Source organism: Bufo bufo, chromosome 3 (assembly GCF_905171765.1).
Source record: "Bufo bufo chromosome 3, aBufBuf1.1, whole genome shotgun sequence".
Classification (NCBI taxonomy): domain Eukaryota; kingdom Metazoa; phylum Chordata; class Amphibia; order Anura; family Bufonidae; genus Bufo; species Bufo bufo.
The window spans coordinates 680,362,852-680,433,956 of record NC_053391.1 but is presented as its reverse complement, the minus strand read 5'-3'; the positions used below and the strand labels follow the sequence as shown (position 1 = coordinate 680,433,956).

Below are 71,105 nucleotides of genomic sequence, written 5' to 3'. Positions count from 1 at the left end.
GTTGGGAGGGGGCCTTTCTGGGGAGGGCTGGTGATTCCACTGATACCTGCCTGCAGCTCAGACTATGGCCGCATCGGCGGCAATCTTGGCACTGAAGGAGTGTATTTTATCTTATGGCCGCTGCGCTCTCTGCAGCTCCCGCCGGCCTGCTCCTCCCGATATTAACCCCCGCTGCGCCGTATCTGGCGAAGGGGTGTATTTGAAATGCGCGCGCGCGCGCTTATTTCGCGCCGCAATGACGCGTCCAAGGGGGCGGAGCCTCGGCGTCCAGCTCTGTCTCTCTCTACGCCGGAGACTCTGCTGGATTGCGGCCGTGCAGCTCCTCAGTTCTCGGTGACCGGAGACTTCTGCTGTTGCCTGGGTGGTAGGAATTGCAGCAACCTGGTAGGAAATCTTTTTTTTGGAATACCATCATGCCTAAACCTGGGGCCCCTAAGCCTTCCAAGGCTTCCTCTCAGGCTCCACTGGAGTCATGTAAAATATGCCTTAGGCCTTTTTCTGTCACTGGTTCCTGTGACTCATGCCCTGCTCCCGGACAGGATCAGCCTCCTTCTCTTGCTCAGCCCGGTCCTCCCTCTGCCCCTGCGGATCCAGCGGTACCCGCCTGGGCCTCCGCCATGTCTAATGCGGCAGCTGATCTGGCCTTAGTTGCCAAGGCAGCCATGTCCTTCATGGAGCGCATGGCGGCTACTACTCCAGTGGCATCCACCACTCCATCCCCTCTCAGTGACTCTCACAGAGGGCGTCTGACTTCTAAAAGGCAGCGTGAGCGGCAGCATTCCTCCTCGGATGACTCCGCTTCTCCCCCTCGCCTTGAGGCATGCCCGGTTGACTCTCCCCCTCGCAGGGAGCGCAAATCCGATGGGGAATTGTCCGGATCGGACGAAGTCACGGAGCGGGAACCCCTGCCTAAGCTTTCCACCATGGTAACCGAGTTGGTGGCAGCTGTCCGTGACACTTTTAATATACAAGGGGATTCTCCTCCCTCCACTAGTCGGGAGTTCTCCCTTTTTCCACCCAAGAAACAGGAGTCCGCCGTGTTCCCTATTCACGAGGAATTCACTGCGGTCCTATCAAAAGCTTGGGATCGACCTAATCAAAAATTTTCGGCCACCAAGCGTATGGATACGCTTTATCCTTTTCCAGCTGACACAGTGGAAAAGTGGACTTCTTCCCCTAAGGTAGATCCTCCGGTGGCCAGGTTAGCCAAGAACACGGCCCTTCCCGTCCTAGACGGTTCCTCTCTGCAGGATGCGGTGGACAGACGTTTGGATTCACTTTCCAAGTCCATCTTCTCGCTGGCGGGCGCTTCCCTGCGACCGGCCTTTGCGTCGGCTTGGGTCGCCAGAGCCCTTACAACGTGGTTGCAGCGCCACCACCAGGATCTGTCAGAGCAGGACGCCTCTGCAGATACTCTGGATTTTATCATCCAGATGTCTCAAGCGTCTAAATATCTCTGTGAGGCTTCAATGGACATCGGCTCCCTCTTTGCCCGTATTTCGGCCCTCTCTGTCATTCAGCGCAGGGAGGTCTGGCTGAAGGTGTGGGATGCTGATGCCTCATCCAAGCGATCCTTCGCTAACCTTCCCTTTGAAGGGTCCAGGCTCTTTGGGGCTCAACTAGATGAATTCATTTCTGCCGCAACAGGGGGCAAGAGCACTCATCTACCCCAGCCCAGGACCAAGCGTCCCTTTCGGTCTCGGCCTTCAGGTTTCCGGGGCCAGTCCTTTCGTCGCTTCTCCACTGCCAGGACGCCGTCGTCCTCATCGGCAGGGGGGTCCCAGGACTCCCGCAAGAAGCCTTTCTTCAAGCCCCAGCCTTCTTGGCGGCCTCGGGCGCAGTCAGCCCGTCCTCCTGCTCCCAAGCAACCCTCCGCATGAAGGGGTGCCCCCACCCCTCGTGGTGGGGGGCCGTCTGCTCTCCTTTCAACAGGTCTGGAGGGCTCACGTTCAGGACGCCTGGGCTCTGGAAGTGGTGACGTCCGGCTACAAGTTGGAGTTCGCGTCCAGCCCGCCGGAACGTTTTTTCCCTTCTCGCGTTCCGGGGGATCCAGCCAGGGCCTCGGACCTCTTTTTTGCGGTCTCCTCTCTTCTGGACCGTGGTGTCATTTCCCCCGTTCCCCCAGAAGAGCAAGGGACAGGTTTTTACTCAAACCTGTTCGTTGTTCCAAAGAAAGAGGGGTCAGTGCGTCCAATCTTGGATCTAAAACTTCTCAACAAGTTTCTACGGGTGCGGAAGTTTCGCATGGAGTCCCTTCGCTCCGTTATTGCTTCTCTGCTTCCAGGAGAATTTCTCGCGTCTGTGGACATTCAAGACGCCTACTTGCACGTCCCTATTGCAGAGTCCCACCATCGCTTTCTGCGCTTTGCCATAGGGGGGCGTCATTACCAGTTCGTCGCCCTACCTTTTGGGTTGGCAACCGCCCCTCGAGTTTTTACGAAGATTCTGGCGCCTCTCATGGCGCTTCTTCGCACCAGGGGCATCTCTTTGTTACCATACCTAGACGACATCTTGATAAAAGCTCCGTCTCTTCCACAGGCCGAGGACAGCATCCGAATCACGGTTCAATCCCTGGAACGGTTCGGATGGCTGATCAATCTCCCCAAGTCCTCTCTGCACCCCTCCCAGAGACTCTCGTTCCTGGGGATGATCTTGGACACCTCGATTTCTCGGGTGTTTCTTCCAGATTCCAAGGCTTCCCAGATTCGTCTGGCAATGGTGCTCCTTCTACGCTCTCCACGTCCCACCATTCGGGAGTGCATGCGGGTGCTGGGCCTTATGGTCTCCTCTTTCGAGGCGATTCCGTACGCCCAATTTCACACTCGTCCGCTACAACAGATGATCCTTGCCCTCTGGAACAAGAACCCTCGGGGTCTAGACACTCCTGTTCGTCTGTCCCGGCAAGTTCGAGCGTCTCTCCCTTGGTGGCAGTCTCCCCTGAACCTATCGTCAGGAAAGTCCTTCCTTCCGTTCTCCTGGACGATAGTCACCACCGACGCCAGCCTCATCGGTTGGGGAGGTGTTCTCCGGAACCTCACAGTTCAGGGTGTCTGGTCGACGGAGGAATCCCGTCTCCCGATAAACGTTTTGGAATTGAGGGCGATTTTCCACTCCCTCTCCCATTGGACTCCTCTCCTGGCGACTCGCCCGGTGCGGGTTCAGTCGGACAATGCCACGGCTGTGGCTTATGTCAACCATCAGGGCGGGACTCGCAGTCGGGCAGTAATGCGGGAAGTAGCGAGGATCCTCTTATGGGCGGAGTCTCATGTTCCAGTGTTGTCGGCAGTGTACATCCCGGGAGTCGACAATTGGACGGCGGATTTTCTGAGTCGCACCAAGGTGGATCCGGGAGAGTGGTCTCTCCATCCGGAGGTGTTCGAGGACATCTGCCACCGATGGGGCCGTCCGGACGTAGATTTGATGGCTTCCCGGCTCAACCACAAGGTGCCGGTGTATCTTGCCCGCGCTCGAGACCCACGGGCGGACGGGGTGGACGCGCTGGTATTTCCATGGCAGCGGTTCAGCCTCCTTTACGTCTTCCCTCCGATTCCTCTGTTGCCGAAGGTGCTGCGCAAGATCGAGGCGGAGGGGATACCAACCATTCTCGTCGCTCCGGATTGGCCTCGTCGCGCCTGGTTCTCCAGCGTCGCTCGTATGTTGGCGGACGTCCCGTGGCCTCTGCCCGACAGAGAGGATCTCTTGTCTCAGGGGCCGCTCTTCCACCAGAATTCACGGCAGCTGCGTTTAACGGCGTGGCTGTTGAGACCGCTATCCTGAGGAAGAGAGGCTTCTCTGATGCGGTGGTAAGAACCATGATCAGGGCTCGAAAGCCGGCTTCTTCACGAATCTATTATCGCACCTGGAAGGCCTTCCTGGTGTTTTGTGAGAAATCGGGCTACTCGCCCCTACGTTTCTCTGTCCCAGTGGTGCTGTCTTTTCTCCAGTCCGGCCTCGACATGGGTCTGTCACTCAGTTCTTTAAAGGGTCAGGTTTCTGCTTTGGCTATCTTTTTTCAGAGGTCCATTGCCTTTTTGAGACCTGTAAAAACCTTCCTGCAGGGGGTGGCGCATTCGGTTCCTCCGTATGTGCCTCCCTTGCCCCCCTGGGATCTCAACTTGGTTCTGCGCGCCCTTCAGGCGGCGCCTTTTGAACCTCTGAGGGAGATCTCTCTGGTTTTACTCACCTGGAAGGTAGTTTTTCTGGTGGCCATAACCTCCATCAGGCGAGTTTCGGAGCTGGCCGCACTTTCCTGCCGGGAACCTTTTCTGGTCTTTCACCAGGATAAGGTGGTGCTCAGACCGGTGCCTTCTTTTTTGCCCAAGGTGGTTTCTCCCTTCCACCTTAACGAGGATCTTGTCCTGCCCTCTTTTTGTCCTTCTCCGGTGAACCCCAAGGAATGCGCTCTCCACTCCCTGGACGTCGTCAGGGCCCTGAAGGTGTACCTGGGGGCTACCGCTTCCTTCCGGCGTTCAGACTCTCTCTTTGTGATTCCTGAAGGGTCCCGTAAGGGCCTGGCGGCTTCCAAGGTCACCGTGGCGCGGTGGATCCGTTCCGCTATTGCTGCAGCATATCGCGCTCGCGGCCACGTTCCGCCGTCGCGGATTACCGCTCACTCCACAAGGGCAGTGGGTGCTTCCTGGGCTAGACGCAATCGCGCATCCGTTTCCCAGTTGTGTAAGGCGGCCACTTGGTCGTCCTTACATACTTTCACAAAGTTTTATCAGTTACACTCTCTGGCCTCGGCTGACGCTGCTCTTGGGCGCAGGGTATTGCAGGCTGTGGTTCCGGTTTTGACTACTGGACGTTTATTCCTGGCGGTGTTGGATTTGTTCTTTTTTCCCACCCCATGGACTGCTTTGGGACGTCCCATGGTCTGTGTCCCCCAATGGAATGAACGAGAAAAGGAGATTTTTGTGAAACTCACCTGTAAAATCTTTTTCTCGTAATTTCCATTGGGGGACACAGCTCCCGCCCCCTTTTTTGGTTTACGCCTTAGGGTGTGCTGTGTGATGGTTTCCATAATGTTTTGTTTCCGTTCTCCTTCTCCTACTGCTTTTGCAACGACTGAAGTTCTCCTGGAGGTGCCTGGGGGTATAGCCCGAGGAGGAGGAGCTTCTTTTTTTGCATAGTGTCCCTCCTAGTAATATCTCTAAGCTATACCCATGGTCTGTGTCCCCCAATGGAAATTACGAGAAAAAGATTTTACAGGTGAGTTTCACAAAAATCTCCTTTTTAATGAGCCCAAGAACCAATAAACGATCTTCAGCTCCCTGAAAGGGAGGAGATCACCCCCCAGCCCACCGTGTTTTTTTTTTCTGTCCTCTGGACAGGTGGACTGGCATGTCGCTCCCCCTCAGGGAGCTGAAGAGTGCTAGGGGCTCTTTTTTCCTTGATCTAAAAAGTTTGACCCTTCTTGGCCTCTCAGTGCCTTTATCATAGGCCTGATCGCGGCGATTTTTGTCTCTGGGGTACCGTCGGGGAGAGGGGTGTCCCCTCCCCTCTTCCTCCAACTCAGCTGCGGTATCCCGTCCTTTCATTGCCGCATGTGTGCGGCGCTATGGGCGCCACCATCTTCCGGAAGTGACGCGCACTAGGTGCGCTACGTCACTTCCGGTTTTTCGTAGCGACGCAGTGAGGGTTTAAACCTCACCATTTCTATTAGAACTGTCTCCCCATAAACATCCTGGGATCCAGGATTAGTTGGGGAAGACATTTAGGGCAAGCTGAGCCAGTATAGGCTCTGTTATATCTCTGGGCTAGTTACGATTGAGGCCCCGCCCAGGGGGCAGGGCTTCCTCCTCTTAAGCGCCCAGAGCCTGTCAGTCAGTGCTCTGGTTGCGTCGCTTTCACAAGCTAGCTCCAGAGTTCCCTGTGCCTTGAGATATTTTGTATTGCTTGGCTTGGGTTGATGGTTTCCTCTTTTACAGCTCTGATTTCTTCTAGTGCTGGTGGGCCCCCATAAGGTCTTGTTTCTCCACCTCCAGGTGTTTGTAGGTGTTATGACCTGTTTATTCTTTCTAATTACAGAATTATGGCTTCCCCTAAAGATCCGGATCAGCGGAAGGCTGGGGCCAAGAGGAAGCATTTGGCGTGTTACGAGTGTAACACACCCTTAGACGACAGCTGTCCTTACTCCAGATGTGAGAGTTGTCGCACGGCATCCACGGAACCCACGATGCAGGAAATGTTTCAGTGGACGAAGACATACGTGGATGATTCCATTAAGGGAGTGGTGCGGCTGCTTAATGAGAGGCTACCAGGACCCTCTCAGACTCCCATGGATGTGGTCGCACCGGTCGAAAGACCTACCCCCTGTTCTGTAGGATCTTCTTCTGAGGAAGAAGAATTTACTTCTTGCTTTTTCCCTCCAGAAAAGACGCAGAAGTTACTCAAGTCCATCAGGTCGGGGGACCAGGATGTTGACATGGGGGAGTCCTCCGATCCGGCCGGCCGGACGGACACAGCGTGTCTTTAGAGCGGATGAGACCCTTCTCTCTGTGATGCGCACAGAGTGAAGAAAGCCTGAGAAAGGTCCAGTTCTCACCAGAAAATTCAAACTGATGTACCCGATGGCTAAACCCTTGGTGGAATCGTGGGGTTCCGTTCCCAAGATGGACATGGCTATAGCCAAGTTGTCCCCGCGCACTCTAGTCCCTGCAGACGACGGGTCTAGTCTGCAGGACCCTCTAGACCGGAGGGCAGAGTGCACCCTTAGAAGGAGTTACGCGGCGGCTGCTGCCTCCGCATCAACTTCAATTGCGGCCACTGAGGTAGCCGCCTATTTACGCTCCAAGCTCAACCAAATCCAGACGGACGTGGACCAGAGCGTATCAAGAGATGATATCCTGGCAGCCTTCAAGTCAGCCAATCTGGCTATGGACTTTCTGGTCGATTCCACCCAGATGCAGCTGAAGCTGGCCGCCAAAACTATGGCCCTAGTTTCAGCTGCCCGCAGACCACTTTGGCTGAAACCTTGGATCGCGGACAACGCGTCCAAGTTCAATCTTTGTGGGCTCCCCTTCGAACCGGATAGGCTATTCGGGTCCGAATTGGACAAGATAATAGGGGCTCTCCGATAAAAAGGGGAAGAGCCTCCCCCAGCAGCCCTTTCGGGGACGCCCCAGACAAGAGAAGAAAGGCGGAGGCCGTTCAGGGCAGCAGGCTAGGCGCAGAGATTGGGGGGGCCGTCTCGTAAATATTCGAGACGCTCCTGCAAACCCACCAGGGAGGCAAAACCCTCCTGACTATGGGCCTCTTCGAGGCTCTTGGATGAGCCCTGCTGCCCCTGCAGTGTCTCCTCTAGATTTTCCCGTACCCCTCCCCCAGATTCCCATGGGGGGCCGTCTTACCCATTTCAAAGACTCTTGGAGCCGGTTGATTGCAGACCCCTGGGTCCAGGACATAGTTTCCGTCGGGTACCGGGTAGATCTTATCTCTCTCCCCCCAGAGAGATTCATCGCCACACGAAACTTCGGGTCTGCCAAACAAGTGGTCCTAGAATCTTACATTCAGGACTATATCTCCAAAGGAGCCCTAGAGGAGGTGCCGGCAGGGGAGAGGGGCCTAGGGATTTATTCACCAGTGTTCCTGGTCCCCAAAAAGACGGGAGATCTCCGGATGATCATCGACCTGAGATTTCTCAATCGATTTATAAGGAAAACAAGGTTTCGCATGGAAACTATAAGATCAGTCAGCCATATCCTCAACCTCGGGGATGTCATGGCTACTCTGGACCTCAAAGATGCGTATCTTCACATTCCGATCCATTCCACTTCCCGGAAACTCCTCAGGATCGCGGTCCAGATTTCAGGGGTTCGCAGGCACTTTCAGTTCGCCGCGCTTCCCTTCGGAATCTCTTCTGCCCCCCTTATCTTCACCAAGGTGGTGGTGTCGGTGGTGGCAGCTTTGAGACTTCAAGGACTGACTATTATTCCTTATCTGGACGATTGGCTTTTCATAGCCTCTTCAGTTCCGATCCTTACCCACCATCTTCAGATCGCAATTTCCTTTCTCCTCCGCCTGGGCTGGATTATCAACTGGCAGAAGTCGAATGTGAGCCCATCGACTTCAATCCATTATTTAGGATTCGTGGTCGACTCTGGAGATGTCCCTCCGGTTGACTCTAGAAAGGAAAGCGCGGATTCAGGACCTGGCAAAGGTCCTTTATGTCCCTCGTCGAGTCTCTATCCGGACTCTCATGAAGATGCTGGGGCTCATGTCAGCGGCTGCGGACGCAGTCCCTTGGGCGCTATGGCACCTCCGTCCTCTTCAGTCGGAGGTCTTACACTTATGGAACGGCAGCCCTGCGGGGCTAGATTCCCTGTGCTCCCTGTCCGGTCAAACCCGGAATTCCCTCAGATGGTGGTTTCAGCTACCAGCAGGGAAGTCTATGACCCAACCAGCTTGGGTCATATTGACTACAGACGCGTCCCTTGTAGGCTGGGGCGCTCACCTGGACGGATCCCCAGTACAGGGATCTTGGTCCCCCCTGGAGCGGCGTCTTTCTTCCAATCTTCGCGGGATGCGAGCTATCCGGCTAGCCCTCCTTCACTTCGCCCCTCAGATTCGGGGCAAAGCAGTGAAAGTCCAGTCAGACAATATGACTGCGGTTCTCTATATAAACAAGCAGGGAGGCACAAGATCATTGCCCCTTCTGTCAGAGATCGGGGTGATTCTCCGGTGGGCAGAGACGAACCTTTCCCATCTATCTGCCGTTCATATTCGAGGCTCCCTCAATATGATAGCGGACCGCTTAAGTCGAGGATTACCGACCATGGAGTGGTCTCTGCATCCGGAGATCTTCAGGCAGCTAGTTCACAGATGGGGTATGCCAGAGGTAGATCTCATGGCGACCAGGTTCAACGCCAAGGTGCTGAGGTTCTGTTCCCTGTACAGGGAAGACAACCCCCTGGCGATAGATGCTCTGTCAATACCGTGGAGGTTCGGGCTGGCTTACATCTTCCCTCCTTTTTCCATGATACCGAGGGTATTGATGAAAATCCGTCAGGATCAGGCCTCGGTAATAGCCATCATACCGTTCTGGCCCAGGAGATCCTGGTTTACCTAGCTCATTCAGATGAGTCGGGGACAATACTGGAGACTCCCCCTGGAGCAGACCCTGGTGTCGTGGGACACTCACCTCTGCCCAGATCTGCACAGGTTCAACCTGACAGCCTGGAGGTTGATCAGTCCCTTCCCAACATAGAAGGGCTTTCCGAGTCGGTCCTGAGAACTTTGTCACATTCCCGAGCAGAGTCTACAAAGAAGGCCTACTCCAGGATCATGAGAATCTTCGTGGCATGGTGTGATTCCAGACAGGTGGCGTCCGCAGATCCGCCCCTTCCTGCGATACTAAAATTTCTTCAAGATGGATTAGATAGAGGCCTATCTCCAGCTACCTTGAAGGTACAGGTTTGTGCCATCTCGGCCTGTCTCAACAGACCACATTCTCGGGACCCACTCATCAAACGCTTCCTGAAGGGAGCTGAAAGACTAAAGCCTACTATACTGAAACCTATCCCCCAGTGGGATCTTTCAGTAGTGCTCAGGGGGCTAGCATCTCCCCCCTTCGAGCCTTTGGAGGAGGTAGATTTCAAATTTTTGACTTTAAAGATGGTTTTTCTTCTGGCTATAGCTTCAGCCAAAAGAATCTCTGAATTGCAGGCTTTCTCTGTAATTCACCCGTACATTATTTTCTTACAGGATAGAGTACTCATGAAGTTTTTACCATACTTCAGGCCTAAGGTGCCTACCTTCCAAAATATCAATCAGGTAATCTCTTTACCAGTTTTGTTTACAGCCTCCTCCTCTGATACTCCAGCTAGAGACCCGCTGGATATTTCAAGATGCCTCCAGATCTATGTGGATAGATCCAGAGAGTTCAGGATAGATGAGAATCTCCTTATCCTGTTTGCCGGTAAGTCTAAAGGCCATAAAGCGTCTAAAGCCACCATTAGTCGCTGGATCAAGGAGGCCATTATGGAAGCTTTCGTCTCCCAATCCTTAGATCCTCCTGAGTTTGTGAGAGCCCATTCTACTAGGGCGGTCTCCACCTCGGTTGCGGAGAGAAGACTCCTCCCCTTAGAGTTGATCTGTAAGGCGGCCTCCTGGAGCTCTGAGTCAACCTTCAGCACCCATTATAGGATAGATGCTAGGATGGCAGAGTTTTCGGCTTTTGGGCAGACAGTTCTTAGTTCTGCCAGGCATGAGGACCCTCCCTAGGGGATTCTTCTTGCTATCTCCCCATCTGTGCTGCTGGTAGGACGTAAGGGAATCGTTAATTTCTAACGATAATTTGTTTTCCCTTAGTCCTAACAGCAGCACACAAATATCCCACCCTAGGTACATTATGCTTGTTAAAAACACGGTGGGCTGGGGGGTGATCTCCTCCCTTTCAGGGAGCTGAAGATCGTTTATTGGTTCTTGGGCTCATTAAAATTCCGCCGGTCCTACCAGTCCACAGGGGCAGTTAACCCCATCTGTGCTGCTGTTAGGACTAAGGGAAAATAAATTATTATTAGAAATTAACGATTCCTGACCAATTCAAGTGAAAGGGAGAACACCTGACAACGCAGTGAAAGGTGGACGTGGTGCAGACGCTCCGTCAGGGCAGTGCTGTCACAGGGACAAGTCACTGAAGCCCTAACATGACACAGATCTTAGACAAAAAGCATACGTGATCCCTGAGCTCATTGTAAAAATTAGTTCACGACCTCTTTTTACTCGGCTCTCCAATTACGTCTGGTTTGGACAATCCCTACTTAGTAGTGAGCACCAGCAATCAATTGTAAACTTGAAACCTGGAAGTGTTCTGTTTCCCTGCAGCTCCACCATAGGTGACATTGGGTATTACATTCAGATCAATATGTCGTCTGTGTAAAGTAGGACAGGTTGGGTCCTCCACATTGAGAGACACTCTTTGTAACAACCGTCAACAGATGAGGATCCTGATCAGAGGACCCCCCCCCCCCCCTTACTAACTGAAAAGATGGAACATGTTCTATTCTCCGTTTTGCGGACAAAAATAGGCATTGCTACAATAGGTCTTCAAAAAAACAAACCAAAAAAAACTGATGCAACACAGATGTCATCCTTATTTTTTGTGGATCCATGTTTTGCGGATCACAAATTACAAACAGTTATGTGAATGCACCTTAAAGGGTGGTCCGGCAGCCCCCCCTGACTTGAGCATCGGAGCAGTTCATGGTCCGATGCTCTCCTTTGCGCTGCGCTAAATCGCACAGGGCAAAGGCTCTTTTGTTTACAGTAACACGCTTCCGCCCCGGCAGTGTGTTCGGTGACGTCACCGGCTCTGATGGGCGGGCTTTAGCGCTGCCCTAGACGTTTCATTGGCTAGAGCAGCACTAAAGCCCGCCCATCAGTGTCGGTGACGTCACCGGGCTCCCTGAGCAGCCGGAAGAAGAGGCTTCAGCGCTCCTGCAAGGGACGTCACCAAGTCTAAGAAAACTTCACTTCCGGCGAAGAATTTCCTATAAGAAAACGGGGCTTCAGAAACATGTGGAAAAGGTAGGACATGGATGTATGTTATGTGTCTGTCTGTCTTGTACTAATGGAACAAAGTCTTCAATCCCGGACAAACCCTTTAAGGGCTTATACACATGACCGTGTGTTTTGTCCGAATCCCATCCACATTTTTTGCCATGTCCTATAGTTGTCTGTTTTACAGATAAGGATAGGACAGTTCTGTAGAGGGCTAGGACATCATGTTCCACAAAATACAGAACGCACACAGCTGGTATCTGATTTGAGGACTACAAAAATGGCGACGGCCATGTGCGTGAGCCTTAAGGCAGTGGGAGTCCACTGTACAATCAAAGCCTAAGGCCCCTTGCAGACGAGTGTGTCCGGATTAGTTCCAGATGCGTTCAGTGATAACTGCGCAATTTCGCAGGCAGTCATTTAGTTTTGCCTGCGATCGCGTTGTTTTTATCGCGCGGTTGCAATGCAATTGAATGCGTTGTGCACACGCGTGATGAAAAAAAAACCTGAATGTATACAAACAATATCTCCTAGCAACCATGCATGAAAAACGCATCGCATCCGCACTTGCTTGCGGATGTGATTTTCACGCAGCTCCATTCACTTCTATGGGGCCAGCGTTGTGTGAAAATCGCAGAATATAGAACATGCTGTGATTTTCACGCAACGCACAAGTGCAATGAATAAATGGGTCTGGATTCCGTGTGGGCGCAATGCATTCGCATCACGCCTGCGCGGAAACATTGCTCACGTGAAAGGGGCCGAAGGCCTCTTTCAGACGTACAATACGGATTCTGTCAAGATGCGTTCAGTGAAACTCACGTTTCGCAAGCAAGTTTTGTCTGTGATTGCGTTCAGTGTTTCAGTTTTTTCCGTGCGGGTGCGATCAGTGTTGATGCGTTTTTTCACATGCTCGAAAAAAAACCCTTTAGGTTTACAAACAACATCTCCTAGCAACCATCAGATGCGTTTCTCACTGAAGCCCCATTCACCTCTATGGGGCCAGGGCTGCATGAAAAACGCAGAATGTAGAACATGCTGCGATTCTGACGGAACGCAGAACTGATGCGTGAAATTAAAATGCTCGTGCACACAGACCCATTGACGTGAACGGGTCAGGATAGAGTGCGGGTGCTATGCGTTCACTACATACATCACACCCACGTGTAAATTGGGGCTTACACTTGCTCGGTTCATACGCACAGGAAGCAGAAACCGGACATCGCTCGGCCTCCATTATCCATCACTTCCCCAGACTCATGTCTGAGACCAATCAAACCGGTGCATCACAGGAACCCTAGTGCACCCTTACGCATCAATATTGTGCAAGAGCATACATTTATGTTTAACCCAGACGTCCGTGGAACACGGTGCGTGAGGTACCGTACTGGCATTGCAGGAGCGCACGGCATCATAGCAACCAATGACGCCATGCGCTCCTGCAATGCCAGTCTGGTATCTCGCGGACCGTGTTCCACGGACGTCTGCATGAGGCTTTAAAGTTGGTTAATTCTGCAACTTATTGCAGAGCTGCAATCAAACTTCTGCTTATTTATTTAGTTGGACGACCCCACAACTAAATGAGGATCCATTGCTGCAGACACAACCCCAGGCAATCACCTGTTATCGGAGGCTCCAGGGTGCTGCACATTTTCCTGCAGCAGCCCCTATAGGATAAATGTGGTATTACACGACACCCATTGTATAATACTGCTGAGGGTTTTTTTTTTTTCTCCGATTTAATTCCTTTTTCGTTCCGTTATTGCACAAAACATATCCGTATGGTTTCCGTATTTGATCCATTTTTTGCTGATCGGAAACAGTAATTTATTAACCACCAAACACATGAGCAATATGGGCTGGGCATAGCCTTTCTACAGTATGGATCCGCAAAATACAGATGTGTTCCGTATTTTTTTGCGGACCCATTGACTTGAATGGGGCCTCGGCCTGTGATTTGCGGACAATAATAAGACATGCACTACTTTTTTGTGGAGCGGACAAATGGAAATGGAATGCACACGGAGTAACTTCCGTATTTTCTACAGCCCCATTGAAGTGAAGTGGTTCCGCATACGATCCGCAAAAAAACAGAACGGAAGCGGAAAGAAAATATGTTCGTGTGCATGAGCCCTAACAGTGAGTGGAGCATGGTGGGAGTTGTATCCTTAAACCAGCTGGCGTGCCACGGGTTGCAGACCCCTGCCCTGTATAGACCCTGCTTTGTTGCGGTGCCATAGGGGAGATCTAGTACTTACAGCAGGCAATAGGAAAATACTACATCTCCCACTATGCACCATTAACTAGTACAGGGATGCCCAACCTGCAGCCCTCCAGCTGTTGTAAAACTACAACTCCCACCATGCCCTGCTGTAGGCTGTCTGGGCATGCTGGGAGTTGTAGTTTTGCAACAACTGGAGGGGCAGAGGTTGGGCATCCCTGAACTAGTATATAGTGGTGCGCCCCCCCCCCCCCCCAGAATGGTGAAAAATGCCCCAAAAAAATAAGTGCGCACTGAGCTAGAAAACTATCTAATCAATTACTAAAATACAATCGCCCCTGTAGACATAGGCAGATGTACCAAAGGGGTTATAGATAATGGGATTTTTAATAAAATAAAAACAAAAGTAAAAATATACACTAAAAATACACCCTTATTTGCACACAGATAGATATGTGCAAATACATATTCAAAATGTAGAGGGTCATTTTTGATGAGAAGTATGCCACTTTTTGGCGTACTCGGTCGCAAAGGGGATTTGCAGCCAAATCTGCAAATTTTACCCTCTTTTCCTAAGGTGGCATGGGCAGGCCGGCCGGTCTCATTTTATCATTTTCTATGCCCATTTTTGGCATAGAAAATGACTTAAAGGGAACCTGTGTCACCTGGATTTTGGGTATAGAGCCGAGGACATGGGTTGCTAGATGGCCGCAATACCCAGTCCCCATAGCTCTGTGTGCTTTTATTGGGTCAAAAAAACTATTTGATACATATACAAATTACCCTGAGATGAGTCCTGTCCCTGACTCATCTCACGTTCAGGACTCATCTCAGGTTAATTTGCATATGTATATAGTTTTGGTTTTTTTTACACAATAAAAGCACACAGAGCTATGGGGACTGGGTATTGCGGATGTGCTAGCAGCCCATGTCCCCAGCTCTATGCACACAATCCTGGTGACAGGTTCCCTTTAAATCTACACCAGCATTAAGGGAGCTGGCATAGATTTAAGCAAGTCGCATCAAGCGCCAGCGCAGGGTTATAAAGACTGGTGTCTAAAACGTTAATAAATGACCCCAATACAGTCCTCTAAATAGTGGATTCCAAAAAATCCCTTAGTAATAGATAGAATAGAAGAACATTTAGACTAGCACATTCATGGTCACAGCGGCATATCCATAAACAGATACAGTTGTCTTTATGCAATTTTATGGTGAATACAGTATATCAGCGAGTCTTATATTTCCAGAAATATCTGTTATAAGTTCATATGAGTAATAGAGATAGCTAAAGACCGTGAATGCTACTGAAGGGGGGTTCAGGCTCCCCAAAACGCGTCTAGTGGAATATCCGGTCTAAATACCAACCTACGCATGCTACAAAAAAAACCTTCCGTAAATGTAGGTTACAATCATTCAGTGACTAACACTGGAACGGACTTTCCTGAGCTCCTGCCCTAGAGTCAGAACCCAAATAAGGGCTCATTCACACAACCGTTTTTCGTGCTCCGTATACAGAACCATTCATTTCAATGGTTCCACAAAAAAAACGGAATGTACTCTGTATGCATTCTGTTTCCGTTCAAAGATAGAACATGTCCTATTATTGCCCGCAAATCACGTTCCGTGGCTCCATTCAAGTCAATGGGTCCGCAAAAAAAAAAACTGAACACATACGGAATGTACTCCATATGTCTTTCGTATCCGTTCCGTTTTTGTGGAACCATCTTTTGAAAATTTTATGCCCAGCCCAATTTTTTCTATGTAATTACTGTATATGCCATAGGGAAAATTGGAACAAAAACGGCCCGCAAAACACTGAAAAACCCATACGGTTGTGTGAACGAGCCCTAACTGTGTGATACAGAAGTATTTAAAGGGAACGCATCATCAGAAAATGACCTATGGTTAAAGGCTACTTTCACACTGGCGTTTTGGTTTCCGTTTGCGAGATCCGTTCAGGGCTCTCACAAGCGGTCCAAAACGGATCAGTTTTGCCCTAATGCATTCTGAATGGAAAAGGATCCGCTCAGAATAGATCAGTTTGCCTCCGTTCCGCGCTGCCTGCAGCGTTTTGGTGTCCGTCTGATGAAACTGAGCCAAACGGATCCGTCCTGGCACACAATGTAAGTCAATGTGGACGGATCCGTTTTCACTGACGCAATCTGGCACAATAGAAAACGGATTAGTCGTACCCATTTACTTTCAATGGTGTTCATGACGGATCCGTCTTGGTTATGTTACGGATCCGTTCTGAACGATTGTATTATCTGAACGGATCCGTCCATGACGGATCTGCACAAACCGCATGTGTGAAAGTAGCCTAAATCAATTTTTTTATGTTTAATGGGGTTTTCCAGGAGTATTTAACTGTTGACCTATCCTCCTCTGGATAGGTCAACAGTATCTGATTGGTGGGGGTCTGGGACCCCCCGCCAATCAGCTGTTTGAGAAGGCACCAGCGCTCACAGTTGCGCCGCAGCTTTCTCTAGGCCAGCGATGTCACATTCATCAGCCACATGGCCTAGGGGCAGCTCTGCCGCATTGAAGTAAATGGGGCTGAGCGCGATACCAAGCACGGCCACTATACAACGTGCAGCGCTGTGTGATCTGAGAGAAGGCTGTGATCTGATCAGTGAGGGGTCCAACACCCGGGACCCCTGCCAATCAGATACGGATGACCTATCCAGAGGATCGGTCATCAGGTATAAAATCCCAGAAAATTCCTTTAACATATTCTGAAATAATTTTTATTTTTTTAAACTTTCAATGTCACTCTATTTAAACAAAAACCATAAATTCTGCAGTTTTCGCACTGGCCACTGAGAATAGTAGACTCTTGGTCTGTACAAGTCACTTTACCGCAGTTACCTGCTTATCTGTCATTCTAATCCTGCCTGCAATGATATCACCTGTGTACAGGATCTTCCATTCACATTAGGTGATATCACAGCTCATCAGCTCCCTCCCGACCTCTGCACGGGTCACAGAGAAGTCAATGAGGTCCCCTCCTGACCGTTGTGTCTATGGCCCGTGGGGCTGCCGTAAAGTCGTTTCCTTAAAGCTAGGGCTACACGACGACATTTTGCCGCCTGACAATTTCTATAATGATAGTCTTTGGTGTCATATAAAAAATTGTCATGCGACATCAATGTCGCGCAACACGTTGCAGTGTAGTTGTACCCTTTGTGTCGCGCGCCATTGACATGTCGTCGTGTAGCCCTAGCCTAATGCTGTTCAGAAAAGCTCAGGTAAGATGGCCGCCCCCGTAATCATGTGCAGGAAACAGAATAAATAAATCTGTAATCAGAAAATAAAATGTGCCGCTATCTGATTTTAACTGGCAAATACAATTTTGGTGAAACATTTCCTTTAACAAACTGCTCCGAACTCTACAGAGCTGGTGATACACTGAGCCTGTGCCAACAGATATCACTCCTTCCACCGAGGACATCACTGTTCTTATGGAACTTCTAGAACATCAAGCGTCTGACGCTCTCTCTATAATCCCTCATACGAGCTTGTAAAAGAGTAAGACTACCGTAATTACCTTTCAAATGGATTTTTTTTTTTTAAATCTACTGTGGTCACCATAATAATTGTATCCATTACGAAGGGTTTATTTAGAATCTACTACTATTTAGAAGACTGTATATTTTGTATATTTATTTATTTTACTAGGGTATATTTTATGTAAATATTTTTATTGTATATTTATTTTCACTGTGTGCTTTTATTCTGCTGCTATTAAAAATACATTTTATACATATATACACACACACACACACACACCTTTGGTAGATTTACCTAGAGCGGTATTTAATCATTGTTTGTGTACCTCGGCGGAGTGAAGCGCAAAGTCCACTCCCCAGAATACGCAGATGGGCGCAGACCCCCCCCCCCCCAGCGACATCCGAAGGCATTAAACACTTATAGGTGGCAGTAAAAAAGGAAGAAAACGGAGACCGGAACCAGCACATTTTTTTTTTTTTTTTTTCTTTCTATGTCTTAAAAAAATTCATTTTTTTTTTTTTCGTGGATCAACTTTAGAAACGACAGCAGCAAATTTCGAGACATGTGTTATATAAGGGCCTTCTGACACAGAAGTGGTTAAATATACATCTTGTGGTCACTGTGGAATTATCTACACTAGGTATACAAAAAAAATAAAAACTGGGGAGGGGGGGGGGGGGGGGGGGGTCACCAACCATATAGCTAAGACTCACAAAGTAACGGTAAAGTAGTTGGTAATTTTTATTATTTATAACTGCCTGTATCGTAACCTAAGTACTGAGTAATTAAATAGAATATATATCTCATATGAAAAAAGTTAAAAGCATCAAGTGCTTCTTCCCGTTCCCCTCCCGCCCCCACTCTTCTTTTTTTTTCAGTTTGGATTTTCCTCCCTAAACAAAAATAATTCTTTTTATTTTTTGGGGACATCTGGAATGCATATCACCCCCCCCCCCTCCCTTTGCCCTATTCGCCCGTTTCCCTCCAGGTACCACAAGTCGCCGTCACGTTTTTCTCTCTCTCTCTCTGTCGTTCCCAATGGTTTCAGTCAGTGAAATTACCCATGAACACAACAAATGCAATGAGAGAAAATGGTTTAAAAAAAAAAAAAAAAAAAAAATGTACAGAATTTTTTTTTCAGAAAGTTCATAAACTGGTCACTTCACAGAAAGACTGCAGAACTGGTCAAGTGTTCGCTTCTAGAAAAGGGTAAAATTTGTAGTGAAGAGGGTCGGATTTTTTTTTTTTTCCTCTTTTTTTTTTTTTAAAACCGCGTTTCGTCACTGGCCCGGCTGGTATGAGCTACGATGGAATAAATTAGCACAAAAATGGAAGAGGTGGAAATCTTATAACTGTTCACTGTTACAGACATAATCCACAAGATCAGTTACTCTCAATAGTTCATCCTCGTCCTCCTCGGCTCCCGCCGCCTCCTGGCCGCCGCCCATCCCGTTGGAAGGCTGGCTGACGGGGGCTGAAGTGTCCTTTGCGGTTTCGCTTTTTTCGCTCGGTTTCCCGATTAAAGTCTCAATCGTTTTTCCCGGGCTTTGTCCATTAGCAGAAGGTAAGTCCACCAAGCTGTAGTCCAACGGGCTCCCATCTTTTGTAACATTTTCAAAGTCATCCTCGTCGTCGCTCTCAATCCGGTAGCAAGGCTTCTTGGGGACTTCCGGGACAGCGCTGGCGGCGGGAGGCTTATCCTCTGCTGGAGGCTTGTCCTCTGCCGGCGGCTTGTCGCTGCTGCAGACTTTGGCATCGCCGCCTTCCTCTTCATCCTCGTCGTCCGTCTCGATACGGTTTAGCCGCTTTCTCACCGGCCTTTCCTCCTCCTCATCTGAGAGTTCGTCGTTTGAGCTCCTGAGGCGTTTCCTCAGCAGGTTCTTCCGCACGTTTCGGGGCTTTTCCTTGTCCGAGGCAGCAGAAGAGTCGCTTTCTGCAAGACATAACGGCACAATGGTGAAGAATCTACATGCATCATATGTCCTAGGGGGGAGAGTCACTTGTGGAGAAGGATTAACAGCACAAGGTCCATCAGCGGCTTCTAAGGCCATCAGAATACAGTCATGTATTTAGGCTACTTTCACACTAGCGGCAGCTTTCTCCGGCAGGCTGTTCCGGCGGGTGAACATCCTGCCGGATCCGTGCTGCCGCGAGTCCGATCCGGCCCCAATGACTGTAACGGGGCGGGCCAGAGGTCCGGCCGCAACACAGCGAACATGCCGAGAGGCGGCTGGAATAACACTACAACAGGTTTGCCGTGCTGCGGCCGGAACGGACTTCCGGCGGCACAGTGCACCATGGATTCCGGCAAGCTGTCCCCCTTCCCCCAGAACAGCCTGCCGGAGAACGATGCCGCTACTAGTGTGAAACTACCCTAAAAGAGGTATGGACTCACACGACACAGACATAACATTTTACAAAGCTTTGGTGCAGCCTCGTGGAATGTGCCGTTCACTTCTGGGCCCCCGGCCATAGAAAGGATTCTTTAGCGTACAAGCTCATTTGGATGAGGGCGGCCCCATTTTATTTTTTCTAAAGCTCTGTGCGCTATACAGGACCCCGAAGAAGCTCCTGCCCTCATCATAGAAAGGTATTTGCTCCTGACTGCTAGAGGTAAGGACTTGCTTTATCTGTATTAGTCATCTGCTTATTTTTCTTAAAGGGAATGTCATCAGAAAATGGCCTCAAGTTTTTTTTATTTTTTTCATTTTCGGTGATTTTTTTTTTATTTTTCCGTATTACTGCATAGCTTTAAAAAAAAATAATAATGTATATAATCCTGCAATTTTCACACCTGCCGCTAGGTCCAATAATAAGTCATGATTTCCTGTTCAAGTAACTTTTTAGTCACCATTATCACCACAGGCAAGATTACAATGACAAGTTAAGGTGGATTTAGACGAGCAGCAGATTGTCGGGAAGGAGCCGTCAGTGGGAGTGAAGAGCAGCATCTACATGCATCGATCTCCTCCACAGTATGAGGTTGAGGGATGGCGATCGCTCGTCCTCATACAGCTGCACTGTTTCTGGGCAGCAGATCTTTGTTCAGACGATCTGCTGCCCAAAAACGATTATTTAGTCACCTGCACGCACAGGATCACCTGACGAAATAGTGTTTCGTTCGTTTATCGGCGGCACATTTAGACTGGCAGATTGTCAGGAACGAGCGTTCACAGGAATGTTCCTTCCCGTCTAAATCCACCGTAACAGCTCTATATGGATAACACAGGATCCACCATTCACAATAGGGGAGATCACAGCTTATCTGCTCCCTCCTGACCTCTGCACGGGTCACTGAGCGTGCCCAGAAAACTCTCCCATAGAAGTCAGTGGGGTCCCTTCCCGTCCATTGTTTGTATTGTCCATGTGGCTCCTGGCCAGTGTGAAAATTGCAGGAATATATATATATATGATAGAACAATTCAAAAAATAAAATTAAACTTTACAAAAAATAAATAAAAAATGTTTAACATAAAATGTGAATGGTGAAACATTCCCTTTACATCTTCATTTTCTCTTCTCTTAGGAGGACATTACTGAGTTTTCCATAGTTATGGACTCAATGATTTTACCTTACACTTCCCATCCCAGAAGCGATTAATATTGTAACCTGAGGAAGCGCTGTGTGTACCGATTGCCGCGGACACTGGAGAGACAGAAGTGTAGATGGTTCTATGGCACTTTGTGCATAGCCCGGCGAGTCAGAAACCCACCATTGCTTTCTGAGCTGGAAAATTTTCTTTTAAGGACTCGTCTCATCTCTTTCCCTCGTCCGTGGCGAGCTCCTCGTTTCTGAGAACCGTCGCTCTCCGAGTCTTCCCTATAGTTGACCTGCCGCTTCTGGTTCCTCCGCGATCTCCTCCGCCGGGTGTCCAGGTAGTCATCACTGTAATCACTGCTGTTATCAGTCTCTGCAGCCAGACACAGAAGAGGTAAGTGGCTCACCTAGCCTCACATCAGAGGGCAATATTCAGCCGGCCTACTCGGATATTAACCAGGGGGATCAACACAGTTCACAACAGAGACGCAGGTGCTCTACAGTCATGTGATCCAGTAATAATTAACTTTCCGCCCACCCTCTTTATAGGAGCTAAGCTGTGATTGGGTAAGGATGTCTGTCAGAAAGCTTTATGGCCGTTTCCAATGCCAACCAGAATAGTGAGTGCAGCTCTGGAGTATAATACAGGATGTAACTCAGGATCAGTACAGGATAAGTAATGTAATGTATGTACACAGTGACTGCACCAGCAGAATAGTGAGTGCAGCTCTGGAGTATAATACAGGATGTAACTCAGGATCAGTACAGGATAAGTAATGTAATGCATGTACACAGTGACTGCACCAGCAGAATAGTGAGTGCAGCTCTGGAGTATAATACAGGATGTAACTCAGGATCAGTACAGGATAAGTAATGTAATGTATGTACACAGTGACTGCACCAGCAGAATAGTGAGTGCAGCTCTGGAGTATAATACAGGATGTAACTCAGGATCAGTACAGGATAAGTAATGTAATGGATGTACACAGTGACTGCACCAGCAGAATAGTGAGTGCAGCTCTGGAGTATAATACAGGATGTAACTCAGGATCAGTACAGGATAATTAATGTAATGTATGTACACAGTGACTGCACCAGCAGAATAGTGTACAAAAGGAGGCAACGGCAGCATCTTCAGTGAATTCTTTATTGGACGAGCTTCATAGAACTTGTGCCATAAAACCAGACAGCAACGTTTCGCCTACATAGTAGCCTTTATCAAGCCTGGCTGGTTTTATGGCACACATTCTATGAAGCTCGTCCAATAAAGAATTCACTGAAGATGCTGCCGTTGCCTCCTTTTGTACACTACTCGTCGGACCGCTGAGGATCTGCGCTCGTGGCTCGGCTGTTGCATTCCAGTGTGGTCACGAGGTCCGTGAGTGCTGCTCTACAACAGTTATTTCCACCAGCAGAATAGTGAGTGCAGCTCTGGAGTATAATACAGGATAAGTAATGGTGTTAAAAGGTGGACATGGGTTTTTAACAAGCCTTGCATTATTCTCATGGTGTAAACTGCTAATTCAGGATACAGAAAATAGCAGTAGTATAGAAAGTATTACCAGATGCCTGGCTCTCATCTTCAGAGTTATCATCATCATCATCTTCGTCATCATCCGAGTACCTCCTCCGGACACTGCGCCTCTTTATTCGCCTACTCTGCCTCATTGGTCGGCTGTAGTGCCGGCGCGGTCGGCGAGCACCAAAATCGCTGTCATTAGACTGCTGGTCTTCATCGCTGTCTTCTACGTTCTCATCAGATATGACAAATTCATCCTGAGAGCTACAAACATGGATTTTAAAAGGGGGGGGGTCCCGAGTGTCAGACACCAGGGCGGTGAGGAGGAAGGCTGAAGATGGACTCACCCTTCACTGATCCGGAACTCGTCCTCACTCTCCTCTTCATCCAGATTGCTATCACTGTCGAGGTCATTCAATCGTCGCCGCTTCTTGCGTCGTGTGACTGCCCTCTGAGGGCGCTTCCCTTCTTCCTTTTCTCCCTTTTCTCCCTCCAAGATGGTGGATATGTCTTTGCCACGGTGGCCAGTGATGTTAGCCATGTCCTTTCCTCTGCCACCGCCTTTTATAAAGAGAAACACACACAATACGTTACTGAAAGACTGAAATCAACATAAAACGTGAGCTCAGGGTCCAGAACAAGGGGGACGGGGCCGTTTCTGTATGTGACATTATTCGCATTTGTACCCCATTACTTTAGGGGCCAATACCGCCAGGACAGAAAATGACTCACTGCTTCCTCCATCTGCATCCCTGATGTCATCTTCTATCGCTTCATCGATCGCCTCATCGAATTCATCAAACCTGTGAGAGCAGAAGCCTTAATGTACGGTGATGAAAGTGCTGCAGGCAAAACATGCCAATTAAAACGGGCACCAAAAGCCACTAAGGAGGCAACCCGCAGCTTGCAGGTCATCAATATAGACATCCATCTGTAAGTCACTTCAGTACACAGAGCACTCAATGAACATTACGTCAGAAATACAAGAAAGCACAATGCCACCCCCTGGATTGGACCTAGCCATCATGTGATGTCAGGTTCACCCCCCATGGCAATATTCCTGGGTCTTACTGACGTCACCAAGGAAGCAGTTTTCCCCTTGTATTTGGGGATCCTTCAGATGCCCCAGTTAAAGGAAAACTGCAAAAAATATTCAAGAGTGAAAGGGGTTATCTAAGACAAAAAAAATGCCTCCTATATGTCCATGCCCGTCACACTGATTCTACTTACCTGGCTCCCCGCACGGCGGCATCTGCTTCTCCCTGTGAAAACCGGTGTCGGGGAGGGGGGCAGCCAATGGCAGGCGGTGACGGGGACGAGACTCCTTAGCATCACCCGCAATGCTAGGCGTGACGCTAGGGAGGACCTGGAGCGGTGCAGGGAGCCAGGTAAGTAGAATCAGTGTGAGGGGCCCGGGCATATGGGTATTTTTTAGTCTCAGATAACCCCTTTAATGTCCCCAAAATTCATTGTGACATCTATGGGGACATATGAAAATAACAGCTAAACTCATTATAGCATTTTATATAGTGGTTTACGTTAGGTGGAGTAGAATCCAAAAAGGAGGGGGTCCGGGTTCTGTGGCCGAACCAGTACTGTTACCTGTAGCTGATGAACTTCCGGGCTCTCGTCGACCTCCGCTCCAGGGGCTTAGACTTTTTCTTCTTCTTCTCCGCCGCCTTCTCTTGTACCTCCGCCAGTTCCTCTGCTTCCTGAAACATAAAGGCTATTTTCCCGACTGATCCAACATGATGCAAACACCACGATGTGAAGAGAAAACTTACTTGGGTAGGGATGATGTTCTCAATACTGATTCCGACATAAACCAAGCGCTCTTTCCTGACAAACAAGAAAATACGGAAAAAACCGAATTAGACACGCATCATATAATCAAGTGATCCAGCTGATGAGCAAGGGAATAAACATGGAGTTCTGGTAATACAGAGCAGAATATTGATCAGAGAACGGACAGAGGAGAGGGGCTGTCACAGTGTGCCGAGGACCATAAACATCTGCTCTCAACACAAGGTATATCCTGTAGAGTCGCCTCAAAATATTTCTCAAAGAGCAATTACATTGACCACAAACAGCCTATATCCCACAGGATAGGGGGTGCCTATTAGATCGGTGGCGGTCCTACCGCTGGCACTGTCACCAATCACAAGAACAGGGTCCCCATGGCCCCTGCAGCCTCCTTGAAACGAACGGAACGGCCAGTCGCACATGCGCGTGGCCGCACCATTAATTTTTATGGGCGTTCCGGAGATAGCCGAATACAGCGCTCAGCTATATCCAATATTCCCATAGAAACGACTGGAGCGGCCACGCGCATGTGCGACCCGCCCCTCCGTTCATTACAGGGCCCCCGTTCTCGTGATCGGTTGGGGTCCCAATAGTAGAATCCCCACTGATCTAATAGATATCTCCTATCCTGTGGATAGGGGATAACATGAAACAAGAGCTGCACGCTATGTGAATAGTGTCCAAAATTTTCCTTATGTTGTGCTATTCTTCTGTGGGCACAATGCTGGAAGGTTGTCGGAGGGTGCAGTGACATTTTTACATGTCACCCTCGGATGTCTTATGACACCCTACCACAGGACAATTAATAGTAATACTTAATAACTTACTGCGCCCTCTGACCCCTTTTTAACCATCTGACCTCAGAAATGGAGGCACAGCTAAACACATCCACCTTAAAGGGGTTGTGTCATTTCAGCAAATAGCATTTATCATGTAGAGAAAGTTAATACAAGCCAATTACTAATGTATTGTGATTGTCCATATTGCTTCCTTTGCTGGCTGAATTAAATTTTTTCGGCCACATTATACACTGGTCGTTTCCATGGTTACGAACACACTGCAACCCTTTAGCGGTGGCCGTGCTGGCACAGTGTAGGAGAAAGCACTGGCCTACGCCCACTCCCACAGACCCAAACATCATAGGGGGCGGCACTTTTTCCCTATAGCGTGCAAGCACGACCACCACTGTTGTATTGCAGGGTGGTTGTAACCATGGAAACGAGGAGTGTACAATGTCAATCCAGCCAGCACAGGAGGCAATATGGACAATCACAATACATTAGTAAGTGGCTTGTATTAACTTTCTTTACATGATAAATACCATTTGCTGAAGTGAGACAAATAGCATTACATAGTAACAAAGTACAATTGACAACCCCGTAACAGTAAAGGGGCGCTCTACCTTCTCTCCGCTCGCTCTTTCTTCTTTAGGACGACATCTAGACTCATTAACTGCTCCTCAAGCGTCTCGCATAGTAATTTCTGTAGCAGGAAAAGATGACATTGATAAATTGCTCCTGGGGATTGATGCAGCATTTCTCGCTACTAGGTGGCACCTAGCTTGACATGCACAAAGGACAGTGACAAAATTTCAGGCTCCGCACATGTCAAGCTGCACCCCCTGGTCCCTCAGTGCATGAAGCGCTGCTGAAGAGATCATTTCTGCCTTATATAAAGGACCCAGAGAGATCTAGTGAGTGAGGCCATTTATAGTATGTACAGTAAAGTCATAAATCTCTGGTGACTGACATTGGCTATGCTGTCTGGGAGTGCTGTGCACAGAACCTCCAGTGTACTCCTAGGAGATGCAGCTTCACTCTGCTCTCCCCCTGCCTCCTACTAGTAAGGGTACAGCTACACGGTGACGTGTCCCATCATGTAATCACTGTGAAAAGAATCGGAAATGCTGCAACAGTCGACAAAAACCCAGGCATGCAGAATTTTGTGTTGCAGGTCGCGTGCAACTTTTCATCCATTGACTATAATGGAAATTGCACGCGATTTACCTCAACTGCCAAAACACAGTTCAAAAATGCCACACGACACAGCAAGTTGCACACATTTTTTCTGCCCCGCACAATTCTCTGTATCCATTCCCGTAAGCCTGACAGGGACAAACTTATCACAAGCAGGAGGCAGGAGAGACGGGCTGAAGCTGCATCACATTCAGCCTCTGCAAAGAGTTAGTGAACAGAAATTCTGCGTGGTCCATCACTGGACGCTCAAAACAGAGCCCCCTCTGTCTGTGCAAAGCCAGGGGCATGATGGGAAAGGTAGGCTACATCAGCACGACCATTTACAGAGAGGAGCAAGGAATGAAGATGGCAGATGGTACACAAAATGGCACATCCACTAAAACAAGCAATAGCCTGCACGTTATCCACAGCTATGCCTAGTCACCTCACTGCTCATGGTTTATACATTCAACGTCAAAATCTGGGAGCTGTAACCTCTATCAAGATACAGTATGCAAATAACGCGGGACCTAAAAAGGACGTTCATGTATTTAGATGGGATAGGTCAGCTACGTACGTGTTGGCACGGTGGGCAAAACCATTCTCCATCAGGAATTATCATCAGAGGCGGCCGGAGGCAGGCTGTGTGGTACCCGCTGTCACAGGAGTCACACAGCAGAATCTGGGGAGGAAAAAGACATAAATCACAATGTGAAGAGACCCTCAGGGCATGTTCACATGGAACCAACGGCAGAAAACACGGGGCCCGAGGCCTTTTTCTTGCATGTTTGCTACTTTTCATTTTAAATACGACGCTTTTTTTTTTTCTCTGACCCTGAAGATACGGTATCTACAAAAAACTAGTAAAAACTATATTTAATAATTTTTTTAACACCAGAAAGCAAGTTAAACAAAATGCCATTGAAAGAGAACACTGCAGTCCTAATAAAAAATATATCATGTATGGCACATGATGGGAAGGGGTTAAAGAGAACAGCAGGAAGTTCACTGATAAACCAGGCACAATGCCTTGTAGGGCTAGCTCAGATGAATGCAATCATACCTGTCACTATTCTGGAGGGCAAGTAATATCAATCCATATGTAAATGAGCAGTTAAGTGCACAGAGGGCGGGGCCAAGTCACTCTGTGCATCCGTGCTCCTCCTGCTTCCTCTATCCACCCCTCCCTCCCCTTTATTGACAGGGCCGGGTTCTCGCCTAGCCCTGTACCTGGTTCAAAAGTACATTTCCTGGTGAAAAACTCCCTTCAAGAGAATATTTGTCCCCGCTACCATCCTCGTCATTTAGGACTACCTCACATGTTGCGGGATAGACGACCCTTACCAGCTCGGGGTGGTTGGGAAGGCTACATTTCTTGCACGGTTCATCATCCTCCCCTGGAGCGCCATCTTCCTTCTCTTCTGAACCCTGCTCCGAATCCTCCTCGCTATCGGACTCCTCCGTTTCCTCTTCGCTGGAGGATTTACGTTTGCGCCGAGAACGGGAGCTGGTCCAGCGGGCTCTTCGCCTTGGTCTGGATTTCTGTGTAGTCGTTATAATGATAAGTACAGCCCCACACTCGGAATAAGAACGCCATTCACAGCAGTCAAACCAAAAAAGTCTGGATAAATGAGCTACGCGTATACAGCAACTATGAGGACCTATTAGTCGCCATGGTTACAGACTACAACAGGGTGTGTAGTCTGATCAGTAACACATGGTTGGAGAATAAGTTAAAATATGTCTAACCCTTTCCGTGTTTCACTCCCTGCCTTCCAGAAGCCATAACTTTTTTATTTTTCCACTTGGGGTTGTTATTTTTTTTTTTTTGAGGGAAAAGTTGTACTTTCCAATGGCGTGATTTAATGTTGCCTATGATGTAGTGGGAAGCCGGAAAAAAAATATCAAATAGGGTGGAAATGGAAAAAAATTTTTTTTTTTTAAATTCCGCCAGTTTAATGGGTTTTGTTCCCTATGGGGTAAAACTGACCCATGACCTTCATTCTCTGGGTCAGTACCATTATAACGATACTACATAATCATGGCCGTATTCTAAACCCCTTTTAATTCAATTTTTTGGGGGATGAGAGATAAAAAAAAACTGCGAATATTCCATTTTTATCTTTTTTCCGTTATGGTGTTCACTGTATGGAATAAATACATTTATATTTTAAAAGTTCGGGCATTTTGGGACACAGCGGTGCAAATGATCTTTATTTTTTATTATTTCTTTTTATTATGGGGAAAGGAGGGTTATCTGAATTTTCATATTATTTTACACAGTACTTTCAAACATTTTTTTTTTTTCGGGGGGGGGGGGGGGGGGGGGGGGGGGGGGCTTTTCCCATACACTAATGTGATTTAATACATTAGTGTATGGGAAATTCAGGATATTACAATGCGGTAGTGCCACCTGCAGGCCTACAATGGAATATACCTGTGCTAGCCTTGGTTGTCTCGTACAGGCTCCGGCTTCTAACCAATAAGAATTGGCTTCCCCAATCTCAGCGCAGAGAAGGCGTTCAGGCCTGTGGAGTGCAGCGCTCCAGGGGAAATCCGCCACAGATGTCGTGGTCACAACTGACCATGGCATCTGAGAGGTTAAATGTCTGCTATTTGCATTATTGCCAATCGCAGACGTTAGCTGCCATCTTTAAAGAGAGGACATGCATGGCGTTAAATTAATGTAGCTCCGTAAAAAAAGCTGAATACACGAAATAGTGGAATTTTATATATATTTTTTTAAATCAAGACTAGTTGTAAATTTGTTTGCAAAATTGAACATATCCTTGAAGCAACAGCTCCTGGGTAACTTACCTTCTTTGTTTTCGGTCTAGCTTCTTTTTCAGATTTCTTCTCTTCCTCCTCCTCCTTTTCTGGTTTGGCAGGAGGAGGGGATCCTTCCTCTTCGCTCTGTTTCTTCTCAGGTTTGCGAACTTTAACTTCAGCAACCTTCACAGACGGTCGGGATATCCGAGGAGACCGCCTCAGCCTCCTTCCAATGTTTTCCTCCATCTCTGCATCCTCCACGTCTTCCACGGCCACATTTTCCACGGGCAGCTCCGGCATCCTCCTCTTGTTGGAGATCCGGATGGTCAGTTTTATGCCATCCTTCTGCCGCTCTGACGTCATCTCCTTACCCTCCGAGCCGCTGTTCTCTTGTTCTGGAATTGCTTTCAGCTTATTTTTATTTCTCGAGACCAGCGGCGGCTTCTCTGAGGTTTTCTCCTGATCCTCTTCTGCAGCCGCCTCAGGTTTCTCACCATCTGCACCTTTAGACTCTGAAGCTTCGCTCTCCTTCACAGCAGTCTTACGTTTGCTCCTCAAGGGGAATGATTTCTTCTCCTTTACTGTGTCCGAGTGCTTCTCGTCAGTTTTGGCTTTCTCCGTAGACTCGGGCTGCTCTTTGTCGGGTTTCTCTGGTTCTTTACTGGGTTTCTCCTTCTTGGCTGCAGAATTCCCGGTGGAAGATTTTTTGGATACTGGCAATTTTGCTTTTGTGGCTTTAGCTTTTCCATCTTTCACCTTTGCTTCAGGCGCTTTGCTGCCACTGTCTTCAAGCTCTTCAACTTTTTCATCTGGCACACTTTGCTCTGTCGTCTGTGACTCTTTTTTCTCATCCTTGGTCTCAGCCACAATATTAGGCTCCTTGACGGTCTCGGATTTACTTGCGTCTTTTTTGGAATCTGTCTTCTCAGCTGGCTTTTCTTTCTCAGAGTCCAGTTTCTTTTTGTCATCGTCCACTTTCGGCCCTATGCTCTTTTTCCTCGAGTCCCCTTCAGTTGATTCTAGCGTTGAGGACACTTTCAGAGAAGATCCTTGCACAGGAGGTGTACGCCGGTCGTTGCTGAGGTCTATGACACTTTTCTCCAGTCCATCTACGAGATTGGCTTTGCCGTTCTCCTTAAGTTCTTGTAAACTCTTTATAACACTTGAATTTCTCTGCTCAGATGTAACACTGTTCTCATCCTTCGTGCACTCAATAACGGATTCTCTCTGAGCACCGGTGCCGTCCTCGGCCTGGTCTACCTTTGCTTTGTGCACTTTATCACTGCTCACTTCTCCGTTGACCAGTTGCTTCCCATCAGCAGAAGTTTTCGTACCGTCCTCTAACTTCCCCTCCTCCTTCTGTAGCAGCTCTTTTGTGGGAGTTTTTGACTTGCAGATCGCCGCTTTAACCGAGCTGTCAAAGTCTTCGGTTAGCTTGAGTTCCCGTTTCTTCAATGGGATCTTCGCCTGCTGGTCATTCTTCAGTCTCTCCGTGTCCTCCAAGGGCTTTTCTGCGTGTTCTTCTGTACGCTTGACGATGACGGAAACTTCAGTGCGCTCAGGGTCTTGGGGTGAAGGGGTCTTCTCTGAGCTTCCTTTGGATTCCTTCGAGTCTTTCAGTTCCGTCTTCTCTTCCTTAATCTCCGATTTCACAGGTCTGATGTTCTCCTTGAAGGAGTCTTTTTCTTTGGCGGTTGGTTTCCCTTCTTCTGTGTCTGAGGAAAGTTCCGTTTTTATTTCACTGCTCGTTTTCAGGGGTCTTTCTCCACCGGTTTTGCAGCTGCTGACGTTCTCTGTTGAAGAGTCGCTCGTTTGCTTGTTCACCACATCCGGCTTCTCATTCATTTCAACGTCTTGTGCAGGTTTTTCTAAAGGAGAAGGAAACATCATGAAATTAAAAAGGACTGTCCGGTTTGGAAAAGCTATTTTAAAATACCTTACCAGACCCTCCGACCAAACCATCTATAAAGTGCAGAGACGCTCTCTTACTCTAGTGGACCCCAGACATCAATGCATTACACGAACAGGACGTTAATTAACCCAGTCCTGCCCTGCACCAAACATTTACAGCGCTGGCGCTAGGAAATGTTCAATGAAGGGATGGCATTGGCTCGGGAGCTGAGTGCGCAGCAATAGCAGGTATCAGCTGCAACTCCCATCCCGGCCATTTAACTCCTTAGATACCATGGTATCCAAGTGGTTACTCAAGGGAGAGTGAGGAGTCATCAAGGCCTGTAGGTCTGACATGTACAGAGCTTGTTTAAAGCTTGTCATAAATATTAGATGACTGTTAGCACAACCTGCCAATTCTGGCAGGACCAGCTGACCTTCTAATGTGTTTAAAGGGGACGTCCGGACTACCATACCTATACTCTCCACCCCAACAGCAGATACTGGGGGAAACCAGGGTTGTTTTGCTTTCAGTGGAGAGAAGCCTGACATGAGACCCTGTACAAGTGGTTTATAGTAGCCTCATTTCAGAGGGTCTGCATAAGCATCTATGACACCGCAACACTGACAGGAAGGGTGGTCATGATGACATTAGAATACACATGCTGGTAGTGTACCGGTAACAAGCACTGAGAGCCTTTTAGAGATATTTCTAGTAGTCAATATCCTAGACAGGGTGGTCCAGAAGTGACTGACGCTCAGCTGGTTCCACGTCCTATGTTGTTACAGTGAAAGCCGCTCCCCAGCGTTATGGGGAAGTTATTACTGAGACACAAATGACACATACCCCCATCCTCTTCTTTCCTAACATCTTCCTCTCCTGGATTGGAATTTTGAGATGAATTTTCTTCTGGTTCAGATTTCTTCAGTAATGCAGGGTCTATTTGTGCTTTCAGAAGTTCCAGGATCTGTGCTAAATCATTTCTGGACCTAAACAGAACCATTAACAATGCAGAATTATAGCATGCATTTTACTTCAGAGCTGCACTCACTATTCTGCTGGTGCAGTCACTGTGTACATACATTACATTACTTATCCTGTACTGATCCTGAGTTACATCCTGTATTATACTCCAGAGCTGCACTCACTATTCTGCTGGTGCAGTCACTGTGTACATACATTACATTACTTATCCTGTACTGATCCTGAGTTACATCCTGTATTATACTCCAGAGCTGCACTCACTATTCTGCTGGTGCAGTCACTGTGTACATACATTACTTATCCTGTACTGATCCTGAGTTACATCCTGTATTATACTCCAGAGCTGCACTCACTATTCTGCTGGTGCAGTCATTGTGTACATACATTACATTACTTATCCTGTACTGATCCTGAGTTACATCCTGTATTATACTCCAGAGCTGCACTCACTATTCTGCTGGTGCAGTCACTGTGTACATACATTACATTACTTATCCTGTACTGATCCTGAGTTACATCCTGTATTATACTCCAGAGCTGCACTCACTATTCTGCTGGTGCAGTCACTGTGTACATACATTACTTATCCTGTACTGATCCTGAGTTACATCCTGTATTATACTCCAGAGCTGCACTCACTATTCTGCTGGTGCAGTCATTGTGTACATACATTACATTACTTATCCTGTACTGATCCTGAGTTACATCCTGTATTATACTCCAGAGCTGCACTCACTATTCTGCTGGTGCAGTCACTGTGTACATACATTACTTATCATGTACTGATCCTGAGTTACATCCTGTATTATACTCCAGAGCTGCACTCACTATTCTGCTGGCTATTATAGGAAACAGTCAGTAAGCTTGTGGTCAGGCACGTCCATGATAGCTTAGCTGAAGCACTATAATATAGGGGGGCAGTTAGTTCTTCCTATATTTGACTACTGTACAGCACTCAGTATAGAGAAAGGTCTTGCCAAAATGAAGAACACTAGAGCAGACGGTGCCGACACTAAGCCAGCAGGGAATGCAGGGAGATTAGAGCTGTAATGCATGCACCCCCCTGAGGACTCTGCGGCTGCACTAATGCACTTGGTGCCCTGTCCCGAACACTGTACTGACCTGACTATGCACTTCCAGGTGGAGCCGTCCTGGTCGTCCTGCTCCTCGATGTACACGCGGATGTTATGGTCCTGATCCAGTTGATACCAGTACATTAAGCCGTCTTTATCGCGCCCTATGGGCTGGACACGCATGGAGTCAACGTCCTCTTCATTGATGGCATTTCTAAACTTTAGATTGTCATCAAACTGACACTCGCATAAGTGCTGAAAGGAGAGAAGGTGTGAGTAGAGCGCCACCCTCTGTCCCTGCCACGCTACAGCAGATGATCGCCATCAGAGGAACTGGTCAGCGGTGAGGCACTGCAGCACTCGCAATACTACAACACCCAGAATGCACCGGCAGTGTACGGCTGGGAGTTGTAATCTGTCAGAGCTGGAAAGCCCCAGGCTGGACACAGTTGCTCAAATCTGCCCTGAAAAGTGCCCCCCCCCAGTAGTCAGGTCCCAGCTGTAATGTCTGCGTAACAAACTTCTGCAACTATATTTATTATGTATCACTGCCTTCTGTCTTTCAAGATCTCTGCTTGCAGTCATTGACTAAAGTACCGCATGATCCTTCCTGGTCAGTGACTATTGCAAGAGCAGAGCATTCTGATACACTGTAACAAACTGTCACCTGACCAAGACAAATTCTTATTCCCTGGAAATGAACAATGAAGGTTGCCATTCACAGACAGAAAGCAGAGATAGAAGAACGCCATAAGGATATTAGAAAGTTGCTAAGACTGTTCATCTAAAAAGCAGAGTCAATTCTGACAGGACTCCTAGGAGAGACCGCGAGAGTCCTGATTACCCCGTCCACACGGCTCGACCTGTATCAGTGTGTACAGAGAGGGATGTCAATCACTGCGTGTGGGCGGAGCAACCAGGACTCTCCGCCTCTCCCAGGAGTCCTGTCTGCTGGGCTTACTCTCTCCCTGCGTCACATCCTGCTCTCAGACATCACCTGAATGCTTCTTTAACCCCTTAAACACTGGGCGCATTTTTGTTTTTTCCTCCCCAACTTCCAAGAGCCATAACTTTTTTTTAGTTTTCCGTTCACATAGCCAGATGAGGGCTTCTTCTCTTGCGGGACAAGTTGTATTTTTTTTAATGGCATCATTTAATTTACCATAGCGTGTATCGGAAAACGGAAAAAAAATAAAAATTCTTTGTGGGGGTGAAAAAAACAAAACACTATTCCACCAAGGTTTTATGGGTTTTGATATTTTGCCATTCACTGTGCGCTAAAAATGACATGACGTCCTTATTCTGCGGGTCAATACATTTATGGCGATACCAAATTTGTATAGTTTATATTATGTTTTACTGAAAAAAATAAAAACTCTCAAAAAAAAGAAGAAAAAGATTTTCTTACCATTTTTCTATATTATATTTATGGGCTACTTACAACTTTCTGATCACTTTATTTTTTTTGGGGGGGAATGGCGAATTGTGTGTCATTTTTCCCTGTTATGGCGTTCACTGTGTTGGGGAACATTTATTGTCATAGTTCAGACACGTGCATACCCATTATGTTCATTTTCATATGTAAAAAATTGGGAAAGGGGGTGATTTGAATGTCATTTTTTTTAACACACACACACACACACACACACCTACTTTTAGGGCTGGAACCTGCAATATTCTGATTGCTTGTCCCATAGACCACAATAGATTATTATTGTGGTCTATGGGATTCTGACACTCTGCCTGCCTCAGAGCTACTCTGAAATTGCTGATTGACAGGGTGCAGGGTATTGGGCCCCTGCCCATCAGATGCTGGCAGCTTATCCTGAAGCTAGGCCATCAATACGAAAATCTTGGACAACCCCTTTAAGTTCTCTATTGACGCATGTAACACTGCTAAGGACCCCCCCCCCCCACCTCAAGCCGGACGGTAGACTTACCTTCAGCATCCCCACTTTACACTCCACGCTCATCTCCTGGTACCCCTTCTTCTCCAGCTCCCAGGCCCACGTCCTGTTGTAATCCTGACAAATCTGGGGAATACAGGAGTAGCAATTACACACAGTCCTGAGCAACATTAGAAAAAACAGCGCCCCATCTGTCCACAGCTTGTACTGCAGCATGGCCGCATTCGCTTCAATGGCGCTGAGTTGCAATACCAGACACAACCTGTAGACAGGGGTGGAGCTGTCTTTGGAAGAAGGCGACCATGTTTATCTAATCCTGGACAAGACACTAGAATCTTTAGATGCTCTCAAACCAAGACAAATAAAACCCAGACATCATAAATGAGTGAATTTTCAGATCACAAGATGAAGGTTTCATAGAGTTCTCAGGGGGTTTATTACACTGTCTTATGGAATCAAAGCTTTTTAGTCCTCAATTTCAAGATCTCTGCTAGATGTCAATCAATAGAAACCTCGTCGTCTACATCCAAAGGCTGAAAACTGGTCCAGACTCCAGACCCTGTAGTTTTCTGAACTGCGCGGATACATTGTAACAAGCTGTGTGTGTTGCTGACGTCTTTACCTCACAGAAGACCATCTAGACTGGATACAAAGGTGACCCTCAGCCAGGAGAAGTATTAGGCCCCTTTCACACGGGCGAGTATTCCGCGCGGATGCGATGCGGTAGGTGAACTCATTGCACCCGCACTGAATCCCGACCCATTCATTTCTATGGGGCTGTTCAGATGAGCGGTGATTTTCACGCATCACTTGTGCGTTGCGTGAAAATCGCAGCATGCTCTATATTCTGCTTTTTTCACGCAACGCAGGCCCCATAGAAGTGAATGGGGTTGCGTGAAAATCGCAAGCATCCGCAAGCAAGTGCGGATGCGGTGCGATTTTCACGCACGGTTGCTAGGAGACGATCGGGATGGAGACCCGATCATTGTTATTTTCCCTTATAACATGGTTATAAGGGAAAATATTAGCATTCTGAACACAGAATGCAAAGTACAATAGGGCTGGAGGGGTTAAAAAAAATAAAAAAATAATTCAACTCACCTTAGTCCACTTGATCGCGCAGCCGGCATCTCCTTCTGTCTTCTTTGTTGAATAGGACCTGTGGTGAGCATTAAATACAGTTACAGGACCTTTGATGACGTCACTCCGGTCATCACATGATCTTTTACCATGGTGATGGATCATGTGATGACCGGAGTGACGTCATCAAAGGTCCTGTACCTGTAATGAATGCTCACCACAGGTCCTATTCAACAAAGGAGACAGAAGTAGATGCCGGGCCGCGATCAAGTGGACTAAGGTGAGTTAAATTATTATTTTTTATTTTTTTAACCCCTCCAGGTAATGAATTGGGACCAATTCTACTTGAGACTGTGAAACTTTGATCGCTTGTATAATCACATTAGGCTGGAATCACACCAGCGGTTTTTGGAGCTAAAGGCAGGAGTGGATTTAGAAGGAATGGAAATTATAAAGGGCTGACAGTGAGAGGCCTCTACCTCCGCCAGACTCCTTAGATGCAGCTGTTGCTACTGAGGCATCTAAGGCATTAAATGCACGGTATTGGAGATAACGCTGCTGATGGCACAGCAGGGGGCACCTGGATGCAGGAAGGGCTTAAACCCACTCCTGACCAGCACCGGCGGGTCTTTAAAGATGGCACCAGTGCGACAACAGTATCTGAGGCGGCTTTCCTGGGACGCTCAACAGGCCTGAACTGCTTCCCCGCGCTGAGATGGGAGGGGGCGTATGTTTTCTGTAATAGCCTGGGTCTCTCTGAAGGAACGCACAGACGTAGTTCCTATGAAGACCTGTAGATGGTAGGAGCCCATATAGGAACATAGCAAATCTCTCATACACCACAATGGTAATTCATGGCAGTGAAAGGAAGAAGCAGGGGCTTAAAAAAAAAAAAGTAGTAAAAAGTTATTTTTTTAAATCTATACACACACACACATTAGAGTTGCACCGGGTATCGAATTTTTGATACCCAATTGATACTATCATACACGGATCGATTCGATACCGAGATTTGCTATTTTCCGACACTAGGCTGCGCAGAGAACATGGCAGGCGCCGCTCTCAGCACGCACCATGTTCTTCTCCCTCCCCACTGTGATGCGGCCGCCGCTGCTACCAATGTATATAATTTACCCCTGAATACAAATGTAGGTGGCAGCACCCGGCCTCAATCAGAGAGCAGCGGGGCGATCCGCGGCAATTAACCCCCGTGTGAGGACCTGAGCAGCGGGATCCCCCTGGTAAGTATCTGCCTAGAAGCTGGATGGCGTTGAGGATATCATGAGGCTTCCTACCTTGACCAGGTATTTCTCCCATCTGTCAAATGTGACCGACTTTCCAATTTTCCTCATGAGCTTCAAGTGGAGTTCGACCAGCGCCCGGGACACTGCAGGGAGAGGGGGAGAGCGATCAGATACCAAATGCCAAGAGGTTTAACAGTAAAGCAGCTTAAATACAATGGGGTCCGCCTGCAGATAAGGGTAGATCAATGGGTGGCTACGAGGGCTAACCCATGTGCAGACTCCCAGTTACTAAATGGGAATTTATGCATTTCTGCCACTGATTTTTCAGACTGATTGGGGTCACTTATCAGTTTGAGGTTCATTTTTAGAGTAATATAAAATCACACGGCCCCGTTTTGTGATTTAAAACAAACAACTGCAGTATGGTGGGGGCAGGGCTATCAGCCCCAGCAGATTAGGTTTCCTGGGGTAGATTCATTCTAGGTGCACGGACCGCCGAAAGGATGCGCCTCACTCAGGGCGACGCCTGCAGCTTGTCAGACATTCAGCGTGTCCTCCAGCAGAAAAACAATGCATTGCTTAAAACGCATCTTTGACCACTAAACATGAGGAGCTGTTTTATACAGCTTGTGTCCCAGCTGCTGCAGAACCTCCCAATACACACACCTCTGAGCTGCTGCAGAACCTCCCAATACACACACACACACACCTCTGAGCTGCTGCAGAACCTCCCAATACACACACCTCTGAGCTGCTGCAGAACCTCCCAATACACACACACCTCTGAGCTGCTGCAGAACCTCCCAATACACACACACCTCTGAGCTGCTGCAGAACCTCCCAATACACACACACCTCTGAGCTGCTGCAGAACCTCCCAATACACACACACCTCTGAGCTGCTGCAGAACCTCCCAATACACACACACACCTGAGCTGCTGCAGAACCTCCCAATACACACACACACCTGAGCTGCTGCAGAACCTCCCAATACACACATATGCCTGAGCTGCTGCAGAACCTCCCAATACACACACCTCTGAGCTGCTGCAGAACCTCCCAATACACACACCTCTGAGCTGCTGCAGAACCTCCCAATACACACACCTCTGAGCTGCTGCAGAACCTCCCAATACACACACACACCTGAGCTGCTGCAGAACCTCCCAATACACACACCTCTGAGCTGCTGCAGAACCTCCCAATACACACACCTCTGAGCTGCTGCAGAACCTCCCAATACACACACCTCTGAGCTGCTGCAGAACCTCCCAATACACACACCTCTGAGCTGCTGCAGAACCTCCCAATACACACACACACCTGAGCTGCTGCAGAACCTCCCAATACACACACCTCTGAGCTGCTGCAGAACCTCCCAATACACACATACGCCTGAGCTGCTGCAGAACCTCCCAATACACACACCTCTGAGCTGCTGCAGAACCTCCCAATACACGCATACGCCTGAGCTGCTGCAGAACCTCCCAATACACATACACCTGAGCTGCTGCAGAACCTCCCAATACACACACACACACATACGCCTGAGCTGCTGCAAAACCTCCCAATACACACACATACACCTGGAGCTGCTGCAGAACCTCCCAATACACACATATGCCTGAGCTGCTGCAGAACATTTTTATTTATTTTTTTAAAGAAAACTGACATCTTAAATTAATAGATCAAAAAGAAGTCCTGCAGCAGCTGAGGTGAGTATTTTGAAGAATACTATACCCCACTATTATACAATTCCAAGTCACACCAGTCTGGAGTCAATATCATTTACTAGTGATCTGCAACCTCTGGCTCTCCGTCTGTTGCAGAACTACAACCCCCAGCGTACCCTGACAGACTGTGGCTGATAAGGGATTGTTTTGCAGAGGAAACATCTTGACATTCTTACCCAATATTCATTGCAGCATTCACATATTCTGTATAATTACTGCTAATACACATCTAGTCACAGGCTCTTATTGTAGCAACTTTTATCTAAATTGTTTCAGTTCCTAAACATTTTTAAGATGTCAGTGAATGGAACCATTCTTATTTACAACCACAGGCCAAAAAAAAATGTATCCAATTGTTTTCATGGTAAGTTTTTTTTTTTTTCTCTTAGCTTTCTATACGGCCTGACTGATACATTGCACCAAACCATCAGGACAGGGGAGAGGTTTGCGCAGCTGATGGACCAAAAATGATAAAGGATTCTCTAGACCGGGGATGTCAAACTCCTGGCCCTCCAGTTGTTGCAAGACTACAACTCCCAGCATGTCTTAATAGCTGTACGCTTGTCCAGGCACGATGGATGCTGTCGTTTTGCAACAGCCGGAGGGCCACAAGTTTGATATCCCTGGTCTAGACTCTAACTGTAACAAACCCTCAGCTGTGAACAGGATTAGGTTGTGCGCTTCAGTTTGAGGATGTAAACGTTGACGTCCCCATTCACTGATAGTAGATATCTTAAAACTAAAATTTTAACTTTTTGATGTTGCAAACCTTAAAAAACGGAAAAGCAATAAAAGCAGCGCAATTCTATGGAGGAACACGACGGTGGAAATTTGTGTGAATGTAAAGAAACTCAAACCACAAAAAGACTGTATTCTGAGAGCAGCACAAGGAGCAGATACAAAGTATCAGATGGAAGAATAAACAAATATAAAAAATAAAATAAACAGTAAATACATTATTATTAAGGATAACGTTTCACTGGTGGAGGCCGTACTGGTAACAAGTGGACTGAAACCCCCAATGTTTGCATAGACCCCCCCCCCCCCAAAGGCCAAATGACAACAAAATTGGTACCAAGGTGTTATACAGCAGCAAAAGCGGCACACAGCACTACTGCGTATAGATCAGAATTGCTTAAATTCAGAGCCCCTCCATCATTTCGTTCTCTCACAAATCCCCAAACAACTTCAGATGTTGATGAATTTCCGAGGAGCGGCCACATTGGGGTTTACTTATTTTAGGAATCCTAGATTATTGACATAAAAAGACTCCATCCCTCCTCCCACCATCTTCCCTGGAGACTTCTGGCTGGTAGCAGTTCTTCACTCCTCCTTATTTTTTACGCTGTCACTTAAAATATGGAAAGGAATACCCAAAAAAAAAAAAAAAAAAAAGCAGTGGAGGGTTAACATAGGGTTACTGTCATCTGAAAAATGGGCATTAAGCTGGCGGACTTTAGCGATGTGCTAATGTCAGCTGTACATAACTATATTAGCGCCATCTCACTGCCTGCCACCGTTATTGAGACAAACAAACTTGTATAATATGCTAATTAGCCTCTAGGTGCAGGGGGGGCGTTGCCCCTGCTCCTAGAGGCTCCGTTCTCCCACCTCTGGCCACGCCCTGCTACACTGGATTGACAGGGGCGGGCAGCCTTCACCTCCAACTGCCGGCCCTGTGCGCTGGGGAAATCTCGCGCCAGCGCAGGCGCAGTGGGGGAAGGGCGCTCGCCGGCTGCCAGCTTCCTCACTGCTGCGAATACTGAACGGCACGAGATTTCCCCAGCGCACAGGGCCGGCGGGAGGAGAGCAGCGCTGCCTGCCCCTGTCAATCAAGAGAAGAAGGGCGTGAAAAGAGGTGGGAGAACAGAGCCTCTAGGAGCAGGAACAACCCCCCTCCCCCCCCCTGCTCCTAGAGGCTAATTAGCATATTATAAAAGTTCGTTTTTCTCAATAATGGCGGCAGGCAGTGAGATGGCGCTAATATTGTTATGTACAGCTGACATTAGCACATCGCTAAGGTCCGCCAGCTTAATGCCCATTTTTCAGGTGACAGAAATCTTTAAATGCTGGGCATCAGCCAGTCAGAAATTCTCCCAGACACACGGCACAGGTTTAGCGTAAGAGTCCGGAGTGCAGGACGCCGGAGGGGTGGTGGTAGTACTGGGTGACAGAAAAGCAACTGGTTAGCGATGGAGGCAGGAGATGGGTTCTAGGAACCTGACTGGGTTGCTGATGAAGGCAGAGGCATTCCAGGTACAAGAGTTGGCTAGTGGTGGAGAAACGGGTTCTAGGTTTTCTAGGAGGAAGAAGATGGATTCTAGGTACCCAACTTTGATAGCGATGGGTACAATAAATGGGATCTAGATACCAGAACTGGATAGTGATGGTGGCAGGAACTGGGTTCTAGATATAAGACTTAGTTCTACGAGGCAGAAGGTGGGTTCTAGGTACATGATTTTCTAGTGCATAGGCACGTATCCTTGGCTAATGATGAAGGCAGGGAATGAGTTCTATATTAGTGTTGGTAAGTGGGTGAAGGCAGGACATGGGTTCTAGATACAAGACTTAGTCAGTGACAGGAGGCAGAAGAGAAGTTCTAGATATTAGACTTAGCGATGGAGGCAGGGTATGGGTTACAGGCACCACGTTGATGTATAAAGTCCACAAACTGGATGTTCTATGGAAATAAATTCCAGGATGAGACTGGTTGGTAGAAGGTTGAGACAGACACGGTTGGTTAGAAGGCAGTTGAGTGAGATGGTCTTCAGCCCATGTCTGAAAGAACATGGTAGTCAGGAGATGTGGTCACTGATGGTAACAGAAGTGGGATATATACCATTCATTTCAATAATATAATTTTGATTATTTAATCAAGAACCTATGAGATGGTTTCTAGATATTATACCCACTACTCAGTCATGGCAGGAGAAAAGTTGTTGGTATTAGGTACTTTCAGTGACAGACATGAGGCAGGTAGCAAATACAAGACACAGCAATGGTGGCAGGAGACATTTCTAGATAGGTTCTAGACCTAGGATCAAGGATAAGAGAGTTGACCGTATGATGGAGACATGCAGTATTTTCTTGGCATCAAGACACATTGATGGAGGATTAAGATTAGTTCTAAGTGAGAGAACTATAAAGCTCTAGGTAACAGACTTCATGGAAAGATGAGGTTGGGGCAGTGATGGACATATGGTTCTGGCGGGGTTCTAGATTTTAAACATCTGCAGATATGGAGAGAAGGGGAGTGAAGAAGACTACATGAAATAGGCTCTTAGGTATGAGACGCTGATGGGAGCAGCTACTAGACACCGAAGTGATAAGGGAAGTAAACAGGTACCGGAGAGATGAGGAGGGTTCTAGGATGTGGACTGTGGGAAACCATGAAATATATTGTAGTATCACATGTAATCAGTGGTAAAAGCAAGATGCACAGCAAAGATAGATGCTTTTAGAGGTAGGTTCTAAGCATGTGATGGAGTCAAGAGGTAGATCCCACGTATCATGTAGAAGTAACAATGTATAGGCTAACAATAACGAATGGTCGATGAGAGGCAGGAGTTGCATTTTTGGTACTGAACTGATGAAGGAAGTGATTGGTTCTAGTTAATGGACTTGTAGGCAGAGATTGTGTACTAGGTATCAGGCATGGTTGATGGCAAAAGGTTTTAGGTTTCAGATTAGTGATGGGAAGGAGGCAGTTCTAGTTACTGGACAGTGACAGAAGCAGGAGATAAGTTCTAGGTATCAGACAACTAAAAACCAAACAAGTGGAGTGTTATATACAGGGGTGCCCCCCACGTGTGGGGCACCCCTGTATGTATCCACGCTGGGTCCCTTGCACTTAGGCGTATACCAGTTTTATTATTTTGATCCCAGCCAAGTGATTTCTCATTATTATATTACCTTATTTGGCTGATTGTGACGCCCATATTATTCCGTGTATGCTAGCTACGACTTTGGGTTTATTACATTTAGTCTGTGGTGCTTTGTGTACCATACCCCTATTGAGGAGACTATTATATGTGATACTTATCTGGTTTCCCAGAGCCTTAGCTTTACCTTTCGATCGTACCCATCTGTGCATTACTTTGCGCAGTCTCATGGTGGTTCTTTTGATTTGACTCACCCTGTGCTTCTCCGTGTACTGTATTACATCCTGTTGTTCTCCATTTTTATATTTTATAATAAATGACATTCTTTGATATAACACTCCACTTGTTTGGTTTTTAGTTTACTCTGGATGTGGTACAAGTGGTCACTATAGCTGTCTTAGTTGACAGAGCTGCCTTTTTGTAGGATACTAGGTATCAGACAGTCATGGAGGCGGGAGATGGGTTCTAGGCATCCGCTTCAGTGATTGATTCAGGAGACTGATGTTAGGTATCAGACCTAGTGATGGAGGCAGGAGATTGGTGGTAGACATCATACTTAGTCATGGAAGTAGGAGTTGGGTTCTAGACATCAGGATTACTGATGGAGGCTTGAGAAAGGTTCAATGTATAAGTCTTACACTCATCCTAGGTTCTAGGTATCAGACTTGGCCAGTGATGGAGGCAGAGGTTGGTTCTGGGTATCAGACATGAGATGATGAGTTCTAAATATCGGGCTTGGTTGGTGATGTAAAAAATATTGTAATTAGGAATCAGACTTAGTGATGGGGAAAATGGGTTCTAGATTTCAGACTTCATTACAGAGGAAGAAGCGGTCTAGGCATCTAACTTGGTTAGTGATGGAGGCAGGAGACGAATCCTAGCTATGTTTGGGTAGCAATGAGATGGGTTCTATCAGACTTGTTCAGTAATGCAGGCAGGAGATTGGTTCTAGGTATAATGTTTGGCTGGTGATGCAGGCAGGAGATGGGTTCTAGGTATGATGTTTGGATGCTGATGCAGGAGATGAGTTATAGGTATAATGTTTGGCTGCGGATGCAGGAGATGGGTTCTAGGTATGATGTTTGGCTGAGGCTTTAGGCAGGAGATGGGTTCTAGGTATGATGTTTGGATGCTGAGTTCTAGGTATGTTTGGCTAGTGATGCAGGCAGGAGATGAGTTCTAGGTATGATGTTTGAATGCTGATGCAGATGAGTTCTAGGTATGATGTTTGGCTGAGGATTTAGACAGGAGATGGGTTCTAGGTATGATGTTTGGATGCTGAGTTCTAGGTATGATGTTTGGCTAGTGATGCAGGCAGGAGATGGGTTCTAGGTATGATGTTTGGAAGCTGATGCAGATGGGTTCTAGGTATGATGTTTGGATGCTGATGCAGATGGGTTCTAGGTATGATGTTTGGCTAGTGATGCAGGCAGGAGATGAGTTCTAGGTATGATGTTTGGATGCTGAGTTCTAGGTATGATGTTTGGCTAGTGATGCAGGCAGGAGATGAGTTCTAGGTATGATGTTTGGATGCTGAGTTCTAGGTATGATGTTTGGCTAGTGGTGCAGGCAGGAGATGGGTTCTAGGTAGGTTTGGCTGGTGATGCAGAATATGGGTTCTAGATATGATGTTTGGCTGCTGATGCAGGAGATGGGTTCTAGGTATCAGGATATGGCTGCTGGAGTGAGGATGGACACCAGACCATGTGATCATTATGGCGGCCAGCTCTATAGAGACCCAGCTCTGCACGGAGCATCCAGGACCTCTGTGCCCCCCCCAGCTCCCCGTACCCCAACATGCCCCCCTCCCCCCTCACCTGCGCCGGTCTCCTCCAGTGCCTCTTCCAGCTCCGGAAACGTTAACTCGGGCAAATCCAACAAGGCCCCGTACCGCTCCAGAAAAGAGCAAACCACTGCGAAATCCGGCCATAATCCCGCCGAGGACGCGGCAGCGGGAGCCGGGGCAGGAGCTAGGTCCTCTGGCGCCGCCGGAGCCTCCTCCGCACCAGCCTCCGCCATCTTGGAGTATGGAGGGGGTGGGGCGGAGAAAGAGGGCGGGAGCAGAGGCGAGAGAGAGAGGAGAGCACCCCTCCCCCCGCTACTAGATCGAGCTCAGCCTCCCGGGCAGCAGCGAGGACAGGCGGCTGACGGTGCACCCGCAAAACGACGAGGCGCCCGGTTCTATCACTGCTCCTCCTCCTGCCCGGAGCCCATATCCCACAATACACCGCGCCCGGGGACCCCCCTCTGGTCCCGTCCCCTTCCTCTCTATGGCCACTCCCCCTTAGCTGAGGAGAGTGCTCAACACAACAAAGGGACTTGCATTCTTTCTTTTTTTTTTTTTCTTTCAAATAAACTTTATTGCTTTTTTTCTTAACACGTCCATCCTCCTGCTATGTACGTTCATTAGAAGCTGACACCGGTCACCGCGCGCGGCCGTCAGTCTTCACGCGGCGCCGTGCAGTGAGTCTCTAGTAGTGAGCCTGTAGCGGTTCAGCTCTCACACACTGAGACGTATCCATCTCTTGTGTCACATTTTGAAGCGCGCTTCCCTCCCGCCTCCAAGCTGGTATGGCCCTGGGCGGAGCCAGTAGTCCGCTGACCAATAGGAGAGCGCTGTAAAGGGTATAAATAGCAGTGTCTGCGGGCTAAGCGTCACACTTGAGCAGTGTGTGAGTGGGGTGGAGGTGAGTTTTGGGGGTTAGTGGATGTCTGGTGTAGTCATAATTACCCGGTGATTTGGCTGTTAAATTAAGGTCAACCTTAGGATTTATTGAATAATAATAATTATTAGCTTTAATTAAAGGGGCCTTTTTAGTTCGTTCACATAGAGCGTCTTTTATTTGCATGCTGCTTTATAGGAATAGTAGCTCTGACTTGACTACCACAAGTATGAAGAAAGTCCTGCAGTGTGGCTGGCGCCCATAGACTGCCATGCAGTATCACCAGGCTCCTCTGGTTTTCTAGGGTGCTGTACCATCCAGCACCTCTAGGGGTGCCACACCGTGCAGCGCCCACTGGTTTGTATTAGGGGCCTCCTGTACAGGGTATTCATGTTGTATGGAGATATTAGGGGTGAATGACCCCCACTAATCTACAAACATCTGTCAACTGCAGCTTGCTGATTGTTTCCTTTGTTTTCACTGAATATAAAATAAAGTGGAAAATATAAATAACTATCCAGGTGCAGACCAATCTGAGGCCTATGTTGGGCAGGTGTAGCCTCCCTTTTACTGGGGCGGTAAGGGTTTGAAGTCCATATTTGCTCCCCCCGTCTCCAGTCAGGTCTGTATCAGTTTCCTCTTGGCTCGCCCCCGCTGTGGTTGTGAATAGACCTGGCATTCTGTGCCCCCGGGGCGCTATTTATGGCTTTTGGGTTTTGTCTTGGTTAGAAGTTTGCAGACTTCCTCATCTGTCCTATAACTGGACTCATTCTTGCAGATGTCCACGTGTGGGCGCCGCGGCTCGGTGCTACTTATTTCCTTTAGGACTGACCGCTGTTTGCTCCGATCCGTCCAGGCGCAGCTATGATCGGCTACATTGTCCGTAGGGGTCGTAGTCTGAAATCTGCTTCTTGTCTCAGCGGAGCCTGTCTGATGCTCTTCCTCTGTGCTTTACACTGCAGCTCAGATTTTTTATTTTTTTTGCATTTAAAGTGCAGGTCATTCGTTAGAGATCTAGTGCTGTGTGCCCTAGTCATACCTGGTGCAGAGGTTACAAGGTTGATACAATGTTCTAAAAATTGTTACTTTATTATAATATCTAGCCCATAAAAAAAAAAAATGCATCAACTAACCCACTACCCCGGCCCCCTATTCTATGGGGGGGGTTGAGGTTGTGAGAACTGAAGTCCTAATTACCTCTGTTACCTAGGATGAAGTGGGGCTGTTCTGAACCCCTTTAACCGGGTTGTCCAGCTTTTAGACATTGAATTAGATCAACAGTATCTGACCAGTTGGGGTCCGTCACTGGCACCTCTACGATCAACTTGCCAAGCACATCGCCGTCCATTGGATAGTGGCCATGCCTGGTATTGCAGCTCAGCTGCATTCACTTGAACAGAACTGAGCTGTAGCTAGGTCACGTGACCGATGAGCGTGACATCACTGACCTACGTGATCACGAAGAGCCACAGCCTCTTCAAACAGGTGATCGGAGGGGGGTTGTCAAGAGTTGGACCACCGATCTGATCCTGTGGATAGGCCATCAATATGAAATTCCTGGAAAACCCCTTTAAAGGGTTTCTGTCACCCCTCAAAACTAATATTATTTTTTTGGGATAGTTAGATTCCTTATAGGGCGATATAGGAGAATTTAATCGTCTTACTTACTTTCATGCGGCCGATTCTTTATAAAACAAAGTTTTATAATATGTAAATTCGGTCTCTACCAGCAAGTAGGGCGTCTACTTGCTGGTAGCCGCAGCAGAAAACCGCCCCCTCGCCGTGTTGATTGACAGGGCTAGCCGGGATCTCCTCCTCCGGCCGGCCCTGTCAGTAATTCAAAAATCGCGCGCCTCTGGTCATTCGGCGCAGGCGCTCTGAGATGAGGAGGCTCGTCTCCTCAGCACTCCCTCAGTGCGCCTGCGCCGATGACGTCTTCTCTTTCGGTGATGTCATTGGCGCAGGCGCACTGAGGAGACGAGCCTCCTCATCTCAGAGCGCCTGCGCCGAATGACCAGAGGCGCGCGATTTTTGAATTACTGACAGGGCCGGCCGGAGGAGGAGATCACGGCTGGCCCTGTCAATCAACACGGCGAGGGGGCGGTTTTCTGCTGCGGCTACCAGCAAGTAGACGCCCTACTTGCTGGTAGAGCCCTGATTTACATATTATAAAACTTTGTTTTATAAAGAATCGGCCGCATGAAAGTAAGTAAGACTATTATATTCTCCTATATCGCCCTATAAGGAATCTAACTATCCCAAAAAAAAAAGAGTTTTGTGGGGTGACAGAAACCCTTTAACCACCTCAGCCCCCAGTGCTTAAACCCCCTTAATGACCAGGCCACTTTTTACGCTTCTGACCTACACTACTTTCACAGTTTATTGCTCGGTCATGCAACTTACCACCCAAATGAATTTTACCTCCTTTTCTTCTCACTAATAGAGCTTTCATTTGGTGGTATTTCATTGCTGCTGACATTTTTACTTTTTTTTGTTATTAATCGACGATTTTTTTGCAAAAAAATGACATTTTTCACTTTCAGTTGTCAAATTTTGCAGAAAAAACGAGATCCATATATAAATTTTGCTCTAAATTTATTTTTCTACATGTCTTTGATAAAAAAAAAGTTTGGGTAAAAAAAAAAATGGTTTGGGTAAAAGTTATAGTGTTCACAAACTATGGTACAAAAATGTGAATTTCCGCTTTTTGAAGCAGCTCTGACTTTCTGAGCACCTGTCATGTTTCCTGAGGTTCTACAATGCCCAGACAGTACAAACACCCCACAAATGACCCCATTTCGGAAAGTACACACCCTAAGGTATTCGCTGATGGGCATAGTGAGTTCCTAGAATTTTTTATTTTTTGTCACAAGTTAGCGGAAAATGATGATTTTTTTTTTTTTTTTTTTTTTTTTCAAAGTCTCATATTCCACTAACTTGTGACAAAAAATAAAAACTTCCATGAACTCACTATGCCCATCAGCGAATACCTTGGGGTCTCTTCTTTCCAAAATGGGGTCACTTGTGGGGTAGTTATACTGCCCTGGCATTCTAGGGGCCCAAATGTGTGGTAAGGAGTTTGAAATCAAATTCTGTAAAAAATGACCTGTGAAATCCGAAAGGTGCTCTTTAGAATATGGGCCCCTTTGCCCACCTAGGCTGCAAAAAAGTGTCACACATCTGGTATCTCTGTATTCAGGAGAAGTTGAGGAATGTGTTTTGGGGTGTCTTTTTACATATACCCATGCTGGGTGAGATAAATATCTTGGTCAAATGCCAACTTTGTATAAAAAAATGGGAAAAGTTGTCTTTTGCCAAGATATTTCTCTCACCCAGCATGGGTATATGTAAAATGACACCCCAAAACACATTCCCCACCTTCTCCTGAGTACAGAGATACCAGATGTGACACTTTTTTGCAGCCTAGGTGGGCAAAGGGGCCCATATTCCAAAGAGCACCTTTCGGATTTCACTGGTCATTTTTTACAGAATTTGATTTCAAACTCCTTACCACACATTTGGGCCCCTAGAATGCCAGGGCAGTATAACTACCCCACAAGTGACCCCATTTTGGAAAGAAGAGACCCCAAGGTATTCGCTGATAGGCATAGTAAGTTCATGGAAGTTTTTATTTTTTGTCACAAGTTAGTGGAATATGAGACTTTGTATGAAAAAAAAAAAATAATAATAAATCATCATTTTCCACTAACTTGTGACAAAAAATAAAAAATTCTAGGAACTCGCCATGCCCCTCACGGAATACCTTGGGGTGTCTTCTTTCCAAAATGGGGTCACTTGTGGGGTAGTTATACTGCCCTGGCATTTTCCAGGGGCCCTAATGTGTGGTAAGTAGGTAAATGACCTGTGAAATCCGAAAGGTGCTCTTTGGAATGTGGGCCCCTTTGCCCACCTAGGCTGCAAAAAAGTGTCACACATCTGGTATCGCCGTACTCAGGAGAAGGTGGGGAATGTGTTTTGGGGTGTCATTTTACATATACCCATGCTGGGTGAGAGAAATATCTTGGCAAAAGACAACTTTTCCCATTTTTTTTATACAAAGTTGGCATTTGACCAAGATATTTCTCACCCAGCATGGGTATATGTAAAAAGACACCCCAAAACACATTCCTCAACTTCTCCTGAATACAGAGATACCAGATGTGTGACACTTTTTTGCAGCCTAGGTGGGCAAAGGTGCCCAAATTCCTTTTAGGAGGGCATTTTTAGACATTTGGATCCCAGACTTCTTCTCACGCTTTGGGGCCCCTAAAATGCCAGGGCAGTATAAATACCCCACATGTGACCCCATTTTGGAAAGAAGACACCCCAAGGTATTCAATGAGGGGCATGGCGAGTTCATAGAAAAAAAAAAAATTTGGGCACAAGTTAGCGGAAATTGATTTTTTTGATTTTGTTCTCACAAAGTCTCCCTTTCCGCTAACTTGGGACAAAAATTTCAATCTTTCATGGACTCAATATGCCCCTCAGCGAATACCTTGGGGTGTCTTCTTTCCAAAATGGTGTTATTTGTGGGGTGTTTGTACTGCCCTGGCATTTGAGGGTCTCCGCAATCATTACATGTATGCCCAGCATTAGGAGTTTCTGCTATTCTCCTTATATTGAGCATACAGGTAATGAGATTTTTTTTTCCCGTTCAGCCTCTGGGCTGAAAGAAAAAAATGAACGGCACAGATTTCTTCATTCGCATCGATCAATGTGGATGAAAAAATCTCTGCCAAAAAAAGAATAAGGAGGGGAAAGGCGTCTGCCAGGACAAAGGAGCTCCGCCCAACATCCATACCCACATAGCTCGTATGCCCTGGCAAACAAGATTTCTCCATTCACATCAATCGATGTGGATGAATAAATCATTGCCGGGATTTTTTTTTTTATATATACAAAGTGTTTGCCAAAGTATATGAACACCGCCGCCTCCTCAGCTCATATGCCTCGGCAAACATATCTTTTACTGCAGAGGAGAAATCTCGTCTTGCAGCGCCGCATACACCGACTTGCGTGTAATCTGACAGCAGCGCAATGCTTCTGTCCGAATGCACATCAGTGCTGCAGCTAGTCGATCGGTTGGTCCACCTGGAAGGTAAAAAAAACAAAACAAAAAAGAAAAAACCAGGCCGCAAAGCAATAACTTTATTAACTTTAGAACAGAACATATTAACTTTTTTTAACTTTTTTACTTACCGGTAATTTTTTTTTGTTTAGTTTTTTTTACCTTTATAGAACAAACCTCTCCTTCCCCATGGGACAATGTGCAAAGCGCAAATCGCCCAAAGATGTGGCGAAGTACGTTATGCACTTTATCCCAGGTGAAAGGAGAGGTTTGCAGCAGCTGAGAGTAAAAGGGCCCTAATAGCCCTGTGTGCCTGTCCTGTGAGATGCAATCCCTATGCTAGGTGTACCTGTGTGTGGTACTTCCGGAAACACTCTCCAAAGCATAGGGCAGGGTGGTCAGGACAGAAATAGCGGGTGTCACGCCTTATTCCGCTCCTGCTACAGTCACAACATCTTTTTCGGGGTGACGGTTGGGTTGAGGTACCAGGAACGACACTGGGGAAATGTCGCTCGTGTAGACGGCTAACTACACTGGTGGATAGGGCCACGGAACCTCCTGGGTAAAGGAGGTTCTCGATGATCTCTTCCTGGAATTTGAGGAAAGATCGTGTTCTCCCAGCCTTACTGTAGAGAACAAAACTATTGTAGAGCGCCAATTGAATTAAATATACAGACACCTTCTTATACCAGCGTCTGGTTCTGCGGGAAACTAAATACGGAGACAACATCTGGTCATTGAAGTCCACCCCTCCCATGAGCGCATTATAGTCGTGGACACAGAGGGGCTTTTCAATGACACGGGTTGCTCGCTCAATTTGGATTGTCGTGTCTGCGTGAATGGAGGAGAGCATGTAAACGTCACGCTTGTCTCTCCATTTCACCGCGAGCAGTTCTTCGTTACACAAGGCAGCCCTCTCCCCCCTTGCAAGACGGGTGGTTACAAGCCGTTGGGGGAAGCCCACGCGACTAGTTCGCGCGGTGCCACAGGCGCAAATCCGTTCTAGAAACAAATGCCTAAAGAGGGCCACACTTGTGTAAAAATTGTCCACATAAAGATGGTACCCCTTGCCGAATAAGGGTGACACCAAGTCCCAGACTGTCTTCCCACTGCTCCCCAGGTAGTCAGGGCAACCGACCGGCTCCAGGGTCTGATCTTTTCCCTCATAGATCCGAAATTTGTGGGTATAGCCTGTGGCCCGTTCACAGAGCTTATACAATTTGACCCCATACCGGGCACGCTTGCTTGGGATGTATTGTTTGAAGCCAAGGCGCCCGGTAAAATGTATTAGGGACTCGTCTACGCCGATGTTTTGCTCGGGGGTATACAAATCTGCAAATTTCTGGTTGAAATGGTCTATGAGGGGCCGAATTTTGTGGAGCCGGTCAAAAGCTGGGTGGCCTCTGGGACGGGAGGTGGTGGTGTCGCTAAAATGCAGAAAACGCAGGATGGTCTCAAATCGTGTCCTGGACATAGCAGCAGAGAACATGGGCATGTGATGAATCGGGTGCGTGGACCAATATGACCGCAATTCATGCTTTTTTGTCAGGCCCATGTTGAGGAGAAGGCCCAAAAAAAATTTAAGTTCGGAAATTTGGACTGGTTTCCACCGGAAAGGCTGGGCATAAAAGCTTCCCGGGTTGGCGGATATAAATTGTGTGGCATACTGGTTGGTCTCTGCCACGACTAAGTCCAAGAGCTCCGCAGTCAAGAACAGCTCAAAAAATCCCAGGGCCGAACCGATTTGAGCCGTCTCAACCCGAACTCCAGACTGGGCGGTGAAAGGGGGAACTACAGGTGCGGCTGAAGTTGGTGACTGCCAATCAGGGTTTGCCAGCACCTCAGGGACTCTAGGGGGTCTACGGGCCTGTCTGCGCGGTGGCTGCGACGGGGTAACTAGTGCACGTGCCACCGTACCAGCTACAACTGCCCTTCTGGTGCTCGCCACGTCACCATGTTGTATGGCAGTGCTGGTACTAGGTCCAGGGAGGGCTGCGCTGCTGGTGTATGCCTCACCACGTGATCCGGCAGCGACAGCCCCACTCTGCTGCTCTTGAAGCGGATCCTGCGCAACCTGTGGTCTAGCGACACGGGGCCGGGTACGCCTGGTGCTGCCAGGGACCTCAACCTCCTCGTCCGAACTTTGGGTCAGAGAGCCACTGCTTTCTACAGGTTCATATTCTGACCCGCTAGATTCGTCAGATGAGGGTTCCCACTCCTCATCCGACTGGGTCAGAATCCTGTAGGCCTCTTCAGAAGAATACCCCCTGTTTGACATTTTGGACTACTAAATTTAGGGGTATTCCCTGAGACTACCCAAGAAAAAAAGCAAGCCTGTCTTACAAAGGGGAGGCTAGCGAAGTACCGGAGGCCGCTGCGGTTGATAAAAAATATCAAAACTGATTTTTTTTTATCGCCGCAGAGCGTGTAAAGTGAATGTGCAGTGATCAAAAAATATATATTTTTTGTCACTGCGGTGGGGCGGGCGTGGGTGAACGCACGTGTGGGCGACCGATCAGGCCTGATCGGGCAAACACTGCGTTTTGGGTGGAGGGCGAACTAAGGTGACACTAATACATTATAGATCTGACCGTGATCAGTTTTGATCACTTACAGATACTATAAAAGTACAAATGCTGATTAGCGATACGCTAAACAGCGAATAAAAGTGACTGCGGTGGGGTGGGCGCTAACTGACGCTAACTACCTAACCAAGGGGCCTAAACTATCCCTAAAACCTAACAGTCAATACCAGTGAAAAAAAAAAAAGTGACAGTTTACACTGATCACTTTTTTTCCTTTCACTAGTGATTGACAGGGGTGATCAAAGGGTTAATTGGGGTGCAGGTGGGTGATCTGGGGCTAAGGTGTAGTGTTTGGTGTACTCACAGTTCAGTCTGCTCCTCTGCTGGATCCAACCGACGAAAAGGACCAGCACAGGAGCAGACAAGCCATATAACAGATCATATTTACTAATATGATCTGTTATCTGGCTTGTGATTGGATTTTTTGAAAATCGCCAGCCTGCCAGCCAATGATCGTTGCTGGCAGGCTGGTGACGAACTTGTTCTTTGAATTTTGCCGGCCCGCGATGCGCATGCGCGGGCCGACTTTGAGCGAAATCTCGCGTCTCGCGAGATGACGCGTATATGCGTGATTGTGCGCAGCGCTGCCACCTCCGGAACGCGAATCTGCGTACAGCGGTCCGGAGTGGTTAGATAGACTGTAGCAGATCAGACAGTCCTTTGTGAGCCTGGACTCCAAACTGACGCTCGATACAATTGTAGCAGAAGTTGGCAATGGTTATCATTCACTGACAGCAAGCAAAAATTTTAAACTGTGAGTTGCTGACATGTCAGGCAGTTGTAGGTCAAGGAACAACTATTTACCTGTCCACAGGATGGGTGATCAATGTTTGGCGGGGTCTCTGCTTCTCTCCTCTCACTCTGTCTGTTCTATTAAAGGGGTCGGTAAAAGATGACTTCTCCCGAAATCTCCAAGATCTCCTGGGGCAGTATGAACGTTTCAGGGCAAGTATATAAAGACTGCAAGGTGTGGCCTGGAGGAAGCAGAACCTGGGACTGGAGAGAGACTGGAACCAATGTAAGATATGAGGTTGAGTGCTTGAACGGCGCCTGCTGTGACACTGTAATTATAGCAGCTACCTGCAGCCACCACTAGAGGGAGCTCACCGCCTACAGATTTATACAGCTCCAGTTGAGTTAAAAGGGAATCTGTCCGCAGTTTTGACCATGCAGTGGAGCTTTTATTATGGGTAGTCTGAATATGGAGTTGTATTCTACTAGATGCTGCTCCTGTAAGTGCCCAGGAGGCGGAGCTTCACTCCACAGCCCCTCCCCTCTGCTTTGAGTTTCCTGGTTGAATGCTACAGCTGTTACCAGGAGCAGAGTGGTTGTGAAGCTGTAGAGAGCCTTCCACAGCAAAGCTCCGCCTCCTGGGCACTTGTCGGAGCAGAATAAAAGTTGATATTAACACTACAACAGCACAGCTATTTCGGTAGAGGCATGACGTAACGTCGTAGACATGCCGCGATCCCTCCCATCTGCCCCCTCATGTTAGGGGGCCGCGCCAACGCGATCTGCTGCCTACCCCAGGGCTGAGTAAGAGGAAGCTGACCGAGTGCGGCGGTAGCGTCGCTGCCGTCCACGGAGAGCTTCAACGTTTTTTTTTCCAGAAGTCCTTTCAAGCTGCCCTCTGGGTTGGAAGAGAACACTGCCTTATGACCATCGAGGATCCCCCGTCTGGGTGGTTTGGGCCTAAAACTTGCTGCATGGAAGACGCCGGAGTGCTCCGGTAAACCACCTGCCCCCGCCTGCTGAGAACCGGCATGAGTGATCTTCCACCTTGATGCCTGTGGTTTCCTGACCCTTTGGCTAATGAGCTGTACGGGTGTGCGCCAGTACTCTGCCTTGGTTTTGCTTCTTGGGCGCAGCCCATAATCGTCTCTACTTACGCGGCATCTCCTCGCACGCCTTGTTTCCCTCCTGAGGTCAGCTCCGTGTTGGGAGCTTTGCCTGGGAGTGGGGACAGACGGCTTAATAAGGGTGGTGGAGGCTGAGATGGGCTCCAGTGTGGGAGCTGGCCAGATCCCCGTGCGGAGATATCTGCAGCCTGAGGCTGCCCTTCGTCTGTGTACGAAAAAAATAGAACATGTCCTCTTCTTGTCCGCAATTGCGGACAAGAATAGGCATTTCTATGTGGGTGCCAGCCTGGTGTATTGTGGATCCGCAAAGCACTGCGGACGTCTGAATGGAGCCTAAGAAAAGTGAACGGATGGAGGATAGGATTGACTGGATTGACAAGAAGTTGATGGACATTTTAGATGCAGTACATCAGTCCAATCAATCCTTTAGGAGATCTGACCGTAAAAATCACCTCCGCTCAATCTGATCTTTCCTTGATTAAAGAGGAGATGAATAAGATCCGTGAAAAGGTTAAAGATCTACAGGCATCTGCTAGAGATCTGAAGGAGGAGGTGGACAGAATAAATACCAGAGTGGACATAACTGATGCAGATGGAAAAGCATTTCGGGAGAAGCTCGCAGAGCTAGAGGATAGGTCTCGTAGATCAAACCTCCACTTTGTGGGCTTCCCAGAATGGTCCGAAAAAGAGGACCCGGCAGGATTTACTCAACAGTGGTTAGAGGTATTCAGCTCCGAACATTTATCTCCATGGGTCACAGTCGAGAGGGTCCACAGGATACCGGGGAGAAAAAAAAAACCAAGGGGGAGCCCACCCAGAGCAGTTTTGGGAAGGACGATGTGTTCTAAGGATAGAGATCTAGTAATGAGAAGAAAGAGAGACCTACAGGCGATAGAGCACAATGGGAGTAGAATAGAGATTTCTCCTGACTTTCCAAGGGAAACGCAGAATAAGCGACGGGAGTTCTGAGAGGTAAAGAAAAGAGTGGCATCTGCAAAGATTAAATATTCCATGATAAATCCTGCTAGACTGAGAATTGTAGATCAGGACAAAATTAATACAAATAAGTCACAGGGGCCTGATGGGATACACCCAAAGCTATTAAAAGAGCTCAGCGGTGAACTAGTAAAACCATTAACAGATTTATTTAACCAATCACTGGCAACAGGAGTCGTCCCAGAAGATCGGAAATTAGCAAATGTGCCCATTCACTATAAAGGTGGTAGGGAGGAATCGGGGAACTATAGGCCAGTAAGCCTGACATCAATAGTGGGGAAATTAATGGAAACCATACTCAAGGAGAGGATTGAGGAACATCTAAAATCCCATGGATTGAAAGATGAAAAACAGCATGGGTTTACTTCAGGGAGATCATGTCAAACTAATCTTATTGATTTTTTTGATTGGGTGACTAAAACAATAGATGAAGGAGGTGCAGTAGACATCGCTTATCTAGACTTTAGTAAGGCTTTCGATACTGTCCCACATAGAAGGCTTATCAATAAATTGCAGTCTTTGGGCTTGGACTCCCATATTGTTGAATGGATTGGGCAGTGGCTGAGGGACAGACAACAGAGGGTTGTAGTCATGGAGTATATTCAGACCAAGGTCTTGTTACCAGTGGGGTACCTCAGGGATCTGTTCTGGGACTATATTGTTTAATATCTTTATCAGCGAAATTGCAAAAGGCCTCGATGGTAAGGTGTGTCTTTTTGCTGATGACACACAGATTTGTAACAGGGTTGATGTTCCTGGAGGGATACACCAAATGGAAAAGGACTTAGGAAAACTAGAGGAATGGTCAAAAATCTGGCAACTAAAATGTAATGTTGATAAGTGCAAGATAATGCACCTGGGGCGTAAAAACCCAAGAGCAGAATATACAATCAGTGATACAGTCCTAACCTCAGTATCTGAGGAAAGGGATTTAGGGGTCATTATTTCAGAAGACTTAAAGGTAGGCAGACAATGTCATAGAGCAGCAGGAGATGCTAGCAGAATGCTTGGGGGTATAGGGAGAGGCATTACCAGTAGAAAGAGGGAGGTGCTCATGCCGCTCTACAGAGCACTAGTGAGACCTCATCTGGAGTATTGTGCTCAGTACTGGAGACCATATCTCCAGAAGGATATTGATACTTTGGAGAGAGTTCAGAGAAGAGCTACTAAACTAGTACATGGATTGCAGGATAAAACTTACCAGGAAAGATTAAAGGACCTTAACATGTATAGCTTGGAAGAAAGAAGAGACAGAGGGGATATGAGAGAAACTGCTAAATACATAAAGGGAATCAACAAGGTAAAAGAGGAAAGAATATTTAAAAGAAGAAAAACTGCTACAAGAGGACATAGTTTTAATCCTTTGCCCCTCTAATTTAAAACTAATATCAGGAAGTATTACTTTACTGAGAGAGTAGTGGATGCATGGAATAGCCTTCCTGCAGAAGTGGTAGCTGCAAATACAGTGAAGGAGTTTAAGCATGCATGGGATAGGCATAAGGCCATCCTTCATATAAGATAGGGCCAGGGGCTATCCATAGTACTCAGTATATTGGGCAGACTAGATGGGCCAAATGGTTCTTATCTGCCGACACATTCTATGTTTCCTGAGGCATCAGCGCTGCCTTCCGGTGACGAGCCTGTGAGTTTCAGCCCCTTGGATCTCACAGGCCGGAAGCTGTATGAGTAATACACACAGTATTACTCATACAGCCAATGCATTGCAATACAGAAGTATTGGAATGCATTGTAAAGGATTAGACCCCAAAAAGTTGAAGTCCCAAAGTGGGACAAAAAATAAAGTGAAAAAAAAAAAAGTTGAAAAAATAAAGTTTTCCCCCCAAAAAATTAAGTTTCAAGTAAAAATAAACAAAAACATCATTTCACCCAAAAATTATTGGGTATCGCCGCGTCCGGATCAACCAGCTCTATAAACCTATCACATGACCCAACCCCTCAGATGAACACCATAAAAACAAAAAACTAAAAACTGTGCTAAATAATTTTTTTGTCACTTTACATCACAAAAAGTACAACAGCAAGCGATCAAAAAGGCGTATGCCCACCAAAATAGTACCAATCTAACCGTCACCTCATCCCGCAAAAAATGAGCCCCTACCTTAGACAATCGCCCAAAAAATAAAAAAAACTATGGCTCAGAATATGGAGACACTAAAACATTTTTTTTTTTGTTTTAAAAAAGCTGTTGTTGTGTAAAACTTGCATAAATATAAAAAAAAGTATACATGTTAGGTATCGCCGCGTCCGTATGGACCGGCTCTATAAAAATATCACATGACCTAACCCCTCAGATGAACACCGTAAAAAATAAAAACGGTGCTAAATAAACAATTTTTTGTCACCTTACATCACAAAAAGTGTAATAGCAAGCGATCAAAAAGTCATATGCACCCCAAAATAGTGACAATCAAACCGTCATCTCATCCCGCAAAAATCATACCCTACCCAAGATAATCGCCCAAAAACTGAAAAAACTATGGATCTCAGACTATGGAAACACTAAAACATGATTTTTTTTGTTTAAAAAATGATGTCATTGTGTAAAACTTACATAAATAAAAAAAAATTGTATACATATTAGGTATCGATGCGTCCGTGACAACCTGCTCTATAAAAATACCACATGATCTAACCACATGATGAACGTTGTAAATAACAAAACAAAAAAACAGTGCCAAAACAGCTATTTCTTGTTACCTTGCCTCACAAAAAGTGTAATATAGAGCAACCAAAAATCATATGTACCCTAAACTAGTACCAACAATACTGCCACCCTATCCCGTAGTTTCTAAAATGGGGTCACTTTTAAGGAGTTTCTACTCTAGGGGTCTATCAGGGGGGCTTCAAATGGTGTAAAAAAAAAAATGACCACATATGGGGTGTTTCTGTAAACTACAGAATCAGGGCCATAAATATTGAGTTTGGTTTGGCTGTTAACCCTTGCTTTGTAACTGAAAAAAATAAAAATGTAATTGAAAAAATCTGCCAAAGTGAAATTTTGAAATTGTATATATTTTCCATTAATTCTTGAATGGGGTCATTTTTGGGTGGTTTCTATTATGTAAGCCTCACAAAGTGACTTCAGACCTCAACTGGTCCTTAAAAAGTTGGTTTTTGAACATTTCTGAGAAATTTCAAGATTTACTTCTAAGCTTCTAAGCCTTGTAACATCCCCCAAAAATAAAATGTCATTCCCAAAATGATCCAAACATGAAGTAGACATATGGGTTTAATTAATTAAGTAATTATTTTTGTAGGTATTACGATGTATTATAGAAGTAGAGAAATTGAAACTTGGAAATTTGCAAATTTTTCCAAATTTGGTATTTTTTTTTTATAAATTAATTTATTTATTTTTTTACTCCATTTTTACCAGTGTCATGAAGTACAATATGTGACGAAAAAACAATCTCAGAATAGCCTGGATAAGTCAAAGCGTTTTAAAGTTATCACCACTTAGTGACACTGGTCAGATTTGCAAAAAATGGCCTGGTCCTTAAGGTGAAATAAGGCTGTGTCCTGAAGGGGTTAAAGAGCAAGAAAATATAATTTAAGAGATTAAAGAGTTCTGGTCGCTAAATATCTGCTCCACTCATATCCACTACGCGTGGGACTGTAAGGAAGATATATATATGAGAACCAAATCTGAATTCGTTAAAAATGAGCAATTGCTAGAAGATGGGGTAAAAGCCTTACAAGTGGAGATTATTAACAATAGTGCAGAAGTCCAATCACAATTGAACAAAGCAAAGGGGGCGCTCCATCCGGTCATTAGATGCTGCAAAAGCATTTGACATTGTGGAGCGGAACTAGCTATGGAATATAATGCAAAAGATGAATATGGGACATCATTTTATTAAATGGGTTCGGCTTTTATCTAGTCATCCGACAGCAAGAAGAAGTATTAATGGCTAGTGGTCAGACGCCTTTGAACTACACAGGGGTACCAGACAGGGCGGCCCCCTCTCTCCCCTCTTGTGTGTGATTTTTATCGAACCCCTGGCGTTTAAAATAAGATCTGATGATAAGATAAGGGGATCCGGGGGGGAAAGGATGTCCATGATGAAATAAGTGTGTACGCCGATGACGTGCTTGTTTTTCTAAAAAGAGGTTGGCGAAGTTTACCAGATCTAATGACGATAATTCATACGTTTGGGTCTATTTCAGGCTTTGAAGTAAACTGGGCAAAATCTGTATTATTACCCTTAAATAGTGAAGAAGTACCCAATAACGTTAAAGATATCAGGATATTAAAACCAACAGAATCGCTCGAATATTTGGGGATGAAGATGGCTCCACGCTTCAGGATTTTAACAAATTGAATGTTTCCACATAAAATAAGAGTCTGTCAGAAGCTCACGCTCAGCCAAGCCTTGGTCAAAATGATCCCGCTCCCGCAAATTTTATACATACAGGGAGTGCAGAATTATTAGGCAAGTTGTATTTTTGAGGATTAATTTTATTATTGAACAACAACCATGTTCTCAATGAACCCAAAAAACTCATTAATATCAAAGCTGAATATTTTTGGAAGTAGTTTTTAGTTTGTTTTTAGTTTTAGCTATTTTAGGGGGATATCTGTGTGTGCAGGTGACTATTACTGTGCATAATTATTAGGCAACTTAACAAAAAACAAATATATACCCATTTCAATTATTTATTTTTACCAGTGAAACCAATATAACATCTCAACATTCACAAATATACATTTCTGACATTCAAAAACAAAACAAAAACTAATCAGTGACCAATATAGCCACCTTTCTTTGCAAGGACACTCAAAAGCCTGCCATCCATGGATTCTGTCAGTGTTTTGATCTGTTCACCATCAACATTGCGTGCAGCAGCAACCACAGCCTCCCAGACACTGTTCAGAGAGGTGTACTGTTTTCCCTCCTTGTAAATCTCACATTTGATGATGGACCACAGGTTCTCAATGGGGTTCAGATCAGGTGAACAAGGAGGCCATGTCATTAGATTTTCTTCTTTTATACCCTTTCTTGCCAGCCACGCTGTGGAGTACTTGGACGCGTGTGATGGAGCATTGTCCTGCATGAAAATCATGTTTTTCTTGAAGGATGCAGACTTCTTCCTGTACCACTGCTTGAAGAAGGTGTCTTCCAGAAACTGGCAGTAGGACTGGGAGTTGAGCTTGACTCCATCCTCAACCCGAAAAGGCCCCACAAGCTCATCTTTGATGATACCAGCCCAAACCAGTACTCCACCTCCACCTTGCTGGCGTCTGAGTCGGACTGGAGCTCTCTGCCCTTTACCAATCCAGCCACGTGCCCATCCATCTGGCCCATCAAGACTCACTCTCATTTCATCAGTCCATAAAACCTTAGAAAAATCAGTCTTGAGATATTTCTTGGCCCAGTCTTGACGTTTCAGCTTGTGTGTCTTGTTCAGTGGTGGTCGTCTTTCAGCCTTTCTTACCTTGGCCATGTCTCTGAGTATTGCACACCTTGTGCTTTTGGGCACTCCAGTGATGTTGCAGCTCTGAAATATGGCCAAACTGGTGGCAAGTGGCATCTTGGCAGCTGCACGCTTGACTTTTCTCAGTTCATGGGCAGTTATTTTGCGCCTTGGTTTTTCCACACGCTTCTTGCGACCCTGTTGACTATTTTGAATGAAACGCTTGATTGTTCGATGATCACGCTTCAGAAGCTTTGCAATTTTAAGAGTGCTGCATCCCTCTGCAAGATATCTCACTATTTTTGACTTTTCTGAGCCTGTCAAGTGCTTCTTTTGACCCATTTTGCCAAAGGAAAGGAAGTTGCCTAATAATTATGCACACCTGATATAGGGTGATGATGTCATTAGACCACACCCCTTCTCATTACAGAGATGCACATCACCTAATATGCTTAATTGGTAGTAGGCTTTCGAGCCTATACAGCTTGGAGTAAGACAACATGCATAAAGAGGATGATGTGGTCAAAATACTCATTTGCCTAATAATTCTGCACTCCCTGTATATACAGGTGAAACTCGAAAAAATTCGAATTTCGTGCAAAAGTCCATTTATTTCAGTAATGCTAATTAAAAGGAATTGCATTAATGCAGCTTAAAATTAGAATTTTGTGAAAAGGTTCAATATTCTAGGCTCAAAGTGTCACACTCTAGTCAGCTAATTAATCCATACCCGCTGAGCAACGGGGACCTCAAAAGTGAGACTTTGGGGTTTCATAAACTGTAAGCCATAATCATCCAAATTATAACAAATAAAGGCTTGAAATCTCTCGCTTTGCCTGTAATGAGTCTCATCTGTTAGTTTCACCTTTTTAAGTTGCATTACTGAAATAAATGAACTTTGCACGATATTCAAATTTTTCGAGTTTCACCTGTACATACCCAATGCCCAATATGGATCGAGGACTGCTTTTATAACCTTCTGGAAAGATTATTTAACGATCTAATTTGGGGAAGGAAGAGTTAAGATCAAACCGAAATACCTTTGGCTTGCAGAAGAAGAGGGTGGGGGTCTCGCAGTCCCCTATTTTCAAGGTTATTATATGGCTTCTCAGATCCAATGGATTATGGGTGGGGAGCATAGTCTTATTCAATACTTTACTGGGGGATTTTCAGGCCCCCAACGATATATATTAAGCATATTAATGACTGGATACATGGGAGTTCGAGGAAAACAATGCCCCATAAGTAGAATGATACATCTGGTCTGAAACAAAATGTAAATGGTTCTTGGAACTTCACACACTTTACAGTTCACCCCTTTATGGCGTAATAATAGTCTTAGGGAATTTATGTTATTAGAGGATTTAAAGTTTTGGGAAAATTGTGGTATTACACTAGTAACACATTTAGGGTTCATTCACACGTCCGTGTGTGTTTTGCGGATCCACAAAACACGGACACCAGCAATGTGCGTTCCACATTTTGCGGATCGCACATCGCCGGCACTAATAGAATTTGCCTATTCTTGTCCGCAATTGCGGACAAGAATAGGGCATGTCCTATTTTATTTGGGAACGGAAATGCGGTCCCGGAAGTGCTGCCCCATAGAAATGAATGGGTCCGCAATTCCATTCCGCAAAATGCGGAACAGAATTGCGGACGTGTGAATGGACCCTTAGTCACATCCGGGAATATTAGATCCTTAAAAGAATTGTGCCCTGACATAGAATTAGATTCACTTATCAAATTTAGATATCACCAATTAAGGCATGCTTTTGCTTGTACAAGCTTTATTTTATTATTAAAGACGATGAATTCACCGACTTTTGTTATTTTAAGACAACTAAGGTGTCTATGGCACCAATTTTTGAAGGGATTAGGGAAGGTGATTAAGTATAAGCACTAAAAATACATTGGATTGGAGGACTATATAGAAGAATATAATAAGGGCATCATTATCTAGTAATTTTAGGCTTATTCAGTTTAATATAGTTCACAGATTATATTACACTCCGCTTTTACTTTCCAAGATACAGTTTCAAAAGAAAAAGTATGTGAACCCTTTGGAATGATATGGATTTCTGCACAAATTGGTCATAAAATGTGATCTGATCTTCATCTAAGTCACAACAATAGACAATCACAGTCTGCTTAAACTAAAAACACACAAAGAATTAAATGTTACCATGTTTTTATTGAACACACCATGTAAACATTCACAGTAAAGGTGGAAAAAGTATGTGAACCCTTGGATTTAATAACTGGTTGAACCTCCTTTGGCTGCAATAACTTCAACCAAACGTTTCCTGTAGTTGCTGATCAGATGTGCACAACGGTCAGGAGTAATTCTTGACCATTCCTCTTTACAGAACTGTTTCAGTTCAGCAATATTCTTGGGATGTCTGGTGTGAATCGCTTTCTTGAGGTCATGCCACAGCATCTCAATAGGGTTGAGGTCAGGACTCTGACTGGGCCACTCCAGAAGGCGGATTTTCTTCTGTTTAAGCCATTCTGTTGTTGATTTACTTCTATGCTTTGGGTCATTGTCCTGTTGCAACACCCATCTTCTGTTGAGCTTCAGCTGGTGGACAGATGGCCTTAAGTTCTCCTGCAAAATGTCTTAATAAACTTGGGAATTCATTTTTCCTTCGATGATAGCAATCCGTCCAGGCCCTGACGCAGCAAAGCAGCCCCAAACCATGATGCCCCCACCACCATACTTCACAGTTGGGATGAGGTTTTGATGTTGGTGTGCTGTGCCTCTTTCTCCACACATAGTGTTGTGTGTTTCTTCCAAACAACTCAACTTTGGTTTTATCTGTCCACAGAATATTTTGCCAGTACTGCTGTGGAACATCCAGGTGCTCTTGTGCAAACTGTAAACGTGCAGCAATGTTTTTTTTGGACAGCAGTGGCTTCCTCTGTGGTATCCTCCCATGAAATCTATTCTTGTTTAGTGTTTTACGTATCGTAGATTCGCTAACAGGGATGTTAGCATATGCCAGAGACTTTTGTAAGTCTTTAGCTGACACTCTAGGATTCTTCTTCACCTCATTGAGCAGTCTGTGCTGTGCTCTTGCAGTCATCTTTACAGGACGGCCACTCCTAGGGAGAGTAGCAGCAGTGCTGAACTTTCTCCATTTATACACAATTTGTCTTACCGTGGACTGATGAACAGCAAGGCTTTTGGAGATACTTTTATAACCCTTTCCAGCTTTATGCAAGTCAACAATTCTTAATCGTAGGTCTTCTGAGAGCTCTTTTGTGCAAGGCATCATTCACATCAGGCAATGCTTCTTGTGAAAAGCAAACCCAGAACTGGTGTGTGTGTTTTATAGGGCAGGGCAGCTGTAACCAACACCTCCAATCTCATCTCATCTCATTGATTGGACTCCAGTTGGCTGACACCTCACTCCAATTAGCGCTTGGAGATGTCATTAGTCTAGAGGTTCACATACTTTTTCCACCTGCACTGTGAATGTTTACTTGGTGTGTTCAATAAAAACATGGTAACATTTAATTCTTTGTGTGCTATTAGTTTAAGCCGACTGTGATTGTCTATTGTTGTGACTTAGATGAAGACCAGATCACATTTTATGACCAATTTGTGCAGAAATCCATATCATTCCAAAGGGTTCACATACTTTTTCTTGCAACTGTACATACAAAACAGGATTCCAGATGTTGGAAATGTAAAATAATTTTTTGTTTTACATATTGATAATTGTATCGTCTGAGAAATGCTTTTATATGGATTATGATGATTTGTTATTGTAAGTACTTTTCTATAAAATAAAATCATTTAAAAAAAAAAAAAACACTGCTCTCCCCAGCCACTGCATGGCCAAAACTGCTGACAGATTCCCTTAACTCAATGGAAGATGTAGACGTATGTATGCAGTGAGCTCCCCCTAGTGGAGGTTGCAGACATACAAGAATTCTATCATTTCCTGAACTTCTTGGTGTGTACTTTCTCCAAGTGGTATGATAATATTAGGGAATTGCATATATACAGGGTACTTCCCAAAATATACATTAGGAGGTTACGAAGATCTAGAAAATACACTGCAGTGTAAATTCTCATGTCTGTATGAGGTGGGGGGCAGAGCACTGTGATCTTCACAACCCAAATGGAATTGTTCTCAATGGAAATGTGGCCCCCCGTGATCAGCACTGACAGATGCATCCAGATGGATACAACCACAGTCATTTCTAGAACAGATCTGCTGCATGTGGACGGCAGTCATACAAGGGACTTTGTGGTGCGGAGGGTAACGCTGCGCAGGGCCTAGTACTCCGGGGGCACCGCCAGCCTCACAGCTGCGGGCAGGACCGTGATCTGCTGCTGCCAGAGGCATCGAGAGAGGTCATGAGCAGAAAGGCTCTGTACGTTCAGCAGAGCTGGAGATGCGGCCTAGTTACTGTCTTCTTTCTGCTGTGTTGCAGCGTCGGGGTGAATCAATAACGGAGCGACAGCATCACTATAAATCATCTGTTATCCGGAATGGCAGCAAGATCCACTATATGGAGAAAAGTACTGGACCTCTTCCACCTCCATGAGCTTTAATAAAAACCCATTCCATTCCACTTTACAATAATACAGCACAAAGGGGATGGTGGAATATTCAGGAGGGAAGACATTTCAGGAAGTGACTTGTGGCCGCGGTGGCATCCAGGCAGCTCTTTACAACAAGCCATTCTTTCACAAATGTCTGTAAAAGTGACTGCATGTTATACACCTGTGGTAATGGCAGACTACATGGCCAGGGCTGGATGGTATACACTGTGGTAATGGCAGACTACACGGCCAGGGCTGGATGTTATACACTGTGATAATGGCAGACTGCATGGAAAGGGGCTGGACTTACACTGTGGTAATGGCAGACTACATGGCTAGAGGATGGATGTTATACACCTGTGGTAATGGCAGACTGCATGGCAAGGGGCTGCATGTTATACACCTGTGGTAATGGCAGACTGCATGGCCGGGGGCTGGATGTTATACACCTGTGGTAATGTCAGACTACATGGCTAGAGGATGGATGTTATACACCTGTGGTAATGGCAGACTACACGGCCAGGGCTGGATGTTATACACTGTGATAATGGCAGACTGCATGGAAAGGGGCTGGACTTACACTGTGGTAATGGCAGACTACATGGCTAGAGGATGGATGTTATACACCTGTGGTAATGGCAGACTGCATGGCAAGGGGCTGCATGTTATACACCTGTGGTAATGGCAGACTGCATGGCCAGGGCTAGATGTTATACACCTGTGGTAATGGCAGACTGCATGGCCAGGGCTAGATGTTATACACCTGTGGTAATGGCAGACTGCATGTTATACACCTGTGATGATGAGGCTAGAGGAAATGCCCTGAATTCAATGATGAACTCGTACTCCATATCGTGTACTGTATATGTGACCTTTGGCCACTCACAGGCAGCTTGTGTTGTGACATTACATATTCTTACACAACTCGCTAGCCTTGTTCTCATACAGCAGAGATCAGCAACCTCCGGCACTCTAGCTGTGGTGAAACTACAGCTCCCAGCATGCTCCATTAGCTTCTACGGGAGTCCTGAGTACGACCAAGCAAGTGTGCATGCTGGGAGTTGTAGTTTCACCACAGCTGGAGTGCCGTAGGTTGCTCTTCCCTGTCATACGGCCTGAGCCTAAGGCCTCTTTCACACGACCGTATGGCTTTTTCAGTGTTTTGTGGTCCGTTTTTCACGGATCCATTGTTTTGTTTCTGTTCTGGCATATACAGTAATTACATAGAAAAAATTGGGCTGGGCATAACATTTTCAATAGATGATTCCGCAAAAACTGAACGGATACGGAAGACCTACGGATGCATTTCCGTATGTGTTCCTTTTTTATTTTTTTGCGGACCCATTGACTTGGATGGAGCCACGGAACGTGATTTGAGGGCAATAATAGGACATGTTCTATCTTTCAACGGAACGGAAATACAGAAACAGAATGCATACGGGGTACATTCCATTTTTTTTGCGGACCCATTGAAATGAATGGTTTCGTATACGTAACGCAAAAAACGGGGGGGGGGGGGAACGGTCGTGTGAAAGAGGCCTAAAGATAAGCCATCAATATTGCATGAGTGTCGGGTAACGCCGTCAACCAGCTGATAGTAGGGGCTGCGATGCTCCCTCAGGCAGCGCCCCCTCCTCTGTTTACTGGGCACAGCGCCGCACACTGGATAGTGGCCGTGCTTGGTGTTGCAGTTCACTCCCCATTCACGGGAATGGGGCTGAGCTGCTTTTAGCAGTAACACCAGATGTGCTCGAGTGCCACAGCCCCCCTCAATGTTGCCCTTTAACAGATTTGAGCCCCTCCTCACCGGCTAGGTGTCCAGCATAGCACTTGGGCTGTAAGTCTGTGATAAGTGGGTCTGGAATATGGCGGCACTGGACGACCCTCTAGGACAGGGGACGCCCATTTCATCCTATTTGGCCTGGGTGCAGCAGACGTCGTTGACTGGTTCTCATATCAGAGAGCAATAGATCGCATTCAACTGCTCGGCAAATGTAGGATTTAATGCTGTTAAGCATGCTGAGAGTTGTAGTTCCCAACAGGTCAGATGTGAGCGATGCATGCTTTGTGCTCTGCTGCAGAATATGCTGGCGCTATATAACAGTTTATGGCACGACTTGACTCCATCATGTCCTGTGTCCAGCACCATCCAGGGGTCCAGCCTGCAGATGTGGAGGAGGTGTTGAAGAAGGGAGTGAAGACGCTGGTCATCGGCCGTGGGATGAACGAAGCCCTGCAGGTAAGACGGAGTGTAGACATAAATGCTGTAGGGCAGAGATTGGCAACCTCCAGCTGTTTTTGAAACTAAAACTCCCAGAATCCTCCTTTCACTTCTATGGGAGTTGCAAGAACACCCAAGTAAGTGTGCATGCTGAGAGTTGTAGTTCCACCGCAGCTGGAGTCCCGAGGGTTGCTGAAGGTGTTTCCTCCTGTCCCACGTTCTCTTCCTCAGGTCCCAGCCTCCACCTTGGACTACATCCGATCTCAAGGCAGTGATGTCCTGGTCTTCCAGACAGAGAAAGCCGTGCAGGAATATAACAGCCTCGCCTCAAAGGGAGCCAAAGTTGGGGGAGTGTTTCACTCCACCTGCTAAGTCTGCCCGTAGAGCAGGAAGCCGGGGCCCCGCAGGATGAGTGTCTGCTGCACAGAGCCATGGGTGACTTTAAAAAAAAAAACTTTATTATTTCAACTTCATGGACAATTATAGATTTTTTTTTTTTCCTAGCAGAATTAACTAAAAAATAAAACATAGCCAGGGTGGCCACTGGTGTCCTTTTGGGACAGTGGGTGACGATACAGGATGGAAACCATCATCTATAGAAGAGGGTCATAGGACATTACACTAGAAATCTATAACACAAATCATTACTCACCAGACTCGGCGCCTCCTGTGATTAGGGCTGAAACGATTACTTGATTGAGTAATTCGACACCAAAAATCCTCGATACAAATTTTTTGCATCGAAAATTCGTTTGCGTCATGTGAATTAGGAGCGGAAGTGAAGCGCTTGCTCTTACTCACCGCTCCGTGGTCACCCGCCAGCCCGCTGCACTTCCTCCTGACACATCATCAGGATGACAGTGCAGCGCGCGGAGAAGAGGAAGGAGCTGTGGAACGGCGCCCCTACAGGGGCGGAGTAGATGGTGGCACTGGGGGGAGCCTGATGAGTATTTATAAAGAAAATTAGAGTACCGGTACTCAATTAATCGATAGAATACTCGATTACAAAAATAGTCAATAGCTGCAGCCCTTCCTGTGATATTTATCTCCTTTAGTCGCTTCCTCCAAGAGTTTGCTATTGGGTATTACAGGGAGGAGAAGTCTACAACTCCCTGCATGTCCAGGCTGTTATTATGTGATATCAGAGAAGTGGTGTGAGAGAACTACAACTCCAAGCATTCACCTGGCTCTCACACTGAATCCATCACTTCTCCAATTTATTCTCCTCCACAAAGCTCTGCCTCCTGTCACATGACATCACAGGTCCTTCCCTACACTGCTGAGCTCCGCCCCCTCCTTCACTAATGACATGATGGTGATGTCATCACAGGTCCTTCAGCACCTCTTTGCCTCTCCACTGCTGAACTCCACCCCTCCTCTAGTGACCACATAAGGGTGAAGTCATCACAGGTCCTTCACCACCATTTCTCCACTGCTGAGCTCTGCCCACATGATGATGTCATCACAGGTCCTTCACTACCACTTCTCTCCACTGCTGAGCTCTGCCCACTCCTGCACTGATCACATGACTGTGATGTCATCACAGGTCCTTCACTACCATTTCTCCACTGCTGAGCTCTGCCCACATGATGATGTCATCACAGATCCTTCACTACCACTTCTCTCCACTCCTGCGATGTCATCACAGGGCCATCAGCTCTTGTACATCACTATACCAGTACAGTCGGTGCTGGTTTTCTTCAACCCCTGCCAGCATTAATGGTGCCGACAGCAGGGACGGAATACTCCACACAGCCTGCGCTGATACAACACACCAGAAGAAAAAATCCAGTATCAGGATTTAAAAAAATAAAATGAAAATAAAAATTAGGTTAAAAAGGTCAAATTAATTAAAATAATCTCTCAGCCTTAACGGCACCATGTGTATTTACTGTATATACTGCTGACATATACCACATGGGAAGAAGTGATCATCTACACGTCTACCACCAACCCTAATGCAAGCACATCCCAGCTACTACAACTCCCAGCATGCTTACAGTTGTGGCCAGTTTCAGATGCAATATTTGACTGTAGATCATATTACATTTAAAATAGGGGATCCGGGTGCTGCAGTCACCCTACAAACACCAGAGTCTCCATCATGTCCTATTTACATAATAGATTTAATACATTTCTTCTCCGTGAGGCTTGAGGTGCAGGACGCCTCTGACCTCATCTGCGCCCAGCAGGAGCCATCAGTGCAGCCCATCCACTAGAGCAGGCATGGCCAACCTGCGGCTCTCCAGCTGTTGTAAAACTACAACTCCCACCATGCCCTGCTGTAGGCAGTCTGCGCATGCTGGGAGTTGTAGTTTTGCAACAGCTGGAGAGCCGCAGGTTGGCCATCCCTGCACTAGAGACACGCCTTTAGTGTCCAGGACCTCGTACACGAACTGCCACCTCGTTACAGCTGTCTCGGCCTTACAATGACGAGAGACTACAGGGTAGAGATGACAGAAGACAGGTGCCGTCAGGCCTTGTTCACACTAAAGTATTTTTAAAGCCAAAAAAATTAATAAAAAAAAAAAGGACAACGGATTAATTTACAGTTTTGAATCCAGTCCTGATCTTGGCGGAAATACTGACATGTGTGAATGAGGCCCGAGACCAGTTTCACACTCCTGTTTACCTGGATGAGCAGAGGAACCGCCTGCTGGAGTTCAACGTATCCGACACTGCCGGACCCCATTGACTATAATGGGATCCAGCCAATTTCCGGCACTGGGCCAAGTTTCAGTCAATCTGGATGAAACCCTACAGAATCCCATTACAGTCAGTGGGGTCGTTGAATGGCAGTATCCGGCTATGCCAGGCTGTTCCTCTGCCGGATCAGGAAACTATGAACACGGGTCCAACACAGACGCCTTCAGCTGCCAAGTGCGCGTGTAACAGGTCAGCCAGTGTCATAGGTACAAAACTGCTGACAGATGCCCGTGACCACTGCAGTCACTGGCCTCAGTGCACTTGTGTCCTAAATACAGATGAGGCTGAGGAAGCAAGAGACTGGAGGCGGTGGTCACAAGTGCAGACAGCTCGTGATCAGGGGAGTAAATGGGTATTTTTTATTTATTAACTTAAGATTTAAAAAAAAAAAAAAAAAAAAAA

General features: G+C 46.7%; 2 protein-coding genes across 2 annotated transcripts; one reads left to right on the top strand and one right to left on the bottom strand.

Moving 5' to 3' along the window:
• Nucleotides 1-17,690: 17,690 nt before the first annotated feature.
• Nucleotides 17,691-44,841, bottom strand: RSF1 (remodeling and spacing factor 1). The gene is made up of 16 exons (XM_040426413.1): nt 44,429-44,841; nt 37,048-37,139; nt 34,706-34,798; nt 32,815-33,020; nt 31,555-31,697; nt 28,866-30,685; nt 27,393-27,590; nt 26,626-26,730; nt 25,496-25,575; nt 24,075-24,129; nt 23,893-24,002; nt 23,023-23,093; nt 22,638-22,851; nt 22,334-22,554; nt 20,947-21,144; nt 17,691-19,166 (listed from the first exon to the last, which is right to left on the bottom strand). Exons 1-16 carry the CDS (start codon nt 44,628-44,630, stop codon nt 18,580-18,582), a joined length of 4,395 nt encoding a protein of 1,464 aa, XP_040282347.1. The 5' UTR covers nt 44,631-44,841; the 3' UTR covers nt 17,691-18,579.
• Nucleotides 44,842-45,206: 365 nt separating this feature from the next.
• Nucleotides 45,207-68,467, top strand: AAMDC (adipogenesis associated Mth938 domain containing). The gene is made up of 4 exons (XM_040422652.1): nt 45,207-45,298; nt 53,807-53,945; nt 67,920-68,015; nt 68,229-68,467. Exons 2-4 carry the CDS (start codon nt 53,820-53,822, stop codon nt 68,367-68,369), a joined length of 363 nt encoding a protein of 120 aa, XP_040278586.1. The 5' UTR covers nt 45,207-45,298; nt 53,807-53,819; the 3' UTR covers nt 68,370-68,467.
• The last annotated feature ends 2,638 nt before the right edge of the window (nt 68,468-71,105 follow it).

Excerpts from the sequence above, each read along its gene's own strand:
- RSF1 (XM_040426413.1), bottom strand. The coding sequence starts at position 44,630 with ATGGCGGAGGCTGGTGCGGAGGAGGCTCCGGCGGCGCCAGAGGACCTA. Across the intron at positions 30,686-31,554 it reads TAGGAAAGAAGAGGATGGGG|AAAAACCTGCACAAGACGTT; the intron begins GTATGTGTCATT and ends CTTCTCCTTTAG. Across the intron at positions 24,003-24,074 it reads AGAACATCATCCCTACCCAA|GAAGCAGAGGAACTGGCGGA; the intron begins GTAAGTTTTCTC and ends TTTATGTTTCAG.
- AAMDC (XM_040422652.1), top strand. The coding sequence starts at position 53,820 with ATGACTTCTCCCGAAATCTCCAAGATCTCCTGGGGCAGTATGAACGTT. Across the intron at positions 53,946-67,919 it reads GGAGAGAGACTGGAACCAAT|CACCATCCAGGGGTCCAGCC; the intron begins GTAAGATATGAG and ends TCCTGTGTCCAG. Across the intron at positions 68,016-68,228 it reads GGATGAACGAAGCCCTGCAG|GTCCCAGCCTCCACCTTGGA; the intron begins GTAAGACGGAGT and ends TCTCTTCCTCAG.